We start from the raw sequence: 72,089 nt of genomic DNA, 5'->3' as shown, positions 1-72,089 counted from the left end.
AATTCATGCACCTTTTTGCTTCACTCCTGTGAAACCAGTTGGAAAACCCCAGAAGTTAAATTATAAGTACATAGGAACATTAGCTTAGGGGCCCTTTTACTAAGCCGTGTGGGTGCCTACGTGCACCCAACATGCATCAATTCAGAGTTACTGCCCAGCTGCCACGTGGCCCAGGTGGTAATTTTGTTTTTATATGCATCCGCTATTTGTGCCGGAAAATAATTTTTATTTTCTGGCACACTGCAGAAACCAGGAGGTAATCGTCATTCTATGTGCGTAAGATGATTACTGCATGGTTACCACATGAGAGCTTACCACTAAGTCAATGGGTGGCGGTAAGGTCCATTTTCAGGAAACATTTTTAAAAGGCCTTTTTTTTTTTACAGAAATGCTGATAATTGGATCTGTGTGCACCCAAAACACACACCTACACTAGTGTAGCCCATTTTTTGGCGCACCTTAGTAATAGGACCCCTTAATGCTTTCTGTTTTATCTTTGGAGGGAGATCATTTTCTCTTCTAAAATCCAAGAAGTCAGAGCTGGACCTGGATGTGTTTAGAGTCTCAAGTCACAATCAAGCACTTCAAGTATTTTGGAATAGTTACCACAGGGGGACGGTATACATGGTGAGGGTGCAGTTTGTTCCTTTGCGAGTAGTCTTACTGGGAGGCTTTGAGGTCTCATTGTTACGGTGATGTACACTGGGTTGGACTGTGGGATAGACAGCTCAGTGCCAGGCTGGGTTTGAATTATTAGTTTATATAATTTACCAGTTTGTCCCACTTTTTTTGATTTTTTGAAGTAGTATACCATGCCATACTTTGTATTATTATTTGAATATTTTTACTGCTGTAATTGCCTATTGCTCATGTTTGTTCTATGCTTACTGTACATTGCCATGAGTGAATTCCTTCAAAAAGGCAGTAACTAAATCCTGATATATAAATAAATAATGCAAAGAAAAAAAGGGCTGATAATTACCCACAGTGACCAGTGATTAAATAAAATGCTAGCCGCCACTGACCCCGTCGTGCATCCAGTTAGTGGCTAAGCAGATAGCCAATTGGATAAAGTTAAGACAGGTCTTTTTGGTTCTAAACCTATTTGTTTTGTGATCTGGTTAGCGGTCCGAATGGAGCTCTAAAATGATAACCACTAGCTCCCTCCATAGACTGCCCAACACTGTCCAGATAGTGGTGAGGTGGTCAGAAGGCATGTTCAGCAGCACTATTTGGTTAGTTCTACTGACTATCCCTTCACTAGCACTTAATTCGGTTAGCAGCTTCTGCTAACTGCATAAGTGCCTTTGAATATTGGCCCCTGTAATTTTAATGGTGTTAGTGTTAAGCATGCCTTATTCATGCAATTTGTAACAATACCAAGAATTAAAGTAGTACTGCAGCTTGATATGATCACTGAAAAATCTCAACATTGCATAGCTTTATATCATGAATTAGTATTTACAATAAGGCTGGCACCCGCAGAGAAAACTGGGGGTGTCTTAACTTGGCTGAGCCACCCTATCCTTCTCGGGAGTAAAGATGTGGGGGAGGGGAGAGAGTTGGGGGCTGTCAGTGAGGGAAGAGGGAAAGGAAGTGAAGAACAGCATTTAAATGCTAAGGGTGGGAGGTAGAGTGGCAGCCTTCGAGTTGCCTTCCCTTGCTATAAGATAACATTATGGTTTATGGGGGAATTGGAAAGTTCAAAAAGAAGTATGGGAGAGGTTATGTGAGGTTCTGCCTTGAATCTGGGAGAAAGGGTATGGTCTGATGTTGTCACAGATCATGCTTGTGAAATATATCAGTAAGGGGTCCTTTTACTGAAGTGCGCTGAAAAGTGGCCTGCGCTAGTGCAGGTGTGTGTTTTGGATGCGTGCAGATCCATTTTTCAGCGCAACTGTAAAAAAATGCCTTTGGGGGGGGGGGACCAAAAATGGATGTACAGCAAAATTAAAATTGTTGCACGTCCATTTTGGGTTGGAGACATTACCGCCACCCATTCACTTAGCGGTAAGGTTTCACGCATTAACCGGCGATAATAGTCAACATGCATTCAAATGCCGATTACCGCACATGCACCAGAAAAGAAAATTATTTTCCGGCATGTGTAGTGGACGTGCATAAAAAAATGAAATTACCGCCCGGGTCATGCAATAACCGGATGGTAATTCTAAACTGACGCGTGTTAGGCACATGTAGGCGCCTACGCGGCTTCGTATAAGGGCCCCTTAGTCTTGTGACGTTTAGGGTCAGTTTATCACCACCTGACCTTGAAAATGTACTAAGTTGTAGCTTATCTTTTATAAAGTAAAAAGGGAATAATAACAATGTTAATTCGTGTTATTGGATGTTGTGTAATGCTAATAAAGCTGCAATCGATTGTGCCACGAGCTTTTGTTGTGGGTATGTTTATTTAACATGTGTTGAGTGAGCAGAAATGGGTGTACAAATGCCAAAGTTATGGTCCTCTACAGTAAAAAAAGATGGCATGCACAAACATATATAGCTGCCACAGATCAATTCATTACAATTAAGAGCTTTTCTCTTAGTCAATGCACTCTTTTATTATTATTATTATTATTATTTTAATGATATGGATAATGCATCTGTGCTTATCTGAACTTTGGCTGAAGAAAAAATCATAGATCAAGAATCATAATATGATGAAGAGTATCTGGGCTCTCTTAATAATTTCTTTTTTAAAAAGCATAGGGGTCCTTTTACTAAGGTGCGCTGGAAAATGGCCTGCGATAGTGTAGATGCATGTTTTGGACGGGCGCAGAATTATATTTTAACGTGCCTACAAAAAATGCCTTATTTTGCCAAAAATAGACGTGTTTAAAAAGGCATATCCTACCGATCCAACTTAAATGCCTAATCTCTGCAACACAACCAAACTAAAGCACATAATGGACATAACACAACTCTTCCGTTCTCCGATTCCCTAATGTGGCTGTGCCACATGAACTTGATCTTACCACAACATCAGCCTGTATTTGTTCACACCGGAGCCTGCAAAGGCCTCTCCGGTACTATGTAAGCCACATTGAGCCTACAAATAGGTGGGAAAATGTGGGATACAAATGTAACAAATAAATAAATAAAAGGAAAGGGTAGGAGTGAAGGGGAGAGCAGAAAGTTGGCACAGTTTGTTTATTATGAGGACTTGGCATACTGCCTTCTCTGGCAGGCAGGTTAAGGTGGTTTAGAAATACAAAATTATAAGAAGAAAGCAAAGCCAATTAATTCAGGACAGGACAGAGGCAATCAACCACACAAACAGGAGAGAGACAGAGGGAGAGAGAGAGTTATTGTGCAAAGTACATAAGTATTGCCATACTGGGAAAGACCAAAGGTCCATCAAGCCCAGCATCCTGTTTCCAACAGTGGCCAATCCAGGTCACAAATACCCGGCAAGATCCCAAAAATGTACAAAACATTTTATACTGCTTATCCCAGAAATAGTGGATTTTCCCCAAGTCCAATTAATGACGGTCTATGGACTTTTCCTTTAGGAAGCAGGCCAAACCTTTTTTAAACTCCGCTAAGCTAACCGCCTTTACCACATTCTCTGACAACGAATTCCAGAGTTTAATTACACGTTGAGTAAAGAAAGATTTTCTGTGATTCGTTTTAAATTTACTACATTGTAGCTTCATCACATGCGCCCTAGTCCTAGTAGTTTTGGAAAGCGTGAACAGACGCTTCACATCCACCCGTTCAACTCCACTCATTATTTTATAGACCTCTATCATATCCCCCCCCAGCCACCTTTTCTCCAAGCTGAAGAGCCCTAGCTGCTTTAGCCTTTCCTCATAGGGAAGTCGTCCCATCCCCTTTATCATTTTCGTCGCCCTTCTCTGCACCTTTTCTAATTCCACTATATCTTTTTTGAGATGCGGCGACCAGAATCGAACAGAATATTCAAGGTGCGGTCGCACCATGGAGTGATACAAAGGCATTATAACATCCTCATTTTTGTTTTCCATTCCTTTCCTAATAATACCTAACATTCTATTTGCTATGTTAGCTGCAGCAGCACACTCAGCAGAAGGTTTTAACGTATCATCAACGACGACACCTAGATCCCTTTCTTGGTCCGTGACTCCTAACATGGAACCTTGAGATTGTTTGAGAAAGGGGGACAGTTGGGGGGGGGGGTGTTAGGTATTTATTGATGGATTAGTAAATGAGTTTGAGGAATGTGACTGTATATGGTGGTTGATTTTATTTAGTTATGATTGTACGGCTGTTTTTTTGTAAATTCAATACAAAATTAAAGTTAAAAAAATAAATTCACAGTGCTTACATGCCTTGTATTATATTACCAACACTAAAATAATAGCAATGCCTAGAAAACATGGCTTATTGAGTTGTAGACATTGTTTTTGTATATATTGTCGCCCCTACTGGTGAGTCGAGCATACAGTTCCTGCAGACTTGTTCCTGGTGGCTGAAAAGTTATGGTGAACACAAAAAAAAGAAGAAAAGAACCTTTGTACAACACAAAGATAACACAACGGCAAACGTGACAAAGAGAAGTCCCAAAAGTTGAATTCCAAATTGTTCTAATATACTTTATTGTGCTGAAAGAAAGAGTCTACACACATTTATATTTCAGGCAATCAGCCTTCATCAGGAGTCTGATCTCACAACTTGGTCTCAAGTAAAGTGATCCTAAACATGTGTATGCACCTTCATGGAGTTACAGTAAAATAAGAAGATAAAATGTAGGATAAGCATCCAAGCTTATCTCAGGAAACGTGATCCTATATTGCCGGTATCAACACGAATACTCCTCTTTGTCACCTTTGCTGTTTGTTATCTTTGAAAAGAGGTGGCTCCATTTCTTAGGAGCCATGATTATCTCTTTAACTATTCCCAGAGAGACACATATGACACAACAGTCCTTAGCACTTCAGTAGCATCTTTTAATTTTGAAAAGCAAATGAGTTCCCTTTACAAGATTTGGCAGCTTCCTTGAAAGTTCCTCTCAGGGATTCACAAGTTTATTCACTTTAGCATCTTTCTATAAAAGGATAGCATCCATGATGTACAGCAGAATTGTCCAACCTATGGTTCAGGGGCCAGCACCCGGCCCACCAAGCCCTTTTTTCTGGCCCTAGAAAGCTTGGTAATTCTTGTGCTGCTTATAGCAGGATTCCTGCTTCCCTAGCACAATTCAGCTCTCTCTGGCTCAAGCTTGCAGAGAGCCAAGTCATGGTGGAGAAGCAGGAATCCCACCATTTTCTTCTGCAGCCCAAGCCAGGTGAGGGAAAAGAAATCAGGTGAAGGCTTGGGGGGGGGGGGGGGGGCGGTACATGAGTGAGAGAAACTGGGTGAAGGCAGAACGGTTACATAAGAGTGAAAGACACTGGGTGAAGGCTGGTGTGTTTGTGTATGTGTGTGAGGGGGGTAGGTACGTTAGGAAGAGTGAGACTGGGTGAAAGCTTGAGGAGGGGGTGATGCACCATCATATTGTGCCACTATTTTGACAAAATATGCAGCAAAATACAATAGTGCGTGTTGTGGCCCTCTGAATGTTACAAATATAAAATGTGGCCCCTGATAGAAAAAAATGTAAGGCAAGCCTGTTGTACAGCCTTTCCTTTCAGTGGTCTCTCTCAGCTGTCTTTAAATACCTCCTGACTTAATCCTCATATTCTATAGCATTTCCATTTAGAAGATACTTAAAGTATGAAGTCCTGTCCCATTTTCCACTCTAGCTGAAGGCTGCAAGCTGTAGCATTAAGATGCTTTCTAAAGTCAGTCTCTGCTAGTGTTAACCCACTCTCAATGGTGCTTAAAAAAAACAAAAAAAAAACCTTGTGCTGCTGCACAGCTGCCACTTTAAGCCCACTGGTTTCCAAAACAAACTACAGCTTTCTGTCAGCTTCAATTCACAAAATGCTTTTACTCTTTCTGAAACTTGTGTCAATGAATCCAGCCACCTTAGACCTCCACAACCAGGGGTGTAGCCAGACCTCAAGGTAGGAGGGGGCCAGAGCCCAAGGTGGGTGGGCACATTTTGGTCTGCCACTGCGTCGTCCCCCCTCCGCCGCCTTGCCGCTCCCCACCCACTGCCGCCACTGTACATCTTAGCTGGCAGGGGTCCCTAACCCCCGCCAGCTGAAGCCTTCGTCCAGCGCTGGTCTCTGGCACTGCCACATTGCCTGACCTGCTGTCTACTACTACTACTACTTAACATTTCTAGAGCGCTACTAGGGTTACGCAGCGCTGTACAAATTAACAATTAAGGACGGTCCCTGCTCGGAAGAGCTTACAATCTAAAGGACGAAATGTCAAGTTGGGGTAGATAAGTTTTCTGAGAAGAGGTGTAGTGATTAGGAGCCGAAGGCGACATTGAAGAGGTGGGCTTTGAGCATTGATTTGAAGACGGGTAGGGAGGGGGCACGGCGTATGGGCTCAGGGAGTTTGTTCCAGGCATGGGGTGAGGCGAGATAGAAGGGACGGAGCCTGGAGTTGGAGGTGGTGGAGAAGGGTACTGAAAGGAGGGATTTGTCTTGAGAGCGGAGGTTACGGGTAGGGACGTAAGGGGAGATGAGGGTAGAGAGGTACGGAGGGGCCGCAGATCGAGTGCATTTGTAGGTGAGTAAGAGAAGCTTGAACTGTATGCGGTATCTGATTGGGAGCCAGTGAAGTGACTTGAGGAGAGGGGTGATATGAGTATATCGGTTAAGGCAGAAGATAAGACGTGCGGCAGAGTTCTGGATGGACTGAAGGGGGAGAAGATGGCTACGTGGGAGGCCGGTCAGGAGTAAGTTGCAGTAGTCAAGGCGAGAGGTAATGAGAGAGTGGATGATAGTTCGGGTGGTGTGCTCGGAGAGGAAGGGGCGAATTTTGCTGATGTTATAGAGGAAGAAGCGACAGGTCTTGGCTATCTGCTGGATGTGCGCAGAAAAGGAGAGGGAGGAGTCGAAGATGACACCGAGGTTGTGGGCAGATGAGACGGGGACGATGAGGGTGTTCTCAACTGAGATAGAGACTGAAGGGAGAGGGGAAGTGGGTTTGGGTGGGAAGACAATAAGTTCAGTCTTAGACATATTCAGTTTCAGGTGGCGGTTGGACATCCAGGCAGCAATGTCGGATAAGCAGGTCGAGACTTTGGCCTGGGTATCCGCAGTGATTTCTGGTGTGGAGAGATAAAGCTGGGTGTCGTCGGCATAAAGATGATAGTGGAAACCATGAGAAGAAATCAGGGAGCCTAGGGAAGAGGTGTAGATTGAAAAAAGAAGGGGCCCAAGGACAGATCCCTGAGGAACTCCAACAGAGAGCGGGATAGGGGAGGAGGACGAACCATGAGAGTGTACTCTGAAGGTACGATGGGAGAGATAAGAGGAGAACCAGGAGAGGACAGAGCCCTTCAACCCAAGGGAGGACAGTGTGTCAAGAAGTAGGTTGTGATAGACAGTGTCAAAAGCGGCGGAGAGGTCGAGGAGGATGAGGATGGAGTAGTGACCTTTGGATTTGGCGAAGAATAGGTCATTGCAGACTTTAGATAGTGCCGTTTCTGTTGAGTGTAGGGGGCGAAAGCCGGATTGGAGCGGATCGAGGATGGCATGAGAGGAGAGAAAATCAATACAGTGGCTGTGAACAGCGCGTTCAAGTGTCTTGGAGAGGAAGGGTAGGAGGGAAATGGGGCGGTAGTTGGAGGGACAGGTAGGGTCAAGTGATGGTTTTTTGAGGAGTGGAGTGACCACAGCATGCTTGAAGGTGTCCGGGACAGATGCAGTGGAGAGAGAGAGGTTAAGTATATGACAGATGGTGGGGGTGATGGTAGGAGTGATGGTGTTGAGTAGGTTAGTGGGGATGGGGTCAGAGGAACAAGTGGTGGCTTTCGAGGAGGAGAGGAGATGGGTGATTTCCTCTTCGGTGATAGCAGGAAAGGAGGAGAAGGAGGCCTGGGTAGGTTGGATGAGAGAGTGAGATATAGGCTGAAGAGGAGGAGAGGGAGTAGTGGTGAATTCGAGGTTGATCTTCTGGACCTTGTCACGGAAGTAGTGGGCCAGAGATTGAGGAGAGAGTAAAGGGGGGGTGGGAGCAGAGGGCACTTTGAGGAGGGAGTTGAGGGTGGCGAATAGACGACGAGGGTTAGAGCTAAGGGAATTGGTCAATTGGATATAATAGTCCTGCTTAGCGAGGAATAGGGAGGATTGGAAGGAGGATAGCATGAATTTGAAGTGAATAAAGTCAGTAAGGGTGCGAGATTTCCTCCAGAGGCGTTCAGCCGAACGGGCGCAGGAGCGAAGGTATCGGGTGCAAGGGGTCAGCCAGGGCTGGGGATTGGTACGTCTTGTGGGCCGGGAGGTGGACGGTGCAAGGGTGTCTAGAGCAGAGGAAAGAGTGGCATTGTAAGTGGAGACAGCTTTGTCAACGGATGTGGAGGACAAGATGGAAGGGAGGAGATCAGAGATAGTAGAGGATAAGGTGGAGGGGTCAACAGCCTGGAGATTTCTGGACGTAGTAGTTAGTGTTGGGCGAGAGTGAGGGGGAGGGTGCTGAAGTGTGAATGTGATAAGGTGGTGGTCGGAGAGAGGAAGAGGTGAAACGCAGAAAGTGGAGGGTGAGCAAGTAGAAGAGAGGACGAGATCAAGACAGTGGCCAGATTTGTGAGTAGGGGTGGTGGGGCTCAGTTGGAGGTTGAAGGAGGAAGTAAGAGTGAGGAACTGAGCAACATATGAATCGGAAGGGTTATCAGTGTGGATGTTGAAGTCACCGAGAATGAGGGATGGGGATGAGGGCTCAAGAAAGACGGAGAGCCAGGCATCGAAGTCGGTAAGGAAGGATGGGAGGGATTTATCAGGGGGGCGGTAAATGACTGCAACTTTGAGTGGCAGTGGGTGGAATAGACGGATGGAGTGAACTTCAAAGGATGAGAAGCTGTGAGACTGAGGTAGGTGGAGAGGTTGGAAGCTGCAGGCGGGCGAAAGTAGTAGTCCGACGCCGCCACCGCGGCCGACTGGGCGGGGCGAATGGGAGAAAAGATAACCTCCGTGGCATAGGGCTGCGATTGAGGCAGAGTTGTCCGGGGTGAGCCAGGTTTCAGTTAGGGCGAGCAGATGAAGGGAATGGGAGATGAAGAGATTGTGGGTGAAGGGACGTTTGTTGCAGATTGAGTGGGCGTTCCACAGGGCACACGAGAAGGGGAGGGAGGAGGGGGGGAGGAGGGGAATAGGGATGAGATTGGAGATATCGCGGGATCGTTTGCATAGATGAGATGAGGACGAGGATAGGTGTGGGGGACCTGGGTTGGAATTGATGTCTCTTCCCCTCATGCCCAGCATGCTCCTTTTAGTGAAACTGTGCATACTCAATTTCACTAAAAGGAGCATGCCGGACGTGAGGGGAAGAGAGAGCAAGGCAGGAAATGAGGCGGTGCCAGAGACTAGCATTGGATGGAGGCTTCAGCTGGCAGGGTTGGGGACCCCTGCCAGCCAAATCAGGGGCCTAGAGCAAATTGGGGGGGCCCAGGCTCCATGTAGCTACGCCACTGTCCACAACTGTTCAAAATACTGGCTGCATGTAGCACATATTGCTAGCAGTTTCCAAACACAGCATACTTTTCATTCTGTCAGTATTCCACTATGCCCCTTGTATATACCTTTATCTCTTGGAGTGGGAGCAAGTAAAAGGGGAAGGCCCTACCCACCTAACTTATTTTGGCCAAAACCTCCCCACGACAATTCCCAAACTGAATAACAACCAAACACTCAAGAGTTTTTCCTTAAATAAAAACACTATTATTATTATTACTAGTAAAAAAGGCCCGTTTCTGACACAAATGAAACGGGCGCTAGCAAGGTTTTCCTCTGAGTGTGTATGTTTGGGAGAGTGTATGTGAGAGTGAGTGTTTGAGAGTCAGAGTGAAAGTGGCCATCTGTCCCCTGCCCCCTCCATTCATCCTTTTCCAGCAATTCCCCTCTGTCCCTGAGCCCTGCCCTCCCAATCCATGCCCATCCATGCTCCTCTGTCACCTGGCCCCTCCATTTTTCCCTATCCAGCATTTACCCTCTCTGCCTGAGGCCTGCTCTGCAATCCATATCCATCCATGCCCATCTGTCCCCTCCATTCATCCCTATCCAGCAATTCCCCTCTCCCTGAGTCCTGCCCTTCCAATCCATGCCCATCCATGCTCCTCTGTCACCTGGCCCCTCCATTTTTCCCTATCCAGCATTTCCCCTCTCTGCCTGAGGCCTGCTCTGCAATGCATATCCATCCATGCCCATCTGTCCCCTCCATTCATCCCTATCCAGCAATTCCCCTCTCCCTGAGTCCTGCCCTTTCAATCCATGCCCATCCATGCTCCTCTGTCACCTGGCCCCTCCATTTTTCCCTATCCAGCATTTCCCCTCTCTGCCTGAGGCCTGCTCTGCAATCCATATCCATCCATGCCCATCTGTCCCCTCCATTCATCCCTATTCAGCAATTCCCCTCTCCCTGAGTCCTGCCCTTCCAATCCATGCCCATCCATGCTCCTCTGTCACCTGGCCCCTCCATTTTCCCTATCCAGCATTTCCCCTCTCTGCCTGAGGCCTGCTCTGCAATGCATATCCATCCATGCCCATCTGTCCCCTCCATTCATCCCTATCCAGCAATTCCCCTCTCCCTGAGTCCTGCCCTTCCAATCCATGCTCCTCTGTCACCTGGCCCCTCCATTTTTCCCTATCCAGCATTTCCCCTCTCTGCCTGAGGCCTGCTCTGCAATCCATATCCATCCATGCCCATCTGTCCCCTCCATTCATCCCTATCCAGCAATTCCCCTCTCCCTGAGTCCTGCCCTTCCAATCCATGCCCATCCATGCTCCTCTGTCACCTGGCCCCTCCATTTTTTCCCTATCCAGCATTTCCCCTCTCTGCCTGAGGCCTGCTCTGCAATCCATATCCATCCATGCCCATCTGTCCCCTCCATTCATCCCTATCCAGCAATTCCCTTCTCCCTGAGTCCTGCCCTTCCAATCCATGCCCATCCATGCTCATCTGTCACCTGGCCCCTCCATTTTTCCCTATCCAGCAATTTCCCTCTCTCCCTGAGTCCTGCCCTCCCAATCCATGCCCATCCATAGGGTTACCATTTTGTGTCCTCTGAAAAAGAGGACACATGTCACGCCCCCCTACCCCGCCCCCGCCCCGCCTCATGCCCCGCCCCTGCCACGCCCCCTTCAGGTCCGGGTTCCGCCCCTATTCCCCCCCCCGTCACATAGTCCCCTCCCCCCCATCACATACCCCCCCCTCACTTACTGTCTAGCCCTGGTGGTCTAGTAGCGTCTTCTCTTCGGGGCAGGAAAGAGCCCCCTCTTTCCTGCCCGGAGCGCTGCCTGCCCTTGCCTGCTGCATCCTCCTCGGTATGGCTGGGGATTCAAAATGGCCACCGAGAGTTGAAGCGGCCTCGCGAGAGTTCAACTCTCGGCGGCCATTTTGAATCCCCAGCCAGACCGAGAAGGATGATAGACAGGGGAGGCAGCGCTCCGGGCAGGAAAGAGGGGGCTCTTTCCTGCCCCGAAGACGTCACTAGACCACCAGGGAACATGGTAAGGAAGGGGAGGGGAGGGGACGGGAGACCACGCGCCGATCGCCCGCCCACACGCCCACCGCACGCACGCGCCTGCCCGCACCCGCGCCCACGTTTGTCCAGAAATCCGGACAAACGTGGGCGGGGGCAAAATCCGCCGGACGCCCCGGACATGCCCTCAAAAAGAGGACATGTCCGGGGAAATCCGGACGTATGGTAACCCTACCCATCCATGCTCCTCTGTCCCCTGCCCCCTCCCTTCATCCATTTCCAGTAATTCCCCTCTCTCCCTGTGCCCTGCCCTCCCAATCCATACCCATCCATGCTCCTCTGTCCCCTGCCGCCTCCATTCATCCTTTTCCAGCAAGTCCCCTCTCGCCCTTCCATGCCCCCCCCCCCCGTCGCATCCATGCTACTCTCTCTCCCATGTCCCAGCCTGGCCCGCCCTCTTCTCCCCTCCCCCCTTCGCATCCATGCATCGTTTTGTTTTTTTTTTTCTTCTTTTTCAATTTACCTCCGTGGTTCCGGCAACGAAGCGTCAGGGAAGGAGGCGGCGCTCCCGACGTCTAGCTTTCCCTTCGCTGTGTTCCGCCTTCTTTTTAAGGCGGAACACAGCGAAGGGAAGGCTAGACGTCGGGAGCGCCGCCTCCTTCCCTGACGTTTCGCTTCCGGATTTGTTTGTTTTGTCGCGAGGGCGGGGCAGAGACGGCTGGCTGGCTTGAAGGCTTCACACCACGAATCCACGAACCCTTCAGCCTCAGCCTGGGAGTGACGTCAGATGGCTTCAAGGCTTCAGGCTTCAGGGCTTCAGACTTCAAGCTTCCGGCTTCACAGAACGTTGTCTTCAGAACGTTCACGGTGCGTTTTATTATATTAGATTATTAGCATTTGTATAGCGCTACCAGACGCACGCAGCGCTGAACATCTGATACAAAGAGACAGTCCCTGCTCAAAAGAACTTACAATCTAAGTAATACAGACAAACAAGACAGTTACGGGTGAGGGAAGTAATGGGACTACCTTTCCTCAAAATGAAGGATAATCAAGATCTCGGACAGCCATTCTCAAGGCTTCAAGTTTTCTTGGGAGCTTCTTCTTTCTCCCCTGTGAATACTCTTTATGGCAGCCCTGAAACTAGCAGATTCTGAGCTCCACCTTTTTCCCTCCTCTAGGATGACATCAGAGCTATTCTCAACTTCTATTGGTTACTGGGGCAGGGGTTATATTTCTCTGCCTGTGTACATCAGTCCCACATGGTCTGTGTTTATATTTCTCATTGACTAAGCTTGTTTGCCCCCCCCCCCCCCCCCAGGACCACTGTATTCTGTTTTTCACCCTCTTCTCAGGGTCCTAATTCTGTCTTTCTCGGGTAGGTCTTTTTCTACCATTCTGTTTCATGGTATTCTCTCCCGGAGTTTGGGCTAGTATTTCCCAAATATGGAGGTTTACACCATCCTGCCTCAACTGCAGTTTCCAAAGTTTGGCAGGGTAGCACTGTTCTCTTACTCCCCCATCTAACTGGGGTTGTTTGCCTCTTGGCACTTTCTTGCAGTGGACCCTCCCCCTCATGTATTCACACAGTTCCCATCCTCTGGGTATTCCCTGGGATCTGGCTAACTCAGGTAGTTAGGATGTCCTGCATACCTGTAGGAGACTATGCTACCCATACCCTTTTAGAAGACATAGAGGGGCATAATCGAATGGCGCTGGCGAAATCAATGGCTGGCCATCTTCGGGGCCGGCGCCGTAAGCGGGCGGAGCCAAGTGTATTTTCGAAATACGCTTGGCGCCGGCCAAATCGCTCACCGATGAGATGGCTGGCTTCGTTTTCCAGCCATAATGGAAACCGGACCTGGCCATCTCAAACCCAGTGAATTGCAAGGCATTTGGCCGTGGGAGGAGCCAGCATTTGTAGTGCACTGGCCCCCCTGACATGCCAGGACACCAACCGGGCACCCTAGGGGGGCACTTAAAAAATCTCTTAAAAAAACAAAATTAGCTTCCAGGTGCATAGCACCCTTCCCTTGTGTGCTGAGCCCCCCAAATCCCCCCCAAAACCCACTGCCCACAAGTCTACACCATTACCATAGCCCTAAGGGGTGAAGGGGGCACCTACATGTGGGTACAGTGGGTTTTGGGGGGGGGGGTTGGAGGGCTCAGCATTAACCACCACAAGTGTAACAGGTAGTGCAGTGCACCCACTAAAAATTGCTCCTGGGACCTGCATACTGCTGTCAGGGAGCTGGGTATGACATTTTAGGTTGGCATACAGGCTGACAAAAATGTTTTATTTTTTTTGTGTGTGTGTGTGGGGGGGGGGGGGGTTGGTGTCTACTGGGGGAGTAAGGAGAGGTGATTCTCGCTTCCCTCCGGTGGTCATCTGGTCAGTTGGGGCTCTTTTTTGGGAGATGGTCCTAAAAACACATGGACCAAGTCCGGCCGGCGAAATGCTCATTCAAGCCGGCCTTTTTTTTTCATAATAAGGTGAAGCCGGCCATCTCGTAACCCAGCCCCGCCCTGCCCCCTTCCCACCTTCGCTACTCTACCAACACGCCCCCTTGAAGGTTGGCCGGCACTGCAACGAAAAAGCAATTGGGGCCAGCCAAAATCGGCTTTCGATAATACCGATTTGGCCGGGATTGAGAGATTGCCGGCGATCTCCCGACTTGTGTTGGAAGATCGCCGGTGATCCCTTTAGAAAATAAGCCTGCTAGGCTTCTTAATGTTGCCATAGTCACCAGTTTACAAAGAAACAACAACTATATTATGGTGTTTGCCACATACATACAAGTTTTTGTAAGAGCTTCAGAGAGCTTGACAAATTCTTCCAGTTATAATTCTTTGTTTTATGTGAAGGTATGAAAGGAAGTATCTACAGTTGTACATAGTATGCCAGTATTTTAAATGAGTTTTTAAGATTTATTGATTCACTATTGTTAATATGCCCCTATAGTTTATGGGGTTTTATTTTAACACATATTTAAGATTTTTGTAGTGAGTATGTCTCTCTCTCTATATATATATTTTTTTTCCTATTTTTTAAATATTAATTAAAAGTAGTAGTTATCTTAGAGCAGATTCTAAATGTAGGTTGCTGGTGATTAATTGTGGCATTAATGTTCAGGTACAGAGCAGTAGCTTAAGGTGGGTTGTTGGATCTTTATGGCTTCTGATTAAATATAGTTGAGATATTTCAATGGCAATTGGCAATTCTTTTGTTCCCATAGATAAAAGACTGTGGGGCTCTTTTTCAAAAGAGAAAGATGTCTAAAAGAAAATTGGCATAAAGCAGCATTTAGATGTTTTTCTCACAAAAAGTCCAAATCGGTATTTTCAAAGCCTATTTTCAGAGGTTTTTCTATGCTGTTTGTCTGTAATGCATCCAAATCTCAAAGGGGCATGTTGAGGGCGTGTTAAGGGTGGGATCTGGGCATTCTTAAGACTTGGATGTTTTTCAGCCATAATGGAATAAAACAAAACCTTTCAAGACTAAAACTAAAATGTTTTAAGCTAGACTTGTTTTTATAATGAATAAGGTACAAAAGGGTGCCCTAAATGACCAGATGAACACTGGAAGAAATCAGGGACAATGTCTCCATACTCCACCAGGGGTCACTGACACCTCCCACCACCCCCCCCCCCCCCCCCTAAAAACAGTGATTGAAAACATTATTTACCGGCCATAGATATTATACTCAGGTCCATTACAAAAGCAGTCTAACAAAGAGCAGAACACGTCTAATTTGATAAAAATACTTTATTTGTACCAGTCTATAAAATGTCCCAACATGGCTACGTTTTGCCTTACTAGAGGCTGCATCTGCGGCTAAAACAGCTGTGTGACGAAACATCAAAAACATACAATAAATCATATAACATAAAACACCAATCCAGAATGTCATAAATGTAAAACATCGTCATAAAACATGAGTTAGGAACAAACCACCGATGAATTATTAGAGGCAGGGTCAAACAGCTTAGGTTAGTTATTACATACAAACCAATAGCATACAGGTTAATTAAAAAACCCTTTAGTACAGCAATATTAGTAAAAATCATCAGGAGCAATATTAATATGTAAAACAAAATGATGTGCAAAAAAGCATAGCTAAAACTGATACAAAAATATTGCATTATACCAAACTAATACACACCAAATGTTAGAAGTGAATGAAAGAGGCAGTTGCTGTGTTTCTATCAACCCTGCGAACTGTGAGTATGAATTTTGTTCTGTTTTTAGTTGCTTTTGATTATTTATTGTGCCCTTATTTTGAATTTATCTTTCTAGGCAAGGCTGATTGTTGCTGCTTTCATTGGAATTTAGCTTTATTGCGTGTATGTGCCTTTTCGGACCACAATAGGTATGTGTCCCTTTTTTTGTTCATTCTGTTACTTTTTGTACAAATTTCTGTGAGTTGCCTCATTTAGTAATAGTACAGTCTGATTTTTTTTTAATTTGTAAAAAGTCTTTATTGAAATTTAAGGAATCCCTGTACAATGAAATCTGGCATAAAATAAACAACTTATAGTATACCACTGAAGAGATAACAAAGGCATTACTTCACAATCAGCTGGCTTATTCTTTGCAATTAAACATGAACAACAGGAATTCCAATTCTCTCAATAATATACAGTGTGACTTCCATTTTCTAAGATTTTTGTTTTTGAAGTACGTAAGACTCTACCTACCCCACCCTCCCTCCCCTACTTAACCAAGATCCCTCCCCCCCCACACCTCTCCCCCTCCCCCCCTAACATTGACAGTGATTTTTTATTGGTTCTTCTGAGTTTTATTAAACTTTGGTTTGATGGTCTGTTCACTTCTAACATTTGGGGGTATGTTTTCTAAGTGCCCGTAAATTTAAGGCACGTTAAACGCTAACGCACCTATACATTTCTATGGGTGGGTTAGTGTTTAACACGTGTAAACCATTTACGCATGTTAAAAACACTAACTCGCCCATAGCACCACTTAGTAAACATAGGCGATGGTGTGTATTACTTTGGTATAATGCAATATTTTTGTGTCAGACAATCCAGCACCTCATTGATCTTAGTTATGTGGGAATGGAAGAGAAACAAAGGATGAAAGGGAGATAACAGAATGGAAAGAATTTAGAATACAAGAGAGTGAGGAAGAAAAAGAAGAGTTGAAAAAGGTAAAAAAGGAAGACTGGGAGAATGGGATAAGTAAAATAAAAAAGGAACCTGTAGAAACAGATTGCAATGAAGCAGGGGAGAAAAAAGAAGAAAGAAAGAATGAAGTAAAAAAAATAAATTGAACAGCCAAAACAACAATGAGCTGGTAGAGCAAGAATAGTAACACCAACAAAATCTCCCAACAGAATTAGTTCATAATTATTTCTTAAACTAAGGTGTGGTATAAAGTGGTCTTAGAGCACTCTTACACAGGTTTTTTTCCTCATGCACTAAGACCAGTATTACTGCAGCAGCAAAATGGCCAATTTTCTATTTCTCCTATTAATGGTAGTGTGTTAATGTTGCTATTAGCACATGACCATTAAAAAATATTAGCATGTGAACACTTACCGACACCTATTTTGTGGGTGGTAAGGACTCACGTGATTATCCTGCGCTAATCAATTAGCATGCAGTAATGCAGCTGTTCTAACTGATTAGCTCAGAAACGCCTGCTTTCCACCCCTCTCAGACATGCCCCCTAGGCATTAAAATTAAAAATAATTTTTTTACTCCATGGTAAGCCCTTTCAAGAGAGAGAGTGACTGCCGGGGAGGGAAAGCTAATCCACACCAACCTGGGAAAGAGGGAAAAGGCTCCCTCCAGTCCATATCCCTAGCTATCTAACTCAAACTCCCTAAGCCATGCTAGCAGGTGGTGCACTAATGCTGATAAAGCCCATTCACTTTGAATGGGCTGTGTCAGCATTGCCGCATAGCTTAGTAAACAGGGGGGGAAAGTAACCAAACAATGACTATAAAGAGAAAAAAATGGACAACTGAAGGAAAATCTAAAGATTGTTTTGATATGTAATTGGTTGCTGGTTGTAGGGTTAAGTTCCCATTCCTGGTTTCTGAGGTTCTTAATAAGGTGCACCCCCCCTCCACTGGACTGGGATACCTTCCCCTCTTTAGCTGAGACAGACACGTCCCTATAAATGAATTACTTTCAGACAGGAATATATCTTCAGGCAATCTCATCCTCATTTGAACCCAAATGAGCTCAGTCCAAACCATGAAATGTGGGTTCCAATAATGCCAGTTCATTCAGCAAAAAAATTGAAGGATGTCTTCAATAATTTCAAATTCTACATCATCTCACAAAAGTCTAGACAGGCAGTAGCACAGCATTATAGCAACACATAAATCTCCTCAGTGCTTTGAATTTATCATCTGGCACATCTAGTTTTTTGCATTAAAAAAAATGCCCAGAATAATATAAATGATGAGACTTCTAACACAGACTATTTCTTTTCTGATGAGCTCCTGAAAGGAACATGGAGACATCAGAAGGAAAGGCCATAAACCTAGGGGCAAAGTATTATATGTAGTCTCTCCATGGAAAAACATCCCTCTCCTGCTTATTTACCAGTTAGCAAAAAGAAAGCCACAAAGTGGACTCAAATGACAGTAACATCAATAGATAGATAGATAGTCCCTGCTGGCATGACCATTCCTTTAAAGGCATAACTCTCATTATTTGACCTCTACAATTTACCAAACCAGACTTCATCAACCATATTTTGCAGAGGTGTGGAGGGGCATTTTAGAAAGGATGTGGACATCTCAGCCAGTATGTCACAAATGGACCTCCATCTCACATGCATTTTAGAATAGGATGCAGCCTGTTTTGAAATACATTTGAGATGGATGTCCATGTGCTGGAAGCATCCAACATTAACCTCCATTTTATAAACTGAATTGTCCAAATTTTGAATGAGGCAAAATGAGGGACATAGGCATCTATGTGGCAGCAGGAGAACATCCAAATGACCACAGAGACATCCATGTGCAGGAATAGCTTAATGGTTAAAACAGCCAGTTAAGCAACAGAAGAGAGAGAGATTCAGAGGTTTCCCATTCAAGTCCCAATCCAGCTTTTTGTAATTTTTTTTTTAATAATGAGCACTTCAGGGCTACTTTCTATAACCTGGATGTGCCAAGTACCAGGTCTAAATACAAAGGTCCCTTCCCCTTCTATGAGCGGTCTTTAGACCCCTCCTTAGTACCACTCAAAACATGTTCTATGAATGTACCGCAGTGTTAGACTTCCATATTCTAACTTTATAAAATCAATATTTGCAAATCCATGTGATATGGATGTATAAATGGCAGTTTTCAGATATCCAAAATACAAACAGAGCTTCTAAAAAAAGCTAAGTATAGGTAGTAGTTGAGGTTGTATAAACATGTACCTAACCATCACAGTTTAGAAACTAGGGTCATAAATATATGCAATATAAGTCATAAAAGAATTGTAGCTAAGAAAAGATTCAAAATTAAACATTTATAAACATTTGGGGGTAATTTTTATAACAGTGCACCTATATACAGGAAAGTAAATGGCTACTTTTCTTTATAGAATACTAGCATGCCTATAACGATTCATGCAAGCACTTGTACCAGCCATAGAGTTGGTGTAAGTGCCTGTGCCTAAATGCTGGACATACATGCTTAGGGTACAATATTCAGAGCAATTTAAGTGGGAAGGAGAGGCTTCTGCCCACTTAAATTCCCTGGGACTACTCAGGCCCCAATATTCAGTGGCAGTAAACCGGACAGTGCCACTGAATATCGCCTCTGACTGCTCAAAAAAAAAGTATGCAGTACTGGGGAGTGTATTAGGCAGAAGTCTGATGTTATATGGGTACCGGTCCCCGGATCACTAACAGGCTTATTTTCAAAAGAGATGGCTGTCCATCTTCTGACAAAAATCGGGAGATGGCCGGCCATCTCCTAAAACCAGCCAAATCAGTATAATCGAAAGCCGATTTTTGGACACACTCGCCGGCATTCCGTCGCAGAGGCGGGCAAACTTCAAGGGGGCGTGTCGGCAGGGTAGCAAAGGCGGGACGTGGGTGTGCTTATGAGATGGCTGGCTTCAGCTGATAATGGAAAAAAGAAAACCGGCGATGACGAGCATTTGGCCAGTTTTACTTGGTCTATTTATTTTCACGACCAAGTCTCAAAAAGGTGCCCAAACTGACCAGATGACCACTGGAAGGAATCAGGGATGACCTCCCCATACTCCCCCAGTGGTCACCAACCCCATCCCACCCCAAAAAAAACTTTAAAACATTTTTTTGCCAGCCTCTATGCCAGCCAGCTCCATGACAGCAGTATGCAGGTCCCTGGAGCAGATTTAAAGCCAGGTGCACTAAACTGCACAGAAGAGTCCTTCCCTTACTGATCCCTTAGCGAATCGGTAAGGGAAGGGCATGCATGAAGGAAATCGCATGCAAATGAGCTGCTCATTTGCACGCGAATTTCCTTCCCTAAGAGGGGAAGCCAGTCGGCCAGCTCGTAAAAAAAAAAAAAGGATCTTGCTGATCAGTTATGTTATGACTTACTTGTTCTGGTGCGTTGTATTTTGTGATACTGTTTTGAGAAATGTTCAATAAAGACTTGATACAAATTTAAAAAATCCCTGATGTGCACTTTCCCTTAATGGCCATCTTTTTGCTCACAGCTTTTTTAGTAGTAACAGTGGGATTTGAACCGGCCATCTCTGCATTACAAGACAGGTGCTGTTACTACTTGGCCACAGCTCCACTTAGTTAGATGGCCCTCCCTTTTGATTATACCCCTTCAGGTCTCTCTCAGCCAATCACAGCGTATTTAGGCCATTAAGGGAAAGTGCACGTCAGGGACTTTTTAAAATTTGTATTAAGTCTTTATTGAACATTTCTCAAAACAGTATCACAAAATACAGCCCTCCAGAACAAGTAAGTCATAGGCTAACTGCTCAGCAAGATCTAAACATCCAGAAGTACCAGTGTACTATGAATTCTGGCCCCTCCCATGGCCAAATTCCTTGGATTTGACCGGGTTTGAGATGGCCGGTTCCAGTTTCCATTATCGCTGAAAAACGAAGTCGGCCATCTCAAACCCAGTGATCTATGGCATTTGGCCGGCCCCAACCGTATTATCGAAACAAAAGATGGCCGGCCATCTTTTTTGATAATACGGTTCCGGACAGTACTTTGCGGCACTGCAAAAATAGATGGTCGGCCATCTATTTGGCCGGCGCCGTTCGATTATGCCCCTCTAAGTGGTCTAATTTAAGACATCTCAAAAGCTACCCTAAATTAGGCTGTTTAGTGTTGCAGGTGCCGGCACATGCATTACTTAAAAAAATCTCCTAAAGTGCCGTGATACCCTTCCAGGCCCAACTCCACCCCCCCCCCCCCCACCCAGGCCTTCCTTCTACTCCCTGGTGGTCTAGAGGCTCATTGGGGGCAGGAACACAGCCTCCTAACTCCTGCACCTAGCGCCAAGCCTCACAAAATGTCTGCTGTGACCTCTGGTGGTAGCTTGCAGTATGCTAGGGACATGAGCATGGGATCTGTGCTCCTGCCCTCAACAACCCTCTGGACCACCAGGGAGTAGAAGGTAGGCCTGGGGGATGGGTTGGAGTTCTACCTAGAGTGCTTGGGCTGGGTTTGGGGTTGGAGAGGCGATGTTGGGGGGGGGGGGTAAATTTGGTGTGGGCTGTGGAGGGTGGGAAGGAGGGGTATTGTGGCAGTTTAGGAGATTTTAAAGCTATGCAGATCTCGGCTGATAGTCAGATGGGACCTGCATAACTGTCTTATACATGCCCCAGCTGAACATTGGCCTATCTGCATAAGCTCTGGCGATCTGTCTGATCATATTTAGCCCCCAGTATTCAATGCCAGTGCCCAGACATGCCCTGGAACTGAATATTGGGAGCTAATTTAGCTGGTGATGACCAGGCGTTTTAAAAATGCTGACCGCCACCAGCTAAAATGGGGGGGGGGGGGGGTCAATTTATAGTATTCTATAAGTTACACATATGTGGGTACTCCCCTTGCTCTGTCCAGACCCCATCTATATATATATGCCCATCTGTGAAACACACACTATGAGGGGCATTTCTGATTAAATATCTCTAAATCTGATTTTGGACATTTTGCTAGAAACATCCAAAAATTGAGTGGTGAACATAGCCATTTTAGAATTTGAAAAACATCCGTAATTTGGTTCAAAAATCATTTTTTCCTAGATGTTTTGTGCTTAGTACTTTTCTTTTTTAAATGTTGTTACCATTTTGGAAAATAAGACATCCAATGGAAAAACACCCCAAAATCAGCCATTGGGATGTCTGGGGGGGGGGGGGGCATCATTCTCAGTAGACTGGCCACACAGACATTCCAGAAGAGCTGTGGGGCACCCTAGTGGACACCGCAATGGACTTCAAATAAAATGTCCAAGGTACAGACCTCATCATAACCCCTTATATTATATGTTGAGTCCTCCTGGACCAGAAAAATACCTACTATATCTCACTGTATACCACTACAAAAGCTCTCAAGCTTGCAGGTGTCAACTATATGTAGGTAGAATAGATATTCAGTGATTTTGGGGGGAGTCAAATGCTCCACCACAAATGTATCCATTAGAGTGGGATATGGGCCTGGGTCTCCTTCTCTACAGTCCACTGTACACACCACTAGGCTACTCCAGGGACCTGCTTGCTGCTCTAATAGGAATGACCATCATATGTGAAGCTGTCATAGAGCCTGGTATGTACTGTCACTGTCACATCTTAGGGGGCTTGGAGGAGGTCAGTGACCACTGGAGAAATAAGGGGGTGTTATGTCTTAATCCCTCCATTGGTCATTTAGGGCACCTTTTGGTCAATTAGTCATGATTGAAACAGGTCTAGCCAAAAAAGTCTTAATTTTGGCCCTAGACATTTTCATTTTATTCTATTTTTGCAGAAAAATGTCTATCTTTTGCTGCTCCCAATGTTCCACCTAAAACACGCCCCCTTCAAATTTGGATGAACTGTGGAGCAAGATGTCTAAAATTGGGGTGTCGAAAATCAAAACTTGGACATTTTTGAGAGAAAAACATTCTTCTGCCACCTTATGATGTTTTGGGGCCTTTTTTTGTTTTAAATATGAGCCCCTATGTGAGATATGCATATGTTTACAGGATAGCACTTAGGCAGAATTTGGGTATTTATATTCATGTGTATATACACACACACAAAAAGTCTATTATTCTAAACATTTCTCTACTATAATAAAAGGCACCTTCAACGTTCTGAAGCTGACTTCGTGGCTTCAAGTGAAGGGTTCGTTAGGATCGTTAGGTTCGTCGCTCTGTCACCATCTCTCTTGGCCCCACTTTCGCGCCTCTGATAGGTCCGCCGCCCTCGACGTCATCACGTTTTGACGTCGAGGGTGGCGGACCTATCAGAGGCACGAGGGCGGGGCTGACAGAGATGGTTACAGAGCGACGAACATGAAGAAAAAAAACCCCTTCACTTCAGCCATGGAGTCAGCTTCACCACGTTGCACGTGGGTGGCTGGAGGGGAGGGAAAGAGAGGGGGCAACTACCCTGGAACAGGGAGGGAGGGAGGGAGAGATGGGAGGCAATGATACTGGAACTAACTTGGAGGGGGGCCAGACGGACACAGAAACTGGGATGGAGGAAGGGAGGGGGGACCCAGAAACTGGGAGGGGGGGAATGACCCTGGAACAGGGTGGGTGGGTGGGAGGGAGGGACGGCGGACACTGGAACTTGGAGGGGGGCGGACCCTGGAACTTAGAGGGGGGCCAGGCGGACCCAGAAACTGGGATGGAGGGAGGGAGGGAGGACCCTGAAACTGGGGGAGGGGGGAAACGACCCTGGAACTGGGTGGGTGGGAGGGAGGGAGAGCGGACACTGGACCTTGCAGGAGGGGGGGCGGACCCTGAAACTGGGAGGGAGGGGGCCCCTGGCACACACTCTCATTCTCACACACACACACACACACACACAGTCTCACTCTCTCTGTCACACACACTCACACATTCACTCTCGCTCTGTCACACACACTCACACATTCACTCTTTCTATATCACACACTCACTCTCACTCACACTCTGTAAAACACACACACTCCGAGGAAAACCTTGCTAGCGCCCATTTCATTTCTGTCAGAAACGGGCTTTTTTTTCCTAGTATGTATATAATTAGTGCATAAATGTTAGTGCTCACTTTATAAAATATCCCCCTTTTTGTGCATTAAACAATGTAATCATTTGTGAATATATGAATTGCCATAGAATTTCCAAAAATTACTGCAGAACTTTCTAACCCTTGTAACAAAATGTATCTGCAAGCTGCCACAAAAAAATCTTGAGGCCATGACTGTCTATTTCATCTTTCTCCAAATATTATTTTCTTTTTGCTAGTACTTTTTTCAAACTCTTTTGTATTTCCTTTTTTTATGCTGCTCTGACTTTTTTGGAGGAAATGTTTTTCTCGTGAAAGATGAAAATTGTTCAGTACAAATATTTCCACCTTAGTGATGAAATATCAGATCTCTGGGGTACTCAGAAGTAACACAGATATGTTTACATTTTCCAAAGGTGAGACTTACATAATAAGCGTTTAATATCTCATATCGCGTTTGGTCCTTCTGAGATACATACTTTCCAAAAGGGGAACTTGATCAATGAAACCTGTCTCTGTGACTAAGAAGAGGGCAAGGTCAATGAAAATATTAGGTTAGTCACTAGAAGAAGGAATGAATTACTCTGGATCGGTATCAAGACTTAATAGACTTGGGAAGGAGAAAGAATGGGCCTAAGAGCTTGCTGTCAGATGGATGTGTCAGAGACTTAGTCTCTGAAGAATAAACAAGCAAACAAAAAAATACAATCCTGTAAATGACATAAGTAAAATGCTATCCTGGCCAGCTATTTTGGTGTCTGTCAAATAGAAAGTTTTATTAGTGTTGTGCAGAGTCAAAAGTCTAAACAGATCCTTCCATCACAATAGTAAATAACTTCTGACAAGGAAACTGAAAGTTGCCTTACTATAGTAATAGAGGCACTGCAGTTCCTAAAGTGACTAATGTAACTATAGACGTTAAAACAGAAGTGGATTCCCTTAATGTACAATTTTTCTTTATTTGAAAGAAAAGTGGATGAATTGGAGGAAAGGAGGAGCTGGAAGGCTCCATTACTCTTGTCTAGGACAAAGTCAAAATTCATTGTTGAACTGTAAATAGACTATGAAGATCCAAATGATTGGAATAACAAAAATAGAATTGTTTGGAATCCAGAAGAAATGGAAGGTCGTCATACAATTAAATTTATGACATATTGCATGAAGGGTTTTGAGACTGAAAGGAGTCATAGCATAACACCAGCAACAACACCGACAAAATACCAAAACTGATTATAACAAACCCTCAATTAGTGGAATTTCTGATTAAAAGATCAAGGGGGTAGCTGTACTTTAGAAAGAAGACAAATGCCTGTTTATTCACTGTAAACTTTGAATATTACTGTCTAAAAGTGTATACACCAAGAAACTTAAAATCAAGTAAGAACCCAAATAACTGATTAGAGGAATCAAGAGATAACTTGAAAGACCATCCATGACTATGGACATCAAGAAAGTATGAAAGAGATGAACTCAATTTATTGTCAGAAGCTGTCTCTACTGTGTTTAAAGAAAGAAAGAAAAATGGGGAAGGAAAGTTTTAAAGCAAATTATGCATGGAAAAAGTGTCTTAAAGGAGTTTGCAAGCAAAAAAAAAATTCCCTGATTTTGTTTTTATTTGCGTTGTTTTGTTATGTTGTATCATTTGATGGTGTTGTGCATGCTACTTAGGAAAAGCACACATTATTTAGTGCGTACTAAATAAAATATAGTGTGTGCTATTATGAAACAAAAACAGCGCAAAATTGCACTACCTCATACTAATTTGACTGTAAATTGCTCTCCCTCAGTATGGTCAAAAGGCTCTATGTTGTTCTCTGATGTTTATGCATTTAGTCGTACTGAGATGAAGCATTTTCAGGAGCACAGTTGGGTTTGGCAAGAAAAATAATAAATGTAGATTGAATTTTCAATTCTGTTTGCTTTACACGACAAAAAATATTCCCAAAAGAAAAAACTTTCAAACTTGTCACCATTTGTACCGGTGACAAGTTTGATCGCTGCATTTATTTATTTATTTTACACTTGGTATACCGCCTTATCTGACGGACAGGGCAAAGCAGTTAATAAACCAATAAAATGACAAAAAAAAGTAAAAGAAAGGAACTACAATAGATCATAGGAAAGAAACCAGGCACATAAAACAGATGCAACCAGAGATAGAGACTCACAGTCAGGTATTAGCACCCCATTATGCTGGATGGCAAACAAATTCGTAACGTGGATGTTGATGTCCAAGACATTTTACTTCATGATAAATGAATCTTCCTTATAAGGAGTCTACAATATAATATATAATAACAAGGAGCACGCACACACACACACACACACACACACACACACACACACACACACACACAAAATGTGATAATCTAATATATGCATTATATGGGGTCCACCTTTTCCTCTAAGTTGAACAGGAGTCCTCTAACTATATTACGGCCAGTGGGTGGTGGTACTTCAATATTGTGTTATCAATCACTAGGGACAGACATGTTTCCTGGAGTCCTACAGAGCTTGCCTGTCCCTCAATGTTGAAAATATGATAGTGAAACAGCACCTCCCACTGTAGGTGGAGGACTCTCGCTCAGCTTAGAGGGAACATTGATGGGGTCTAAAGTGTATTTGGTTTTGAAAACTGGTAAAAGTTCAGGGTTAAAATATAAGCGATCTACTCATCCCCCCAAACCCCCCTAAACCTTGGTAGCAAAATAATAATAAAACTACTAGCAGTAATAATGCCAAAAGATCATCCCGCACATTCCTTAATCTTCATTTCCCCAGTTGTAAAGGTCTAAAATACAAGACAATGCATGCAGCAAACTTTTCCTACCTGAGTGCCCAGCTATGAAACGCATTGCCGCGCAACTTAAAAACGCTATACGAACTAACTAACTTTCGTAAATTTCTGAAGACCCATCTCTTTAACAAGGCATACCACAAAGATCAACAAATGTAATTGTACACATCTCCTCCTACTCATACTAAGAATTGTTTTCATAATATCTGCTTCTTTTAAACTTCTACTATGATACTCAAGGTCTTTATTTAACACTAAATGTCTATTTTCTAATCTATATACCACCAAGAATGATACATTGTAAGCTTGTTTTAAACTTCTGCTATGATACTCAAGGTCTCTATGTAACACCAAGTGTCTATTTTCTAATCTATATACCACCAAGAACGATACATTGTAAGCCACATTGAGCCTGCAAAAAGGTGGGAAAATGTGGGATACAAATGCAATAAATAAATAATAACAAAACCAATAACAGTGGGGTCTTTTTACTAAGGTGTGCTAACAGATAAGACACCCGTTATATTCCTGTCGGCGTTTTATCATTTACCGCACACTAATCATTAGCATGCGATAAATCTGTTATTTGCTTAGAGGTAAACCCTGAAAAGCAAAATCATTACTTTTCAAAAGAAAAGTTACCAGGAGCTTGATTTATGAAGAACTTTTTTTCAATTTGTACATATGCAAGAAATGTTTTATATAATCAGAATAAATGTATTGTGTACCTTTTGTTCCATCTGCATAGTCTAAATACTGTTTTTGGTACATTGTATGAGGGTAGGCAGCAGTTCATTGCCAGTCTCCACTGATATCCTTTGAAATAACAGCATTGCAGTTCTTGTTAGAACTTTTAACCTGCCTGTCTCATGGTAACATGCAGAGCTCTTCACACCCAAGGCTAAATAGTTGAAAATAGGGGTTTTTTGTTTGTTTTTTAGAAGCTATATATGTAAGATTCCAAACACTCTTCAAAATCTAATTTCAATACCTCCTCTCCAGTGATTGTTAATTGGTAAAACTCTAGTGTATGTCAGAAACTGTACTTATCAGTTTTTTTGTCAGTTTCTTCCAGGGATATGTCAATCTAGTCTCTGCTTCAGACTCTGTAATAAGACAATCTGCTGCCATTGAGGCATCTGTCCTGCCATAGGACACTGATGATTCATATAGTTCAGAATATAGAGCCATGGTCCTCAATCTTTTCCTCTAGGGACCTCTAACCAAGTGTGATTATCAGGATATCCACATGAATATGCATGGGATATATTTACTCGGAGTGCCTCTGTTCTAGTCCAGTATGCCTTGTGCATATTTATTGTGTATATTCTGACAACTAGACCGAGTCAAGGATCTCCAAGGACTGAGTTGAAGATCTGTGATATAAAGAAAAGACCTGGTTAAATACATGTGTGAATTTTCAGTCCTCCAAGGCTTGAGTCAGACTGGACTCAGTAGAGTAAATATTCTTTGGCAAGTGATGAGGGGTGATTTAGATTTAGAAATAATTTTACATTGGCATTATATCCCTCACAATGCTGTACCACCATTATCTGAATTGGTTGGCTTTATCTGTTCACTTAATGTTCTGTTATTATCTTTTTTTATGGAATCTTTTTGACCTATTCCAATACTATGGACTTTCCATCATAACCAACATACTCTTTCTCAGTGAACACATGAGGTTAGTAATCTTGTTTTGCATACTGAGGCCTCCCCTCATCATTCCTTTCCTAGTCTTTCTGAGACCAGCCTTTTTGCTGCTCTTCTTAACTGGCACTCTATCAAGCACAAAATCTTCTTGATTCATGATCTTTTAATTACCAATAAACTAGATGTATTCTGTCTTACAGAAACCTGACTCCTTCAAGGTGAAGAGTCTTATCTCTTTCAAAGCTGTCCTGCAGGTTATACAGCTGCCTAGTCCTCTCAGCAATCATGATTTTCCATACTCAGAAATGTTCTGCTTGAAATGTCTTCTTTCTTCTCTACTACTGCACATTGCGTTATTCTACTCCCCCCCCCCCCCCCCAATACCTGAGAAATGGGACTTTAGGGGCTCATTTTTGAAACAGAAAAATGTCCAAAAAGCGACACAAAGCAGCAGATGGAGATATATATATATATATATATATATATATATATATATATATATATATATATATATATATATATTTTTTTTTTTTTTTTTTTTTTTTTTTTTTTTCAAAACATCCAAATTGTTATTTTTGAAATTCAGTCTGGCATTTTTTATGCAGTTCATTTGTAGTGCATCCAAATCACAAAGGGGCATGTCAGGGGCTTGTTGGGGCAGGATTTGGGCATTCCTAGAACTTGGCCATTTTTCTACTGTAACGGAATAAAGCCAAAGTATCCAGGGCTACAAGTTAGAAGTTTTAGACATTTTTATCTAGACCTATTTCAATCATAAGTAAGTCACAAAAAGGTGTCCTAAATGACCAAATGACTACTGGAGGTATTATGGCATGATCTCCCGTACTTCCCCAGTGGTCATTGACCCCCTCCCATGCCCAAAGGTATGAAAGAAACAATACATACCAGGTTGTGTGACAATTTCAGATGTTATGGCCAGTCCTATTAGAGCACCAAGTAGGTCTCTGGAGTATCCTAGTGGTTGGTGCAGTGCACTGTAGAGAAAGAGATCCAGGCCCATATCTCACTCTATTACACATGTGGTGGAAAGTGCGAGCCCTCCAAAACTCACCAAAAACCTACTTTACCCATAAATAGGTGACACCTGCAGCCACAAGTATGAAAGCAGAGCAGGACTTGGGGATGATTATGTCTGATGATCTTAAGGTGGCCAAACAGGTAGAAAAGGCAACAGTCAACGCCAGAAGGATGCTCAGGTGCTTAAGGAGAGGGATGACCACCAGGAAAAAAAATGGTGGTAGTGCCCTTGTGTAAATCTCCGGTGAGGCCCCATTTAGAGTACTATTATTCTGCATATTTTCAAAGCACTTAGCCTTCCAAAGTTCCATAGAAACCTATGGAACTTTGGAAGGCTAAGTGCTCTGAAAATATGTAATTTTGGAGACTACATCTACAGAAAGATATAAACAAGATGGAGTTGGTCCAGAGGGCAGCTACAACAATTGTAAGTGGTCTCTGTCATAAAACATATAAGGACAGGCTTATGAACCTCAACATGTATACACTAGAAGAAAGGCAGGAGAGGAGGGGATATGATGGAGACGTTTAAATACCTCAATGGCATTAATGTACAGCAGGTGATCCTTTTTCAAATGAAGGAAAACTATGGAATGCGAGGGCATAGGATGAAGTTAAGAGGAAATAGGCTTAGGAGGAATCTAAGAAAATACTCTTTCATGGAAAAAGTGGTGGATGCGTGGAATGGCCTCCTGGTAGACATCGTGGAGACAAGGATTATGTCAGAATTTAAGAACGTGTGGAACAGGCATGTGGGATCTCTCAGGAAAAAGGAGGAATTAGTAGTTATTGAGGAAGGGCAGACTGGATGGACCATTTGGCCCTTATCTGCCCTCATGTTTCTATGTTTCTATAAGGGCTATTGTAGTGGTGTACAGTTGGGTATAGTAGGGTTTGGGTTGGTTTTAGAAGGCTCACTATACAATATAAGGGGACATCAGTGAGATATGTACCTGTGATGTTTATGTGAAGTCCACTGCAGCTTCCCATAAGGTGCCCCACTGCCCTGCTGGAATGTCTGTGTGATCAGTCTTCTAAGACTGCTGGTCCCCCATTTGTCCCAATGTCTCGTTTTTGTATGTTTTCCCCTTGGACTTTTTTTTAATGATCACAAATGAAAAATGCACTGAGCACAAAACATCTGCAAAACATCTAGGAAATGGCCATTTTTGAAATAAAAAATTAAGGCATTTTTCTGGTTTGAAAATGGCCATGTTCACCATTTTTCCATATATACTGTTGCAGATATCTCTATGAAATTTCCCAGTCCTATTATTTTAGGTGACTTTACCCATTCTGCAGAATATATGCTGGACCTTGTCATTACACATATAGCAATATAGCATCACCCCCCCCCCCCCCCCCAGTTTCAAATTGTCACTTTATCCCTTTATCATGGGCAGACCAATTTTTGTCTTCTATTTACTGTCTGTTTTCCATTTAATTATTTTTTTCTTCCTTGACAAGGCACTTACACTTCATTGAGACATTTCTTCAGTTTTCTTATATGTTTCCTACTTCTTTTCCTATTCATGTCCCTGAACAATAAGTTCTTTGCTGGGACATGACCTTACGTCAGGCCTTGGATTCAATTGCATCGTGCCAGATTTTTTTTTAGCTCATATCATGTACATCAGTCTTTGCATCATCCTGGCTTGAAACAGATTCAATGCCAGACCCGCTGTATGGAACATCTTTGGCGCAAACATGGAACTCTCAGGCACTGCTCTTAGGCACTGTCAGATGTCCCGTTGATTCTATTCTGCTCAAATATGTGAAAAGACTATACTTCTCAAAACTTATATGCTCAGCTTCTAGCTCTAATAAACAACTATTTACCATTTTAATATGATGACAAAACAGTCTACAGCTACTAATGACAGCGATGTACCCTCTTTTGAAACTTTAGCTCAGTATTTTCTCTCTATCATGGTTGAGTAAATGTGACGAATGTTAAAGCATTAAACAAACTTCACAGGGAGGTAAATGCTGAGGTATGTAATTTGTGGATTTGCTGGGTGGGCTGGTATTGACTCATGAGTTTTTAACTATTAATTGTGCAGGCTTGTTTCATTCTGATGGGGTTTGTCAGATGTTGGCATAGATATATTTTTTGTGTTCTATCCAAGAGTTGCTGTAGGTATGTGTACAAAGCAACTGGTCTGTAGCTGGTGGGTAGGGGAACAATCACAAGCTGGAGGATGTCACCATATGTAGTGGTCAATGGGGGAGGGGGCAACCATCTCACAAATTGCTTCCTACTTTAAGAAAATGTGACAGAAGTAGCTAAGGTTGAGTTGCTCAAAGCCATGAGTATCACCACCATATGAGATAGTATGGGCTTGGTGTGTGTATGGGGGGGATAGAGTGGGAGAGAAAGGTGAAGGGTAGGCATAGTCTAGTGGTACTACAGGCTGTGTTCCCTTTGGAAGCCCATCCACAGGATGCAATTGGGTACCTCATCATGGCTGTATCACAAGTGACTATTTGGGTGGCCAAGAGAAGTTGTGGAGGCAGAAAATGAGATATGAAAATGGTGCTTCATATCAAGTTATTTATTAAAGGATGCTTTTTTAAAATTATTATTGTTGAGAAAGGTCAGTTGGTAGATAGAGACATTCTTGTTACTGGATGTTAGCTTGGGTATTCTAGTATGTTCAATACATCTGTGTCCTGGTTTTATTGTCACCTCTGGATTTAGATGTGGTTCTTTTCTTTGGGGGAGTCCATGAAAGGATGCAAATGCCTATTTTAACAATTGTAGTGACGATGTCTCTGAATTGAAGTGCATATGTCATTTAACAGAAATGTATTAAGCCAAAACAGCTGCTGTTATTAAGAAGAGCAAACAAATATTTGGCAAAGTTATCACAATAATCATTGAAGGAAAAAGACCTCAGAAATCCATTTAAAAGGTTGTATTAAGGATTCTTAAGGTTTCGTAATGGATGAGGAGCATTAGTACACTCCTGTTATGTTGAATGTTTTTCCTGCGAGATGCTGTGATATGTGTTGGCACAAGTTTCAGGTTGTAATGTTTCAGGGATTTATGCCATTCCACCCAACATTTAAACATTTAACTGGCCAGGATCTTCTCCTGATCAGTTAAATGACACTTAACTGACTATCTGGTTATATTCAATAGGAGATTACTATCTCCCATTGAATATTGTCATTTAGCACTTAGCGGATAACCAGTTATATTGCACGATATAACCGGCTATCCACTAATATTCAGTGCCGGCTAAGTTTGGTGGCCAAAATTAGGCTGCCAAATTAGCAGGTATATCTTTGGTTGGTTTAATCTTAATTGGCCAGCACTGTGTATCGACTTGGTAGGTTATGTTTAAATCAGCCAAAAATAGACTGGATATTCAACGTCACTGGAAACAGCCCAACATTGAATATCCAGGCTGTCTGAATATCGGGCCCTTTGTCTTCTTTTTGAATGTCTGTTGAGATCTTGCATTTCAATAATCTTTGCTTCAGATTAGGTGATTGTCAAAAGGCCAGCACTGTCAGAGTAGGGAATAGCCCTTTTCGTCATGGTAAGCATTTGCAAGAACATTATATTTCATGTAGTTGGGTATTTATCATTTTACATAAGATATGGTAAGGACTGAACATTTCCTTTGGCTGATTTAGCCCAAATGGCTCAAATTCAACTTTCAGTTTACTGGTACTGATTTTATCAAAAGCTTTGTGGGCACAACTCCCCAACACATCATGCTTAATAATTTTGGGAAACCACAGTACAAAGAGGGAAATAAATTACTATCCTGCAGTTTATATAAAATTAAAACATTCTGCCTGAGGCAGAAAACCATTACTCATCCTGAGAAAGGAGGACTAGATCAATCTGCAAGGGGAGATAATGGTGAAAGGGACGGTGAGGTTTTCCCACTCACTGCATCTTTTTAGTTAAATAATTTCAAACCTTCCTGCATCCACCCCCCACACATGTAATACTAAATTTGCTTTATAAACAGAATCCAAGAGTTTACTAACAGCAATTTTAACAGCTGATGTGTAGGTAGAATGTTTTAACCTCTTCTATGTTCCATCAAACAAGGGGGCTGTGCTAGGATTATTGTACTGTCAAACTCGGATGTAACATATGGATTTTGTATGCTAAAATTACCTCTGATGTAATAAGGATTTTAGTGAAGAAAATGTGTGCTAAATAAGAAACAACAGTGAAATAATTTTATCATACTTTGAACAGTATATAGAAGAACTTCAAATGACACAAGTTGTTATGGAAAATAGCATACTTTTTAAGTTCCTTTTTAGCACAGATAGGGGCCCTTTTACTAAGCCACGTGATAGGTGCCTATGCACGTCAAATTGGAGTTACTGCCCAGTTACCATGTGGCCTTTGTGGTAATTTCAATTTTGGCGCGGGTCCACTATGCGCAGCGCACGTAACGGACGTGCACCAAGTGACATTTGATGCACGTAGGTTATTATCACCCAGATTCTTTACCACTAGGTCAATGGCTGGCGGTAAGGTCTAAGAACCAAAAAGAACGCACGGCAATTTTGATTTTGCCGCACGTCCATTTTCAGCAAAAAAAGAGAGGCCTTTTTTTACAGGCACACTAAAAAATGGATCAGCGCGCACCCAAAACCTGTGCCTACACTACTGCAAGCCATTTTTCAGCTCGCCTTTGTAAAAAGACCCCATATTTTACTGCACCTATTAAAATGAAGTTTTAATTTACTTCAATGGGAAATACATGGAAGTTTTAAATATCTATCACCCACAGACCTGGGTTTAGTTTAGATTAGTTCAATTTCTTCACCATTGCTTCACTAATAAACCACTTAAAGTAGGAACCCTGGAAGCTCAGAAAGTCTGAATCTGTTACCCTGCAGCCTTAGGAAGGCTGGATCTGGAGCTTCAGTGCCTAGAGATGCATGGGTCTGGGACCTGAGTGCCCCAGAAATATATAGTACCCATATACACTTACCCACTCTTTCTATGGGTTGTTCACCAACACACTCAATAAAGCATTTCCTACCCTAGCTTTCACCCACCATTATACTGCCCCTCCCCCTTCATACATATGCACTCTGTAACCTCAACTGCTTACCAACTAATGAATTTCTTATCTAGCACTCCAGCAACTATCTCTCATTCCTCCACTATGGCACCCACTCCCAAGGCCCACTAAATTTCCATGCCCCACTATGATCCCCCACTCCCAAAGCAAACCCACCCTCTATCCTACATTATCTCACCCTTTCAGTAACATACACTACTGAACAGCCTATCCACTAACACACCTCTAAACTCTCTCCTACTGACCAATCACTCCCTAATATCTTCAAGGACACTAACACACTCTCTAATTTCAGACAAATGATCAATTTATTCCCTAACTCCCCCATCCCACTTATACCCCCAGCTTTATAGAAGATCCTTACCTACTAAGACTCCTAAAGCCCTGAGTTACCATTGTACTACAGGCACTTAAAAAAAATCATTCATCAGTAAATGTTTAGTCTAGCTAAAGGTTAAGGTAAAGAGAGTGGATGCTGAGAAAATTATTTGTTTCTAGTTAGTCCAGACTGATAATTAAACATAACTGCTGCTGAGATAATTGCTTATAGCAGTATACCAAACTTCTATCCACTGCCCGCTGTTTGTACCTATTTTTCTCTTTCATCTATTTGCTTTCTGATTCTGTGTCTTGTAAATACTCATCTTGATTATTGTAATTCCCTTTATGCTGGCCTACCTTTGTATTCATTAAAGCATCTCCAAATTGTTCAATCCACCGCCGCTCGTCTCTTGTATCATGCCAAACCTTTTGACCATGTCACCCCACTGCTTCATCAAGAACATTGTATACCCTTCTCTTCACGCATTCAGTTCTAACTTCTGATCTTGGTTTTCAAATCGTTACTTCCTTTAGCCCTAGACCTCCTTCCTGCCTCCTCAATCACTATACCCCATCTTGCTCACTTCGTTCCTCCACCGCTGGTCACCTTTGACCCCCCCCTTCCATAATGAGATTTGACTCTATTCCGCAAATTGCTGAAGACCCATCTCTTTAACAAGGCATACCACAAAGATCAACCGGTGTGAACATACTCAACTTCTCCACATACTGTATATTCAGAACTGTCTTAGAATTCCTGCTTGTTATACTACTATCATGTTCTATCATTACCATGTTACCCAAGATCCTTCTGTAACACTAATTGTCTATTTTCTAATATATTTCCACTATCCATGATGTATTGTAAGCCACATTGAGCCTGCAAAGAGGTGGGAAAATGTGGGATACAAATGCAATAAATAAATAAATGTGTGCCTCTGCTATTAGTTATGCTGGTCCTAAACTCTGGAATTCAATCCTTCCTCACCTCCACTCTAAACCTTCCTACCGTAATTTCAAATCAGCTCTGAAAACCCACTTTTTTAGCCTTGCCTATTCTGCTACTCTCTGACATCTCCTCTTTCTTCTCTTTCTAGCAGCTTCTTTTTTTGTCTGATAAACCACTTTGAAGCCATGTTTTGGCTTATGTGGTATATCAAATAAATAAATAAAACAAGACTGGTTGGTATTATCTAGAAGTTATATTCATTCATAGAAACTATTAATAGAGTATTTAAACAATTGAGATAATAATCTTTAATGCATAGTCATCCAAAAACAAAAAAGAACTTCTTATATATGTCAATAGAGCATCAGATACCAATTTAGACAGCCCATGTACTAATCTTCACACAGTACTGCCAGCTATGTAGGCAAGCCTCTTGTCTTCCCCGTGGGCAATATCAATTACCTCCCCAATTATCTTCCCATTGTACCCCAAGTCTCACACATATTCATCTTTATAACTCAAAAACTATGGAAGAAGTTGCAAAACATACTCTTAAAGGCTATCAGCATATTAAATAGATGTATATGTCCCCACAGAGATAAGGGTAAAGTCTTCCATATCCTCAGGCGACAGGAAGTATCCTCCAAAAGCTATGGTATATTACATTGATATAAGGCACTCAAGTCCATTGACAAGAGAATCCCCAAATATTTCAGTTTGGCTTCTGCCCAGGTTAATGGGAATTCCCCTATCCAATTGGCCTTTACCTCGGGTAACACTGGGAGGGCTCGAGATTTGGTAAGATTTAAGGTAAACCCCCAAATCCCCCCCAAATCGACAATAGGGACAACAGCTGGGGCAAAGCCTTCTGTGGATCTGTCAACAAAACAAAGAGGTCATCTGCAAACACTAGTGCCTTAAGCTCATGGGTGGATATTAGGATTCCCGGTATTGCAGGGTCATTATTAATCATGCATAACAAGGGCTCCAAGCAAGGTACAAATAACAGCAGTGATAAGGGGCATCCCTGCCGTGTGTCCCTCTCTACTCTAAAAGCAGCAGTTCTTAGGCCATTAACAAAAATTTGAGCCTAGGGTTTAGTGTATAAAGTGGATACTGCATCTAAAAATCAGTCACAAATGCCCACATAGGACAGAACAGCAAACAAATGGTTCCAAAAAGGCTGACCGCCAATGCTGGGATCTGAAAGGCCTGATCACAGGACATAGCAAGACATATTTTTATAACATTATGAGCAGATTGCCTACCCCTAACAAATCTTGTTTGGGCTGAGCTAATTATAGTGGGGAGGTGTATCACCAGTCTATTTGCTAAAATTTCAGAAAACAATTTGGTGACCACGTTAATTAATGAGATGGGGCGATAAGAGTTTCCTACCTCTCTTGGTTTGTCTCTTTTAGGAATTAGAGTGATAAGTGCAGTATTTACATTTGGAAGAAAAACCCCATCTTCCACCACTGAATGGTAATAAGTATGTACCCTAGTTCACAAAATCATCCATGGCGATGCCTCAGCCTACATGTCAGACCTAATAGACCTACCACCCAGGAATGCAAAAAAAATCTTCTCGCACATTCCTTAATCTTCATTTTCCCAATTGTAAAGGTCTAAAATACAAATTAATGCACACATCTACCTTTTCCTACATGAGCACGCAACTCTGGAACGTGTTGCCACACAACCTAAAAGCGATCTATGAACTGACCAACTTCCGCAAATTACTGAAGACCCATCTCTTTGGCAAGATATACCTCAAAGATCAATACATGTGAAGTTCTCCACATATATCCAGAAATGTCTTATAATGTCTTCTGCTATACCACTATCATGTATTCCATTACCATGCAACCCAAAATCCTTCTGTAACACCAAATGTATATTCTCTTCTTATTTCCACTATCCATGATGTATTGTAAGCCAAATTGAGCCTGCAAAGAGGTGGGAAAATGTGGGATACAAATGCAATAAATAAATAAATAAAATAACAGAAGCACCAAAGGCTATACTTGCAGAATCTTATAGAAGGACCTTGTGTACCCATCTATCCCCAGAGCTGAGTGCATCCACAATGAGTTGATGCCCTCTTGCACTTCTTTAGCTTGCAAAGGCAAATTAAGGACCTCTATTGCCTCTGTTGAGAGATTAGGCAACCCTGCATTTTGGAGAAAATTTTGTACTGCTTCCAAATGGGAAGAACCTCCACTAGAATATAATTGTTGAAAATGTTGGAAGAAAATCCCAGCAATGCGATCAGTTCAAATTATGCAAAGTTCATGAGCTGTCTCTCAATGCTGGCACCGCTCTGGACCCTCCCCAAGATTTAACCACTCTAGCTAAATGCTTGTCCACTTTATTACCATATTTGAAAAATAAATATTTGTAGTACAATAATCCTCACAATGTTTTCTCATGAATTAATGTATTCAAGGCAGTTTGTGTGGCTACTAAGGTGTCCTTAGCCCCTTGTGTCAAAGTTGTCATTTTTTTATCTTCTTGACTTGTCTTAGCTGATACACAAGCTGGATTATGCTAGCCGCCAAGATCTTTTTCCTTTTACTAGTATAGGCTATGATGTCACCTCGAATCACCACCTCCGCTGTGTCCCAAAACAGTTGTGGCTGATCTGTATGTTGAGCATTATGAGTGAGGTAATTCTCCCATCACTCAAGTAAATATTTAATAAAGTCTTTATCATAAGCCAAATGTGTAGGGAATCTGGGGCTCTACTATAACTAGGTGCTTCAAGATCAATCCAAACCATTCAATGGCCAGAAATCACTTCTGGACCTATAGTTGCTGCTTGGACTCCCTCAAACAAGGAGCGACTGACTAAGATGTAATTCAATCTGGAGAAAGCATCATGTGCCTGGGAGCAATGAGTATAGAACTGTACCCCAGGGTGGAGCAGTTGCCAGGCATCAAGTACTTCCAATGCTTCTCCAAATAATTCCAGAGAACTTTTTCCTCCACGACCACGTAAAGATATCCGCTTCCCAGAAAAACAATCCTCCATTGGATACATAAGCAAATTCATGTCCCTAGCAATCACCAGTTGTTTATTCATGTCAGGGTGCAGGTGTTTCAGTAAGGAAGGATAAAAAGAGGAATCATGTGGTCTTGGGCCATAAATAACCAATAATGTATCTCACTACTCTGCAACCAAGCCTTTAAAAATAGATAGCCGCCACTAGGATCTGAGAAATGTGTTTGAGATTTATAGGTCAGGGTCTTTCTAAAAATGACAGCTACCCCCCCCCCCCTTCCAAGCCCCAGATGATGTAGAAAACACCTCCTCCACCCAACATTTAGCTAACTTCTGATGTTCTACTACTGTGAGTCTAGTCTCCTGTAAACAAGCAATGTCAGCTCTGGTCCTGTTTAATGCACTTAATAGTTTTGCTCTTTGTAGATGCAATTATCCCTCCCACATTCCAGGTGATAATTTTACATGCCTGCCAATCAATAGGAGTTTTACTCCAAGATACAAAAAAATAATCCCATGAGGCATGCTTAGCCTTCACCCCCACAGCTGATCAACATATGCAGAAGAAAGCAAGCACAAGGAAACATTTGCTTGTAATGTGACAATTAAATGCCATACCCAGAAAATCTTCCCTGAATAGAGATTAAACAGCTTAAGCTCCCAACCCTTTTCAAGATCCAGACAAAAACAAGTATTCCTTTAACCACAAACATTGAGCAGACAGGGTGAATCTTCTTCCTCTGATCCTGGAGTCCTGGAGAATAATCTTGAAAGAATATAATCTGTGCTCCATCATAGTTAAAAGTGTCTCTTTTCAAGCAATATGCCTGCAATATTTCCACTTTATGACAGTAATTTAGAACCTTGACTACCACAACCCGCAGACAGTGGGCGCGCTTCAGTATCAGAGGGCCCGTGCTGTCCAAAAGGGAACACTCCTTGCACAACCAAGTTTCCAAAAAGCACAGGTAAAGTTCACTCTGGAAGGTTTTCCAGGAGGCCTATGATTCTTAAATTGTTGCGCCTGTAGCGGTTTTCAAGTTCTTCCATCTTGGCTGCCTGGTCTTGTAATTCCTGCTCAATGCGCATCAACCAAGGGCCCACCTTGTGGTTGGTATCTTCCAGCATGGAGACTCTATTTTCCAGTCCCTCTGTGTGAGATGTGATAGTGACCAAATGAGCCTTAAAAAACTCAAATTGTTAGGAAAGATTTCCTAAGCAAGTTTCCAGAGCTTTATTGACAACCGCAGTCAGCTGTGCTGCCTGTCTTTAAATGTTACCACGGAGGTGATCACCACTTCTACCATTTTACCATCACTGCTCCAAATTCTCCTTCTCTTTTTTTGCAGGTTTTCCAGACTTCTCTAAATATTTGTCCATAAAGTTCAAACCACCGTAGGATCCATTTAGAATGAAATTAATGTTGTCATTCCCTAAAAAGTCAAAAATTAAGAGTGAGGCTTCCTGAGCCCGAGTCATATCAAGCCATTGTGCTCAATGTATCACATGATCTCCTTGTCCTCAAACTGACTTGTATTGAATGATTTAAATCTTCACTTGGAAGACGTGGAGGGGCATAATCGAACGCGAACGCACATCTCCATGGGCGTCTATATCCGAGAACGGGTACGTGAAGGGGTGGGACAGACCATATTTTAAAAAAAAAAATGGGTGTCCATCTTCTGCTTTGAAAATATATATTTTTTTATTTTTTTGTTACATTTGTACCCCGCGCTTTCCCACTCATGGCAGGCTTGTACGGACCAAAATGCCATGGATTTAGTCGTTTCTGAGCTGGGCATTTGTTTTTTTTAGCGATAATGGAAACTAAAAATGCCCAGCACAAAAACGTCCCAATCCAAGCCATTTGGTCATGGGAGGGGCCAGGATTCGTAGTACACTCGTCCCCCTGACATGCCAGGACACCAACTTGACACCCTACAGGTCAGTGTGGTGGATTTCAGACAACGTTCCCACATGCATAGGTCCCTTACCACGGGTGCTGAGCCCCCAACCCCCCTCCCCCAAAACCCACTACCAACAAATGTACAGCACTACCATAGCTCTTAGGGTTGAAGGGAGCACCTACATGTGGGTACAGTGGGTTTTGGAGGCCTCCCATTTACCAGCACAAGTGTTACAGGTAGAGGGGATGGGCCTGGGTCCGCCTGCCTGAAGTGCACTGCGGTACCCACTAAAAGTGCTCCAGGGACCTGCATACACACAGGCCTCTAGGACTTGTTGCTGCTGTATAATCTTGGCACACCAGTTGACACCTGAAGACTAATGTCTCCGAAAATGTCCTTTATTGGAATATGCACTTTTACTCATAGTTAACTACAGATCAGAGGTTGTGCCCCACTGGCAAAGAGTCTCCCTGGTACTGAGATGAGCAGTAGGTCAGAGCTGGCAGAATGGTGTACAATGCCCTCTTTCAGCAACATTCAAGGTAAGAACTAAGTTCTGTAACGTGACTAACACATGAAAGGGATCTAAAACTGTCTTACAAACATGGCCACTACCTCATGGACTACCGGAAACAAAACAGGGCACACTCTGACCCAGTAAACAGAGGGAAAAGCACCATGGGAGTAGAGCCTACCAACTACCAACATCTTGAGCATGTAACACAAGCTAGTGGAATCACGGAGCCCAATACCCTACACCCACCACAATGCATTGCTGATGTGACTCTGCAGTGCCCTTAACAGAAAAGGTGTCACACCCACCTGAGACCCACATCAGAACCAGGGAAAGGCTGTCAGAGGATAGAACACATTCTGCTGTCTTGGAGGTGGGTACGGCATTTGAGGTTGGCATACAGGCTGGGAAAAAAGTTTGTAAGGTGTTTTTTTTTTTGGTGGGAGGGGGTTAGTGACGACTGGGGGAGTCAGCGGAGGTGATCCCCGATTCCCTCCGGTGGTCATCTGGTCAGTTGGGGCACTTTTTTGGGACTTGGACCTGAAAAAAAAGGGTCCAAATAAAGCGGACAAAATTCTCGTATAAAACGCCCTTCTTGTTTCGATTATCAGCTAAAGACGCCCATCTCTCTTCAGCCGATAACCACGCCCCAGTCCCACCTTTGCCATGCCTCCAACATGCCTCCATCAACTTTGTTCGTTCCTGCGACGGAGTGCAGTTGAAGACGACCAAAATCGGCTTTCGATTATACCGATTTGTTCGCCCACGGGAGAAAGACGCCCATCTCCCGATTTAGGTCGAAATATGGGCGTCTTTCTCTTTTGAAAATAAGTTGGATAGTGGTTCCTCTGGTGTCTGATTTTATGGCATTTGTGTCAGACAAAGATTTGGCCATTCATACGTCTGCCCTCACCCATCTTGCAGGTCATGCGTTAGACACTGAACTTTCTAATCAGAATGAAGATCTTGTTCTTTCAGTGCCCAAATGTGTCCTAGTGCCTTATTCTGATCATGCAGTAGTGAGGTTTTAGTTTTATGGGCTCAAAGGCTCTGAATAAAGATCTAGTGAAATCTAGGTCAAGTTGAAATCTAGCAGCTGTTTCTACTGAAGCAGTCAGAAGGCCTGGTCTGCAGACTTAGGTATATTCGTTGCCCTGAACTTGGAGGACCAAGTGAGGAATTGGAACAGGTCTCTATCACCCCTTTTAGAGACTGTGGCCCCATTGTTGATTGTTCATACTGACCAAGGGGGTTTTCATAGGAAGGAACTGTGGTTCAAAGGCTATCCCAGGCTGCAACAAAAATAGCTTTCAAATTGTGGGAAAGAGAAAGGGGGTGAGACTTAATATAGTGCTTTTCTGTGGTTGTAATCAGAGTGGTTTACATTGAACCCAGTTTACCAGGATTGAGGCCTGCTGTGGGAATTGAACCCAGTTCACCAAGACCAAAGCCTGCTGCACTAACCACTAAGCTACTCCTCCACCGCTTGTGAGTGTCTATGGAGGAAACATAGGTCTGAAGATCTTAGATTAAGATTTACACTTTCAGAATGGCTATCTAAGCAACAAATTAGTGCTATTTCTCAGAACAGATTAGCTGAGCACCAACCTCTAAAAGATTATATTCAATTTTTAGTGAGCTTCCATTCCCTCTCAAGGTACTAGTTTGCCCTCTACTCATACTGCTGATGTTTTGTCTATCCATTTCCATTACTTTGTGGCAGTCTAAGCTGCAGAATTATTGCCTCAAGAGGCTTTGCAGCCTTCTGTTTTGGATCCTTCTGCAGTTGTGCCTCTTTCAGGGTTGAGTTCAGATGAACTACAAATATCAGATTCTTTTTTGTTAGACCCCTGTGTTAGTCAGGACATTACGACCATCTCAGCGGTGGATCATGCAATGCAAGCAGTTAGAACTACCGTGGCATCTTTAGACCCTCTGCCGATTTCTATAGTGAAATGGTTCACCTCTACATTTCTTCCTTTTATAGCTTGTATGGTGCAAAATAGTATTGCACAGAGCATGGTATGACAGCCTGGAAGGACGCAACAATATGGCCTATAAGGAAAGATATTCGCCAACCTGAGGACTCAGTATCTAATTTCAGGCCAATAGCTCAGTTGCCTTATTTCTCAAAAGTTGCTGAACAGGTTTGGGCAGATTGCTTAGTAGCACATCATAATTCCCATATGATTTTACATCCCAATCAAACAGATTTTTGTTCACATTACAGCACAGAAATGGTGATGCTGGGTCTATTTCACAGTATTCAGTCAGAACTAGTCTATAGTGGACAGTTCTTTTGTTATCTCTGGATTTGACAACAGTTTTTGACATGGTGGATCATGAGCTGCTCTTATCCTGTTTAGCAGATACTGGATTGCAGACAGCCTTGATCCGATGGTTTTGTTCCTACCTTTCTGGTATGACATATCAAGTCACTTGGCAAAACAAGGTTTCAGCTCCTTTTGAACTCCCATGTGGGGTTCCATAGAGGTCCTTCTTGGCTCCTATGTTATTCAACATCTATCTCTCCCGCTTAGCAACTTATGCAGATGATGTTTGATGTTCAAATTCTGGCACCATTAGAAACTCTAGATTCCTTTTCTTTAGCTGCACTCTCAGACAAACTGTTGAGTATGGAAGCTTGGTTCAAAGCATATAAACAATTATTCAATGTGGGAAGTACACATTTGCTGGTATTTTCAGGTGTAAATTACGCCCTCCCACATTGGCGCCTAACCTTGGAGGAACTACTTTTCAAGTAAGTGATACTGCTAAGGTGTTGGGAGTAGTCATGAACTCCAACCTTTCCTTTTATATTTATGTGTCCTCTGTAGTGCGATCTTCAGTTGAGAAGAATTAGATCTATTCGACACGTCTTCACTTTAACAGCTATGCTTGTTCTTGTACATGCAATCATAATTACTTGGTTGGACTATTGCAATACTCTTTTGTTAGGCATTCGTCAGAGGGAAATCAAACGATTACAGATTATTCAAAAGGTTTCTTTTAAATGCTTTTAATGCAAATAAGTTTGATTATGTAACACCATTATTGAAAGTTGAACGTTGACTTCCAGTTAAGCAATGGATGGACCGTACAGGTCTTTATCTGCCATCATTTACTATGTTACTCACATATAAGATCCTGTTGCTGATCTTTAAAATTTTGCATTCAGGGTTTCCTACACTTTTGTTTGTCCATTTTTGGCCCTATGTCCCATCTAGAACATTGCATTCAAGCTAACAACACTTTTTGTCTATTCCCTAGGTCAGAGATGTTCCTTTAACATCTTTTTTGGAAATCGATGTTTAGCAATGTTTAGTGTAGCAGATCCCACATTGTGGAACGTCCTTCCTTTGACAATTAATTCAGAGGTTTCTCTCTCTGTGTTTAAAACTTTATTGAAGACATATATGTTCTGTGTAGCTTTTGATCAGTATGAAGTGGTGAGACATTCTGTCTCTGGTGTTCTACGGGAGTTCAGCAAACTTGCTAAATTTGGTAAATAAATCTGTTAAATATATGTTATTTGTATTTGCTATGTATATGTATTAGTTTACTTGTTTTTTACCTATATTTTTATTAGTAATTTATATTTGTTTTATTTGTAAATTGTTTTGATGGTATGTCCTTAGGCAGTTAATCAAATAAATGCCACTTTGAACCTTGAACCTGTACGTTACACACATTTGGGGTAATTCTATATATGGTCCTGAACAGTAGGTACTACTTCTGATCCAAATGTTCAGCATGGAAAAGCATTCTAACAGATGCAAGGTGCCAAAACGGGGCAGAAATGGCAGGCAAGGAGAACAATTGTAGCCATTTTCAGTAACTTGTAAGGTCCCACAAGGAGCCATTTTAACTCCTATGCTGTTTAATATATTTTGTCCCCTCTGCTAGCTGTAATGCAATTCCTTGGTCTTAGAACCTTTTGCATAAGCAGATGATATACAAACCATCTTATGCTTAGATATTTCTAATCCTCAGGTCGTTCAACTCTTCACCCAGAAACTTCAAACAATCATTGACTGGTTGACTATCAATAAGTAAAAACTGAACCCTGATAAAATCACTGCACTTTTCTCATAGGCAAGGACATTTGGGTGATTCTCTTCCACTCAGCATAGCAGGAACTCCACTCCCACTAGTTCACATGGTTAAGATTTTAGGAGTAACTTGGACTCAGGTCTTTCTGTACACACTTTTCCAATGTAGTCCAAGGTGGTTTTTTTTTTCAAATTACATGTAATTAATTCAATTTGACAGCAACTTAATCAAGCTACTCTTGAAACTTTGAGACAATCCTTAATAATTAGCTCATTGGATTACTGTAACATTTTACTGAATGGCCAGCGAGCAAAGGACATCAGGCAGTTACAAGTGGTTACAGGCATATACTTTCCTTTACAGAATAGGCTCCAAATGGGTGCCATCCAGCTGCCTAAATATAGATGTCCCTTTATAGACTGGCCCTCTTACAGTATTCTGTAAATTACACATGTAAATGTAGTATCCACCCATGCGCCTTCCCCTGTGCACACCACCTTGCATTTATGCACTAAGGAGCCCTTTTACAAAACTGTGGCCAAAAATGGCCTTAGTGCACCCTTCCATGGGTTTTTCCCATACACCTAAGCCACTTTTTGCTGCAACTAGAAAATGGCTGATTTTCCATTTTCTGAATGAATGGCCATGTGCTAATGTTGCTATTAGCATGAGACAAACAACACACAGTGAAGTGAGCAATGGGTAGCAGAAGATCTTTAATATATTCACAGTAGAAAAGGACCCCGACACAGACCGTGTTTCAGCTCATGGGCCTGCACCAAGGGGTCAAAGTAACGCCTGATATACAATCATGTAATATAAGGTGTATATTACATCAAATACAACAGTGTATTCCAATCTTTAAAAAGACATATGCATATACAAATTGCTGTTAAAATACTGTCTGTAACCGGAGCGGCAGCAGTAAGTCACCTCTCCCTCCAAACACTGCTGTGTGTTGTTTGTGATCCTGCAATTTGTGGAGGTTTTTTTTCGTTTTTCTTAGTTGCCATTAGCGTATGAACATTAATAAAAAGTAGTGCGTGAGCCCTTACTGTCCTAGGATTAGTGTGTGAGCCCTTGTATATGGTAAGGGCTCACACACTAATCCTGCATTAATCAGTTAGGACACTGCAAGGTGGTTGTGCTGACTGATTAGTGCAGACATGCCCTCTCTCCACCCCCCAGACACACCTCCTCAGCCAAAAAATCACATTTATTTTTTAGTGCTTGGTAGCAGCGTGGATTGCCTGGGTGCCTGATGGTACACCATTTAAAGCTGTGGTAAGCACATGTTAGTGCTTACCACAGCTTGGTAAAAGGACTCCTACATGAGTTACATGCTAAAGTTATAGAATACTGCTTAGAACCTAACTAGCACATAACAGTCTCGTATAAGCATGCTAGTATTCTATAACTTTAATGTACCAATTGTGCTTACATTTAGGTATTAAGATTATAGAATGACTACCTAATATTCAGATCCTGGGCACTTAAATAGCCTTAAGCTGGTTAAGCGCTAATATTCATCGTGAGATAGCCAGCTGAATATTAGTGCTTAGCGGCAGCCAAGTTTCCAAGTTTATTCAGAATTTCCTACCCCGCCCTCCAGGAACCTTCAGGATGGCTTACAGTCTAAAATACATACATAAGGAATGGAAAAATACTAGAGGAAAAATGGAAAAGACTAACATAAATAGCAGGTCTATCTTTGGTCACTATAATAGCCCAGTGGTTCCCAAACCTAGTCCTGGAGGCACCCCAGCCAGTCAGGTTTTCAGGATATCCAATGTGAATACTCATGAGAGAGATTTGCATGCAGTGTAGGCAGTGTATTCAAATCTCTTTCATGAATATTCATTGTGGATATCCTGAAAACCTGACTGGCTGGGATGTCTAAAGGACCAGGTTTGGGAACCGCTGACTTAGCCGGTTAGCCAATGAATGGCAGCTTAACTGGCTATGTTCATAGTGGCCAACCCCCCCCCCCCCCCCCAAAAAAAAAAAAACAGAAATTCAATGCTAGTTGCTGGATATGGCTCAGCATTGAATTTCCGGGGTTGCCGCTGACAGCAAGAGTTAGCAGGATTGCATCCTGTGGTCTAAATATCGGCCCCTGAGAGTGTATGTGTTGCACAATAAGACATGGGTATAAAATCACTGCTATTTGGGTGCTTGTTCAGTCATTTTCAGCTATTTTTATTCTCAAAATACATTCCTTTTTCAGCAGTGAGTGATCTTCATGGTGTAAGAGCAGAACAAAACTTTTCAAGTGGAAACATTTCTTTTACTTACTGAACCATCATATGTAGTACTGGTGAATTGCTGAGACATAAAGTAGATATCTGAACCTAGGATTTCTAGAAAATTAACATTCTACATCAGTGATTCCCAATCCTAGTACTGGATGCACCCCAGCCAGTCAGGTTTTCAGGTTATCCACAATGAACATTCATGAGAGTGATTTGCATGCACTACCTCACCTGCATGCAAATTTCTCTCATGAATATTCATTGTGGATATCCTGAAAACCTGACTGGGGTGTCTCCGAGACCAGTTTGGGAACCACTACTCTACATTATTACAGAAGGATATTTATTTTTTTATTTATTTGTTACATTTGTATCCCACATTTCCCCCACCTATTTGCAGGCTCAATGTGGCTTACATTGTACCATGAAGGCGTTCGCCAACTCCGATAGCAAAACAAATACAAAGTGATGTTGTAGGCTAATAAGGTTTATAGTTACAGAGACATAGGAATAGAAGAGAAGAAGAAATATAAAGTGTTCATTACGAGCTTAGGTTACGTTATGTTGCAGGGATTCAGGTACTTAAGTTGGGTCGGTAGGGTATGCCTTTTCGAACATTCTGTATAGATCGGAATAAATGCACATGTGTACACACACACATACACACAGTCAGAGATATGAAACCATAATTTCAGGGGATATTTTGAACTATTTTTATTCTGTTAAGTTAGGCAGACAGAATTATACCACTGCATTAGTATTAGTAATATTATTAATGGCACTGACTGTGCTGTTCAAACAAATTGTCTAATGGGTTGATTGGAAATTAACTTGACTCACATCTGAAAGTTGCCAGTGATTAGTTGATTATAGCGTGAATTTAGCATCTATCATTTCAAAAGCAACACTAAAATAAATTCAATCTAATGAGTCTTCAGTTTGCTGCCAGCTCTCTCATTAAGAATAAAAAGTTCTATCAGCATGGCTGTGATTCATCATCTGCTGGTAAACTTTCAGCTTAGCTGATCAAGTTTAAGTGATTACAACATCCTCCAAAGTATGATTCAAGATATACAGTAGCACTGCAAGGACATTTTTAATTAACTCTCCATTTTCCCCTAAATGTAGTATTATCCAATACAAGGATGAAAAAATAAAGTGGTTTTACTTTGTGTTACTAGTTTGAAGAAAGACAGAAAACTTAATAAAGAGACAGAAGGAAAGTGGAGATGCAAATACAAGAAAAAAGTATTTGCATTAAATATTGTGAAGACTTCTGCATGCCTACATCAGTCCAGGTGGTGGCATAGCTAGCATGGACAAAAGCACACTTTAACTCTTCTGTTCTGATTCATGTTCTATGAATCCCGCTCTTTTGAAAATGTGGTTCTGTTTTAATTAATATTTGGTCCAATTTCAGGATGGAACGATAGCAAACACATTTTGCGTACAACGTTTGCAGCCAATGTATCAGGAAAAATGGGCCAGACTTTCCAAAGGACTTTATATTTACTGGGGCCTGCTGATATTTTTACAGCACTATACAGATAGTGCTGACATCTGTATAGTTCTGGAGCAGAGTTAGGATAGACTGTGGGTGATGAAGGCCACCTATATATACAACAGCAATGATCAGCTGAGCTAGATGCATAATGGCTAAATATGGCCACTATAAAGGCACTTCTATAATTAGGTACCTATCAATAGGATGCCAAAGGACACCTTGTTGGATCTAAAATACTAGCATAACAGGTAATATATGTGCATACCATTTAGGCACAACCATATACACTAGCTATAGATCTGATGTAACTGCTGGGGATCCAAATACATCTACTTTATTGTATTCTGTACTTTATAATATTCTATAAGGTATAAGCATAAGTGTGAGTCCCACCCATACTCTGCCAGGCTCCGTCCATGTGTGTACCCACCTGAAAAGTATTGCACATGCTATGCAAGATATATGCGTTCTTACAGAATAGGTCTTAGGTGGGAATAGTGAAGCGCTGCATACGACTGGTAGCGCTATAGAAATGATTTATAGTAGTAGTAGTAATAAGGCATGTATACACATGTGTATACATAAGGACATAGGAGTAGCATAATGGTTAATGCAGTGGTCTGAGAGCCATGGGAACCAGGCTCCTTATGACTCTGGGCAAGTCACTTAACCTTCTATTGCCCCAGGTATAAAATAAGTAGCTATATATAACATATAAACCACTTTGATTGAAGCTACAGCAAGGCGGTATGTCATATCCCATCCCCTCTTTCCCTATATGCACATGCATGCTAGTATTTTAAACATTTAAGTGTGTAATGTACTTGTAACCTACCAAAAGGTCTTCAGTTTCTGCTGAAACTGAATCGGCAATCAAAATTGGCCGCTTGGTTTAGATAGAAACTGAAACCAAAACTGCCCCCCCACACTCCCAACCAAAAAAGCCCCCTCCTGTGCCTATCACCATGGCAGCAGCCTCCCTCACCCTCTTCCCAACCCTCCCCCTCCATGATTTCTCTCTGCCTCCATTCTCCCCAACCACCAGTAGATCTTCGCTGGGCTTATGTTAGGAAGCGCTGGTGGTCTAGTTGTCTCTTTGGGGGCAGGAACGAAAACCACTCATTTGTGTCCTGTGTCGCTGCTTAGTAGGAATGGCTAATGAGACTTCTAGAAGCAGTCTCACAACACTGCTATAGGAGGCCCCAGCAGCATGCTGGTTCAATCACAAAATGTCTTCCTGGTCCTCGCACAGCATTCTTGCACCACTGTTATTACATGGCCCCAGCACCATTACTTCCTGCACCAGAAATGAAATCACCATTCAAAACCTTCCATTGAACATCTCCTGATTAAAAACATTTTCTCTAATTTTTGACTTATACAAGTGCTATTTATACATTTTGATTTTGTGTAAAACTTCTAAAATGACTTTCATATCAGTCTGCATATTAATATGTCAAACATATGCTAGCATGTTCATTTGCTTCCATTAAATATGAAAATTAACAGGCATAATTTTACATTTTGCATGTGGACACTGTACTTTTTGTGGTTTAATGCATAAGAGCTGTGTTTAAAAATCTTGCCGATGGCAAGATTTACAAATTATTTCATTCTACCACTTGTCTATCCAGTATTGTCATTTGCATCATTTATTGCCTTTGTGAGAAGCTATATATTTGCAAGACTAAGTGCCCATTAAAGACCCATTTGACTTAACAGAAATCATGTCTTAATTGTAAGAGAATGACCATCCCGGTGGTACCACATTGTGTGGAGAGTTGTCATCAGTTTTGTGATTGCTTAGTCTTAGAAATGTCCCTGACAGTGGCAGGAGCAAGAATCATGATAAGATTCTTTTACAAAAAGTCCAGTGATGAGCTCTTAAATTTAATTCAACAGTACCATCTGGATTTAGTCTAATATCAATTCTTTCTGTTTTCAGTTTTGGGTTTTTCTTGTTCTTGTTGTCTTGTTGTTTTATGTTTTTTTAGGTTCCATTACTAATGGCTCTTTAAAATTATAAACAGGCAACCACAGAGAAGGTGACACTAAGGATGATGTAGAAAAAACGTCCGACGGACTCAGAGAGTTCAAATCAGAAATTTTATTTAACCATATAAGCAATGGACTTGACAAGAATCGTGTTTCGGCCGTGAGGGCCTGCCTCAGGAGTCCCTGTATAGTATACAAGGCAAACTTATCTGTGTTCTATGGCATCTAAAGAGTGACCTAATAACTGGTATGTCGTTCATCAGACCATACGCTTCTAGTTAAGAGCAAAATATAGCAGACACTGTGGTGTGCACTACTATCTTGTATTAGCCAGGAACAGAGCATGTTTGAAGCAGAGGAACACCAACCCATTTGAAATGCTATTAGTAATAATGAAGCTTTCCAAATTTATGCAGTTTTGATGTTCCAGACTGTATTCTCCCTGACACAGAATTGGTGAAATGAGTCCCTCATTGGAGATCAACTGAAGTTTAAGGCTACTTTTACAAAGCTGCACTAGCGATTCCTGTGCAGCAAATGAGAGGAAGCCTATAGGAATTGAATGGGCTTCCTCTTACTTGCCACACTGGAATCACTAGTGTGGCTTTGTAAAAGAAGCCCTAAGTTAAGTAATATCGCAATTTCTTATGCTTATAGCGCAAGAAGGGTTGGGTTTTTTGGTCTGTTATTGAACAGACATGGGGCCCTATTTACTAGAAATTAGCACGTAGTAATGCTAAAGACACCCATAGGAATATATGGGTGTTTCTAGCAGTGGCGTTCCTAGGGGCGCTGACACATGGGGCAGATCGCCGATGCATCCCGCCCCCCAGGGTGCAGCGCCCCCCCCCCCCCGTGCAGTGCGACCCCCATGCAGGGCGACCCCCCCCGGCAAAAGGACACCCCCCACCCCGGTGAAAGAACCCCCTCACCCCCAGGTGCACGCCGCTGGGGGAGGGGGTGCCACGCGCCGGTCAGCGTCGTTCGTTTCCATGCTCCCTCTGCCCCAGAACAGGTTACTTCCTGTTCTGGGGCAGAGGGAGCATGGAAACGAATGACGCTGACTGGCGCGTGGTACCCCCCCAGCGGCGTGCACCCGGGGCGGACCGCCCCCACCGCCCCCCCTTGGTACGCCACTGGTTTTTAGCATTAGCCTGTGCTAATTTTTAGCACATGCTAAAAATGCTAGCACACCTTAGTAAACAGAGTGCTTGGTTAAAAAGTATTCTGTTACTGTGTAAAGAGTTCTGAGATCTTTCTGCTCCTTGCTATGTTTTGTTCCAGCTTTTGTTTGCCTATATCATTTTGGGGTAGTTCATTTGCTAACATGAACATACAAACTAAAATGTGCATTTTCGTTTAATTGAGTTCTTTTTTTGTTTTGAAGCATGCTGGTTCATATGCAGGGTTGCTGAGAGGGGGGACGGCAAAATTCCCTGGGCCCGGCCTCCTTCTCCCGGGTTTGTTCTCCCCTGCTCCTGTGTGCTGCCCAGTACCTGGATGATTGTCTTAGTGCAATATCGCGTTAATGCAATCATCTGGGTCCTGACTCCCAGCACGGACAGGAGCAGGAGAGGACAGAACGTGGGAGCAGGCCCGCAGGAAGCGGCTTGCCGGTGCCGGGGCCCCCCTTGAAGGCAAAGACAGAAAGTGGGCGGGAGCGGTGGTGCAAATGGAGGGGGCGATGATGTGAGTGTGGTGGCAGCTTGCAGCAGTCCAGTTGTGCCCCGGGCCCAGCTATGTCTCTCGGCAGCCCTGTTCATATGGAGTAATTTTATAGCAGGGTGTCTATGTTGAACTTCTAAAAAAATACTTATTTTATTAAGGCCACCAAACAAGACTGAATATCTTCTTCCTTCTGTAATGTCTGAAGCTTCAAATATTACCTTAAATTTCAAATGCAATTCTAGTATTAGTGGATTAATAGAAGGAGGACTCCAAATTCTCTTTTCCAATAATCACCTCCATAGTGATGTAATCATCAGTCGTTTTTGCAAGAATATTTCAGTCTTTTTAGTTATATATGCATTTTTCTTCAGATATATTACAATACATTCTTTATACCATCCTTCATATATATTCTAATTTTACGAACTACTAAGCTTTTTTAGCTTATACGATCCATCAGGCATGGTATCATGATTCAAATCAGTTCTTTCTCGGGGATGAACAGTCCACTTTAAACCTCATTTGCATTATCAAACATCAACATTCTATGGAGAAAATGGAGGGTTACAGGAAAGGGAGGACTGATCCTATGCCTGATGATGTAATATCAATTTTTCCCAATCCCCTCCCCTTTTATTTAATATTATCTATTACAAAACAGTGCAGGGCTTCAAAATTATATTGGAATTTCAAACTATAGGATACCATCCTGCTTATAATCGAACGAGACAAACGCCCAAGTTCCGACCTAAATCGGGAGATGGACGTTAATCTCACAAAAACGAGTAAATCCATACAATCGAAAGCAATGTTTCAGTGCGTCCGTGTCGCTCGTACGTGGACGTAAAAACGTCCAAATAAGAGGCATGTCGGGGGCGTGTTAGAGGCGGTGATACGACGTGGACGGGTACAACGTATAACGAATAGCGAAATGGTTCTGGTTGAGCGGGAAGATGGGCGTAATATGATGGACCCGAAATAAAAGCGACCAGAGCAAGGGGGAAAGCGTCTTTAGACCCATTAGCGATTGTGTGTAGTTGGAGAGTGGCGATATAGTTGGTGGAAGAGCTGAAGTGGTGGTTGCAGAGAGAAAGCCGAGCGTGTTGAGTACCTGTGACGGTCGTCTGTGTGCCCTGCCTCTTTTTGTGTCATACCCTTTCACCGTTCCTTACTCCTACTCCTTTGCTCCATCGCCCCCTTCCCCTACCCCTATCCCTCCCCATTCACTCTTCCCACGTGTATACTCTATTCCCTGACCTCCGTTTGTCTCTGTGTGCCTGTACTGTTTGGCGAGTGAGTGGCCAGAGGGCGTGGTGGCTGGAAGTGACAGATCTGTGTGTGTTGCTGTTTGACTACTAGTCCTAATACTTGCACTGGTGGTGGGGATATGGATGCACTTAATGCACTTGTGGCATGCATGCTACACGAAGAGGCCACCCACCGCAGGAGGTATTCACGGCCCCGAGTGTTTAGGCCCCGCACCACCTTCCTACAACTCACTGACCAGCAGTGTCTAACAAGGTTCAGGTTTGATAGGGCCACCATTCGTCAGCTGTGTGAGCAGCTGAAACCCCTCCTTCAGCCCCAGACACGTAGGAATAACCCCATCCCTGCCCACCTCAAAATCACTTCCGCTCTCTCTGTCCTGGCCACTGGCAGTTTTCAATCCGTATTAGCTGCTAACACAGGCCTCACCCAGGCTTCTATTTCACACTGTCTCACCCAGTTCCTGGATGCCTTTATCACTCACACCTCACAATACATCACTTTCCCCACCACCCCCCAGGCCCTGCACAACAACATGGCCGCCTTCTATGCTGTTGCTAGATTCCCCTCGGTCATCGGTGTGATAGACTGCACACACGTAGCCCTCAGACCCCCCCGGGCACACGAAGCCATCTACAGAAATAGGAAAGCATTTCATTCTATGAACATGCAAGTTGTATGTGATGCCCAGGGGGAGATATTAGACGTGTGTGCCAGGTACCCCGGCTCCAGGCATGATGCCTACATCCTACAGCACTCGGGCATCTTCCGCAGGTTCGAGCGAGGGGAGTTCATTGGTGGATGGCTACTAGGTAAGTGCAACATGCATGTACCACCCATACTAGACCTCCTCCACTGGGCAACCCTCCGCCCTGGTTTCCTCCACCACAACCCACTATCCAAATCCCCCCGCCCCCCCTGTACCTGCTCCAAGCGATACACACTCATCTATCTCATTCTGCTTTTCTGCAAAGGTGACCGAGGCTACCCGCAGAGGACATGGCTCATGACCCCCCTGATCCACCCACAACCAGGGCCAGAAGAAACCTACAACAGGAGACATCGCAGCACCCGGGGGATCATTGAGCGCACCTTTGGTTTATTGAAAAACCGCTTCCGCTGTCTGGACCGGTCTGGAGGAGAGCTGCTCTACAGTCCAGAAAAGGTGGCCAAGATCTTTGTGGCGTGCTGCATGTTACACAATTTGGCCCAGCGCAGAGGACAGCCTCTCCCAGAGGAGCCACAGCCACCACCAGAAGAGGCCCCAGATGAGCTGGAAGAGGAGCCCCCTCCACCCCCAGCCCACAGAGCAGAGCTCAATGCCTACCAGCTTGGCGTAAGAGCAAGACAAAGACTCATTGAAACAAGTTTTAGGTGAAAGTACGTGAACATTTATTTTTTACATTCAGTGCATGTGTGTGTTCAACCCCACCACCACCACCACCACCACCCCCCTCCCACACCCACCCCCCTCCCACCAACCCTCACCCTACAGCATGTCCCATCATTTTCCCTTCCCTTCCCCCGTCCCCTCCTACCCCTCCCACGCCCTTCCTTTGCAGCTGGTGCTGCACGGGAAGTCTCTTCACCCTCTTCTGAGCTGCTGCTCCCAGTGTCCTCCTCCCTATCCCCACGGCAGCCTGCGGCTTCGGCTGCACCATGGAAATTGGGCCACCTTCTTGGTTCTAGTGGTCTGGCCACAGGACCCAGAATGGGAGCAGATTTGGTGGGTGCTGCAGGAGTGGGTGCGGAGGCTGAGGATCGCAATGCCCACCTCTTAGCTGGTGGTTGGTGGTGGTCAGTGGAGGAGGATGTTGATGGCAGGGGCTGCTCCAGCAGCACGGGGGCTGGAGTAGGCGCGGTGCCCTGAGGGCGCAGGTGTTGGATGCTCTGCTCCAGCCGTCTCAGTTGCTGGAGCACCTCCTGGTGGCCTTCACGTTGCGCCTGGAGGAGTTCCTGGTGTGCTCGCTGCTGTGCCTCCAGTGCTTGGCGCTGCAGCTCCAGTTTCTGCTGCCGGTACTCCTCCAAGCGCACGTTGTGGCGGAGTAGTTCCGTGGCCAGCCGCAGGAGTTGCCTCCTTTGGCCGGATGGCCTCTGGCGGGGAGCTGGGCCCTCCTCCTCCTCACCAAAGTCCTCCGGTGCTGGAGGTGCGGTCTCTGCTGGTGCAGGTGGTGGTGGTGGTGGTGGTGGCAGAGGCTGAACAGCTGGTGCAGGTGGTGGTGGTGGTGGTGGCAGAGGCTGGACAGCTGGTGGTGGTGGTGGTGGTGGTGGCAGAGGCTGGACAGCTGGTGCAGGTGGTGGTGGACGCAGAGGATGCACAGCTGGTGCAGGTGGTGGAGGCTGGACTGCGGGTGCTGCAGGCTGTGGAGGTTGAGGCTGGACTGCTGGTGTAGGGCGTTGGCCTTGCAGGCCACTAGGGCCAGCCTCCTCTGAGTCATCACCTGTATAGCACAAGAGTGAGGAATAGTGTTGGTGCAAATAACCCACTTTTGTCTTTCAGCAGTCATATACATTGGCATGTCCCCCAACCTGATGACCCAGCAAAGAGATGGTGAGGAGGAATGGAATTGACACGGGTACGAAAGAGAGAGCCCCGCAGGCAGCTGGGTAGAGGTGGTGGATGAGCAGCCAAGAGAAGGACACCACTCACAACGTTGTGCTCAAGCTGTTAGTTGTATAATTGTTACATTGAACAACATTGCAGCATGTGTTGTGTTACTACTGACTTGCTAAACTGCATAGAACTGCTTTATGACCCCCATTACAGGCTCCTTCAGTTGAATGCATGTGGCCCACACTCAGTAGAGCACAGAGGTCACAGGAGGAACTAGGCACAGTTTGGTAATGGGAAAATAGGAGGGAGTAGTAGGGAAGGACGGCCCCCAAAGTTCTGCCACAGTAGTAACCTACACACACACCCATAGGAGCCAACTGGAAAGTAGTATTGGGGGTGCTAAGCCCAGTGACCAACACTCCTCCCTGCACAGCTACATGATCTTTCCTCAATATTGGGGGTGCTCACACACACACACAGCACCCACCCTGTCTGCTTGCTCCTATAACACACATGACCACTACCACTACTCAAATAGAGCTTACAATTAATTCAATAAATATGGGCACACAGGACAAGTAAGAGGAAACCCAATGACAACGGTAGGGATAGGGAGTAAGGGTAGAGAGCTAGTGAGTAGGGGTTACCAGGTCACAACAGCATCATAAAGGTGGCCTGTTAATATACATAAAGACAGCCAGAGATACTCCCCCCCCCCCACCTCCCTCCTCCTGCCCCCCACTCCTCACCTCCCTCCCCCTGACCCCAACTTCTATAACACAAGTGTACTGCAGCACAACAGATACCCCAACTGCATAATGAAACACCTACCTGAGTCCTCAGCCTGGCCCGAGGTGTCCAGGGAGCCAATCCCGTGGATGCCCTCCTGGGGTAGGAGGGAGTGCACCATCAGCTCCATGGGCGTAAGGTTGGCAGTGTCATTGCCTGGGGGATTGGCCCCCGCCTTCCTCCGAACATCCCTCCTCAGCTTCCGCCACTTCCTCTTGCAATCCTCCACGTCTCTCCCAGCATGGAAGATAGCATTCAGGCTGTCCCGTACTGCCTCCCATTCGCGCTGCTTTATTGTTGCAGCCAGCCTCTGCCCTGTGGGAGCAAACAGACTCTGGTGCCGCTGTACTATTTCTTGGACCAGGAGCTCCACCTCTGCTTCAACAAAATTACCCTTCCGGGTCGGCGGCATGCGTGGTGGCATTGTACCAATGGGGTTTTCGAAAATACGGAGTGGGCGTTTATATAGGCGCCAAGAACGCCCATTGAGACGGGGAATAGGCGTTTCTGATATGGGCGTTTGTTGTTCCATTTTACACACAATTCCTAAGCGTGCCCAGCTCAGATAGCGATTAGGAACACATGGTTTCGATTATGAGTAGATAAGTATGGGCGTCTCCACCTGCCTTCCCTTTCTTCATTGCCATTTTACCTGCCATTTCCTGCACTGAGACCTTGCCGGTTGTTCGTAATAATCATTTACAGGGTTTTACCCTCACTTATATGAAGGTATGTGTTTAGCAATGTATGCTTGGGTACACCTGTGTATTTAGGGGGGGGGGGAATTATTGTTGGCCCTCAGCCACCATGCCTTCCGTTCCCTCTCTTCCACATCGCCTGATGCTCCCTTCCTTTCTCCCATTCTCTCTGCCTGGTTGTAGCAGGCAGTGTGTGGGGGCCAAGAATTTAGTACAGTCGGCCCAAATCAAGCACCCCTCGGTAAGGGTCATTTCAATCAGGGAGATGTGCAGCTAATGTTCCAGAAGATAAAAGGCGCACTACACAGTCTTGAAACAGACGTTCATGGTAAGCTCTCATTTGTCTGCCACCTCTTCTCTTTGTGCTCATAGTCAAGGAGTGTGCATTCACTGTATGTATGTAGTCTGGAGTCAGATGTTAGGTAGCTCTCTTTTCACCAGGTTCCTGTGCACTGTACTGTGGGGTTGGCAGGTCCTCAGTGGTGTGGGCCAGCTGTTGGAGGTGCTGTATTGGTTCCCGGTAGGTTCCATCTTCCTTGTTTATGTGGTGTACCCCAGTCCCCATTTATGAAGTGGCCACCCATTCTCAAGGTCCATAGGCGGGGAGGGGAGAATGATTAATGCAATGGATGTGTATAGCACATTATGGAACACCTTCCTAAATTGCTCCATAGGTAGTAGGGAACATGCACATTACATTGTTTTTAATCAGTAGCCTGGACAAAATGATCGAGGTGGCTACAGGTAGTGCCACTGAGGCCTATGACGTGGTGGTGAGGGAGAGGGGTGTGTGTACAGGTACCAACCCAAAGTAACTGGTGGTGGCTAAAGCCTGGTGGCTGCTGTGGCCTAGTGGTTAGAGCACCAGCCTTATAATCATAAGGTTGCTGGTTCAAATCCCACCTAAGGCAAGTCACTTCAGGGACAAAGTTTGACACAAACCCAGAATACTTGAATGTAACACACCTTGATCAACTACTGGAGAAAGTGTGATCACAGCTGCAAATAATGAGCACCATTTTTATTTGTGCCCTTCTCTAACACAAGTATTACATTGCAACTGTGATGAAGTAACCATCCATCTATTGGGTTTCCCATTGTTTCCCTTTTGCTCCTCAGCATTATATACCATAGCTGATGTATTCAATGTGAAAATATGAGCCAGCTGTTTGTAGGTCCTTCTTGGGCCCCCCCCCCCACAGAACCCCCAACATTTCCCTCCCCCCACACACACAACCCCAACAATTCCCTCCCCCACCCCCCACAGAACCCCCAACATTTCCCTCCCCCCACACACACAACCCCAACAATTCCCTCCCCCACCCCCACAGAACCCCCAACATTTCCCTACCCCCACACACACAACCCCAACAATTCCCTCCCCCACCCACTCCCCACACCCCCAACAGGCCACCCCTATTTAAATTAAGGGCGGCCACGCCCTCTGAGCAAGGCCCTCTGTAGCAGGGCAATGAGCAGCCCCAGCAGTACCCTTAGTGGGCCCTGGAGCTGCTCATTGCCCTGCCGTAGGGCTCTCACCTCCTGCAGCAGCTGGTGCTGGCCAACTAGAAGCTGCTGCTGGCCATCTACCAGCTGCTGCAGGAGCCACACCACAGTAGCAGGGCCAAAGGCTGGAGGTGGGCCAGGGGACACTGAAGATGGCCCAGGGGATGGAGGTGGGCCAGGGGACACTGAAGATGGCCCAGGGGATAGAGGTGGGCCAGGCGATGGCGCTGGCTGAGGGGAGGGAGAGGCCTCATACGGAGCTGCAGGTGGGGAGGGGTCCTCATGAATGTCCTCATCCTCATCTATGATGAGGACTCCCTCCTCCTCCTCCTCCTCCTCCTCCTCCTCCTGGTGGCCCGCCTCCTGGCCTGGCTGCTCCTCCTCCTCCTCCTCCTCCTCATCCAGGTGCCCCTCCTCTTGCTGTTCCTCCTCCTGCTCCTCCTGCTCCTCCTCCTCCTCCTGCTCCTCCTCCTCCTCCTGGAGGTGGTGGCCCTCCTCATCCTCCCGCTCAGCTTCCTGCTGGTGGAGCCCTGTGTATGTAAAAGGAGTGTGATTGAGATCAGTGCATACACCATGGCTTGCATAGTGCAGTAGCTGGGTGGCGTGAGGCAGGGGATGGGGCAGGGTGTGGTAAGGCGTAGCCTATGCCCATGGGGAATGATCTGCATCAGATGACATGAAACAGAACCCTGGACCCTCCTCTGACACACACCACGCAGGACATGTTGCCATACCAAATTCATTGCTGACCAGCATGTTTGCATTGTGAGATGCAACGAGGGGTTGATGGGCAGTTGTTGTAGGAGTTATTGGGGGGGGGGGGCAGTGGGAAGGGTGTTGAGCACAATTCTTTTATGTGATTTAGGCCATAACATGCAGTAAAAGTAGGGCCTCAGGCAGCTGTACCAGGACACAGTAATCAGCCACCACAGTAAGGGGAATAGTAAAGTGTGGCATATCATCTCATTCATCTCGGGGGGATGGTCGGACGTTGCAGGCACGCTCATGGGAGAACCCCTGCAACCTGCATCCTTGATCTGGGACAGATTGGTATTACTAGGTGGCTATTAGGCACATGGGAATTGATATTGTACAACACATTTGCTTTATTCATGAAATGTACGTAGTAATCTGTACAGGTGTCCTGTTTTTGAATACTTACGGCGAGCCCTGAGGTGCCTTCGCACCGCCCGGATGAGGTCGGGCCTCTCCCGCCTCACCCGGCGGAACCGCCTCCTCAGGGACTCCAGGTCCCGGTGGACTCCAAAGCGTCTGTAAGATATAAGTTTGTAGAGCAGGGGTCAGGGGTGTTGGTCCTTTTTCTCCTCTGCACACATTCATTTGCTATTCACATACCAGAGAGAGAGGGTCTACAGTGTTGGGGGGGGGGGGCACCTCCATTGGTAGTGAATCATAGGAGCCACCTTTTTACCATTTTGGGGGGTGGAACCCCCAGTGGAGATGACCCCTCCCTCCATACATATTTGATATTGGGGGTGGGGTGGTCAAGCACCCACAGCAGCCACCGAGTTGGTTCCTATGCAGATGATGCCAGAGAGGTGGGCATGAGGCCAGACAGTACCGTTTGTATACATTATAATGTATGCTTGTTAAACTACTTTATATGTGTTATCATGACCATGTTATAAAGTATGGTATAGGTTTCATTGGTCTCATGCTTCCACTATTCGGAGGCGTTGTAACCCACTGGCTGCAAAGAGGGGTTGGAAAATGTGGCCTTCACATAACTAACGAAATTGTCACATAACACTAATAGCATAGTCACATACCTAACCTAACGAAATACATTCTTGTAGGGATGTGGGAATGGTGGTCGTTTCAATAACATACAAATTATTAGTGATTGTGCATGTTCCTATATTACTCATGATCCTTGCATGGACACTCCAGTTACTGCTGGTAACATTGATGACGGAGCTGTTATATGTGTTGGTACAGGAGGGGAGGGGGGTTGGGCCATAACCTTACCTTTCTAGCCTTTCCCGGATGCGGGACCAGGCTCGCATGGCCTGCAGCCTGGGGGGCAGGTGGTGGTGCTGGATAAATAGGCGATGCCGGTGCCTTAGGCACAGCCAGACGAGCAGCAAGCTCTCCTCCTCGCCAAAATTGGGCTCTTGCCGGTGTGCCATTTTTCCACGTGTTGGAAAAGAAGTGCCTTATATAGACGACCTTGCGTGAGGGACGTCGTTTCATGCACAGCTCCATATATGGATGACCATTCCATATATGGCCCCTATCAGCACGTGGACGCCCTCGTAAGCATAGACGTCTTTGACGTGCACATGCCTGCATGAGTGTGAAACGTGCCTTATATAGATGAGTATGACGCACCCCACCCGACCCTTTTCACATATACACAATATGCATATAGCTGCATGTTCAGTAGGTGTACAGTGCATGCAGATCCGGACATTCAGATGGGCACATATGATGAAAGTATGGGTGGAGCAGCATGATATGTCTGTAGTTGACACATATACGCGTTCCTCATATTTTTCCGTACCTGGATGGCCTGAACAACATGTACTGTACTTGCGATACACCTATGTACATTATTTTACACACCACGTGATTTGGTCGTTTGCACCTGCAATAATCGACCATCTTAGGGCGCCCAATTTAGTCACGCTTATGCGCTCATCATTTGATTGTTTTCTTACAGGGATAATCGATTATCGAAAAACGCCCACACTATTTTTCCATTATACATGTCTATTTTGGACGTTTTCGTAAGAACGTCCTAATTCGTACTTGGACGATCTTTCCATTATGCCCCTCCATAGGTGCTTCAGACATGAGAATGCATAGTGGTCTTCTGGGTTTCCTTACATTAAAAAAAACCCCAAAATAAAACAAGGGTATTCAACCATGTAAAAGTACAAAAAAAGGAATAGCAAGTAGTAAATTCTCTTAGACTGTGTTATTTACCACTGCAATAAATAGAAACAAAAGAAAATAAGTTGATAATTTATTTATTGGACTAACTTAACATCTTTTGGTGTTCCTTTTGCCAAAGCACATAGACTTACAAAGTTATGATGTAGCCGATGTAACTTTGTAAGTCTATGTGCTTTGAAATTGAGCCTCAACATGACTAGCTTTTGAAGGACAGAACCTTCTTCTTCAGATCAGGAGTAAGGAAAATACAATATCAGAATCTAGAAGTGAAACATTCCAATGACAGTCTCAACAGGAAAAGTGTGTGCGTCAGGGGTGTATCTGCTTGGGGCCACAGGGGCCTGGGCCCTCGCAGATTTCACCCTGGACACCCCTACCGCCGTTAGCCCTCCCCTGCCTACCGCCGTCAACCCTTTCCCCGCCTACCGCCATCACCTACCCACGAGGTCCGCTTCCTCCTGCCGGTTTTAAAAATATTACTTCAGTTGGAGGGGGACCCCAACCCCTGCCAGCCCAGCCGAGGTCTTGTTTAAGTTCTTCATCCTTGTGCTGTGAAAGCTGCATCCTTCCAGTAGGATGAAGAACTTAAACAAGACCTCGGCTGGGCTGGCAGGGGTTGGGGTCCCCCGCCAGCTGAAGTAATATTTTTAAAACCGGCAGGAGGAAGCAAACCTCGGGGGTAGGCGACGGCAGTAGGCGGGGAAAGGGTTGACGGCGGTAGGCGGGGGAGGGTTAACGGCGATAGGGGGGGGAGGGTTGACGGTGGTAGGGGGGGCGGCGGCCGGGGGGGCTATAATGTGCCCCCTCACTCTAGCCCCTGCCCCCCCTACCGCCGAACCTCAGATACGCCCCTGGTGTGCGTGTGTGGTGTGGAGGGTAAGAAACACAGACAGATAGATGACCAGCCAGACAACAACAACAACATAGTACAGGTTTATTTATGATTTTTGAAAGCATGTCTCCTTTAGCTCCTGATGTAGAAGAGACTACCTAGAAAAAATGAACCTAAAGAGAGTTTAAACAAGGCACATAAGTAGAGGCAGGCAGGCAGCCATTTATTATTTCTACTACTACTACTACTACTACTACTACTACCACTACTACTGTTACTACTATCCAGTCCTACCCTAGCTAAGATAATATTCAAGCAACTTTCTTTAAACTAGTCCCTTATTTTCTTTCTCCTGTTATTCTATCTTAGCTATCTATATGTTCCATCTTTGCTTATACCCTATGCTATATATTAAAATGTTTTATTGTGTATTGTGTTGGCATTATAATGTAGCATACTATGCCACACTTTGTATTGTTGTTTGAGTATTTTTACTGCATTTGACTTATTTTTGTTGTACGCCGCCTTGAGTGAATTCCTTCAAAAAGGCGGTAAATAAATACTAATAAATAAATAAATAGTACTATTAATCATTTCCAAAGAGCTACCAAGCATATGTAGTGTTGTATGGACACTCATAAGAAAGAGACAGTCATTGCTCTATAAAAATATAATTATGATCAAATCATAATACGAGGGAGGGGTAGGCATGAAAATGCTGGAAGAAACTTGGAGGAAAGTCATAAGTACATAATGCCACACTGGGAAAAGACCAAGGATCCATCGAGCCCAGCATCCTGTCCATGACAGCGGCCAATCCATGCCAAGGGCACCTGGCAAGCTTCCCAAATGTACAAACATTCTATACATGTTATTCCTGGAATTGTGGATTTTTCTCAAGTCCATTTAGTAGTGGTTTATGGACTTGTCCTTTAGGAAACCGTCTAACCCCTTTTTAAACTCTGCCAATCTAACCGCCTTCACTACGTTCTCCGGCAACAAATTACAGAGTTTAATTATGCGTTGGATGAAGAAACATTTTCTCCGATTTGTTTTAAATTTACTATACTGTAGTTTCATCGCATGCCCCCTAGTCCTAGTTTTTTTGGAAAGCGTGAACAGACGCTTCACATCCACCTGTTCCACTCCACTCATTATTTTATATACCTCTATCATGTCTCCCCTCAGCTGTCTCTTCTCCAAGCTGAAAAGCCCTAGCCTCCTTAGTCTTTCTTCATAGGGAAGTCGTCCCATCCCCACTATCATTTTAGTCTGTCTGTCTATCTATCTATCTATCTATCTATCTATCTATTAGTGTGTTAAATTTTCCATGCTACTGTTTGTTATTGTCTATTCCGCTTGTAGAGTATCATTTTTTTATTAAATTGCTCGAGTGTATGAGCATGTTTAAAGAAGGACCCAATAAGATGTATCCTAGTATTTTATGGATATAAAGCCTCCCATCCTCCAGTTCCTTTTTCCAGATTCACTGAATCCAAAAACTCTCCTCACAACACCTTTCCACTCTGGAGTCTCCTATAAGTGCTATCCAGTTCATGGCTCCTTCTCTCTGACATTCACAAGGTTTTCTCTTCACAGACACTGTAGCTGTGTTCACCCAATACAGCTCATATTGTTTCTGGGAAGGAATGTCAATTTTTTACTACTCTCCTCTTCCAGAACTGAATCTCCTTTTCTTTTGCCTCAGGCCAGGGTGGTACTCAGTCTATGCCTTATAAGTCTAAACTGCTTGCTGCTGTCTGGCAGAAATGTAATTTCCTTCCAAAACTAGGGCCTTAAATACAAAGAGGAAACCCTCCTAATTCCTCTCTGATCAAATCTCACATACATACCCAGATTAGGAAAAAAAAAACTATAGGGCATTGTCTCTGTATATTACTTCTAGTGCATTTCTACCCCTAAAAGCCTTAAAAAGAACCTATATTCATTAACTACAGGGCTTCTAGCATAACATAACGTAACATAAGAACATAACATAAGAGTAGCCATACTGGGTCAGACCAATGGTCCATCTAGCCCAGTATCCTGTTTTCCAAACAGTGGCCAAGCCAAGTGACAAGTCCCTGGCAGAAACCCAATTAGCATTCTATGCTACCAATCCCAGGGCAAGCAGTTGCTTTCCCATGTCTGTCTCAATAGCAGACTATTGACTTTTCCTCCAGAAATTTTCCAAACCTTTTTTAAACCCAGATACACTAACCACTGTTACCACATCCTCTGGCAAAGAGCTCCAGAGCTTAACGATTCATTGAGTGAAAAACCTATTTTCTCCTATTTGTTTTAAAAGTTATTTCCATGTAACTTCCTTGAGTGTCCTCTAGTTTTTGTACTTTTAGAATGAGTAAAAAATCTATTTACTTCTACTTATTCTACACCACTCAGGATTTTGTAAACCTCAATCATATCTCCCCTCATCTGTCTCTTTTCCAAGCTGAAGAGCCTTAACCTCTTTAGCATTTCCTCATACGAGAGGAGTTCCATCCCCTTTATCATTTTGATCATTCTTCTTTGAACCTTTTCTAATTCCGCTATATCTTTTTTGAGATACAGTGACCAGAACTGAAAGCAATACTCAAGGTGCAGTCGCACCATGGAGCGATACAAAGGCATTTTAGTATTCTTGGTCTTATTCACCATCCTTTTCCTAATAATTCCTGTTTGCTTGTTTTGGCCACTGCCACATACTGAGCAGAAGATTTCAGCGTATTATCTACAAGAACACCTAGATCTTTTTCTTGAGTGCTGACCCCCAAGATGGACCCTAGCATCAGGTAACTATGATTCCGATTATTCTTTCCAATGTGCATCACCTTGCATTTGTCCACATAAAAAATTTCATCTGCCATTTGGATGCTCAGTCTTCCAATTTCCTAAGTTCTTCCTGCAAAAACAACATGCAGAGTGTTAATCAATTCATATTATATCAATTCTCTTCTTGTACTAGACTCACAATATCCTGATTCTCCATAATATGATAATATCAAAATGATGGCCATGCATTTAAACATATAAAGGTTAGGTGAAGGAGGTCACATGATTGCGCCTAACTTATATATGTTTGGACGTGAGGCTGCCATTTTGATTTGGCCATGTATGGAGAAGCAGGATATTTTGAGTCCAGTGCAAGAAGAAAATTGATGGGTATAATATGAATTGTTTAACATTCTGTATTCTGTTTTTGATATCTGATTAAAGGCTCTGCCCTGAAGCAGAGCATGAAACATAGCTATGTTGGCAATTGGCACTTCAGAGCATTCCAGATAAGTTTGAAGTTATCTATAAAGCATTTTCTAAATAATTAAGCACAATATTTAAGTAAAACTCAAAACCAATAACAAAACAAAGCGAACTCTAGTCCCAAATTGAGTAGTCCCAGATGATGTTGTATTTCAGCCACTTCTGATGGTATGAGAAGAACAAATTATAATTATTGAATTATAGTGTAGCTAAAGCAGCAGAGTGATTATTTAAGTTGTATAAATCAATATATTATGTGGGGCTACTTCTGGTTTTCTTTCCTGCAGCAGTCAGAAGATCATTTTTTTTCCTTTATTGAAGTGTGATTGGAGATCTTTCTTACTTTTTTGGCAGAATAATTTTTCATGAATAGATTGGAGTTGATTAGTATTACATATTGTTTCTTCTAATCAGTGCATTTTTTCTAGCAAAAGTACTGGTACTCAAATGCTAAGCCACCCTTCAGGGGTGGGGTGATCACTGAGGGACCCACCCCACAATAGCCAGGCCCCCTTCAACCAGTCACAGAATCTATGGCAAGGCAGAACTGGTATGTAAAGCGTGAGCTCTTTCATTAAAACTTGGGGTCCATGGGTCTATTTTAGCAAACAATGGAAAAGGTGCCGATACTCAGTACCCCCAAGTACCCCCTCAAAAAAAGCCCTGCTTCTATTTGAAAATCTGCTTAGGAAAAGGATTCTCATGCAGCAACGACTTTCCAATCACCTTTTGTCAGTATAAAAATTCAGCATGGACTTGTTTTTGTTGTTTGCTCTTGGGTATAAAAATTAAACACTCTTACCGCAATGGTCCATGAACATTAATCTCAATGTCCTGTTGTCAATGAACTTGCACTGAGATTTTTCTGTGGAGATGATAATGGTAGGATTTTTCATGACAGTTTTTCATCAATCTGTACTATTAGTTTTTGAATTTTTTTTTAAACTCCGATCATATTTCTTTCTTCCATCAACTTACTTCTCCCAGCAGTCCTTCTATTAAAGTAGTCCCTCCTGGATGGATCACAGCAGCAAATATTTCTTCTGTACACTGAAGAATAAAAAAAAGAATGCAAACATCTTTTTTTTAACAGCTTCTAAGCAATTTTTTGGCATTGACTTTTCTCATAATCCACCGACTGTTTTACTCATATTTGAATATTTTCTTTGGCATAGTATATGACACTTTATGTCATATTTGCCGCTACTGATGCATGTTTGCATTTGTTGATATTTTTAAAGTATATAAACATTTGATTTCTTTCACTAAGGCTATTTGTTTTAGATGCTCATTCTCTTCAGCTGGCACCATTTGTCATGCCTTCTGCTGCATACTGTGCTTATTGATGGATGATCTATTGCCAATTCCATGATATTTCATGACAAGATATCTTGATAATGAGTCATTTTCAAAACAATTCATATGAATAAATGGTGATGTTTTTGGACAAACTGAATTTCTCCTCAATCTGCCCAACATTACTCAATGTATTACACACCATGAGGGTAATTTTCTAGGCAATTTGAGCATTGATAACAGAATTTTGCACAATCAAGGAGGCTTATATAAAACTGCCAGGGAGGTATACAGGTTTAAAAGAAAGAACTAAAAAAAGCTTAATGCTAGAGTTAGTGATTTTAGATTTTAAATGATAAGAGCTATTAAACTGATAAGAGATATTAAGAGCTATTAAAACACCCAAATGCACAAAGAAAACCCCTCAATAAAAAGCAAAAATAAAACAAAAAACATACAACAAAAACAAAAAATTTAAACAGGTGTGTTTTGGATATACATCAGAAAAACACCATTAGTTCTAGGACCTTCATTCTATCTCTGGCTTGTCTTGTATCCTCCACTTAGGTTTTGTGCTTTTCTGACAGCTCCTAAGTGACACAAATGTATGTTTTTTATTCCATTATAAAAGTACCAATCAATAGTATCTGTAGCATGGAAACACCAACAAAAATTGATTTTTTTTTGTATCCTCAAAGAACCCTAATTATCTGGAAGAGGCCCTTTTACTAAACCATATTAAAATCTGTGGTTCTCACGGCATAATACAGAAATATACCAGGTGGTGTCTCTAAATTTTATATGATCTCCAATGGGAGTGGAACCAACATTTTCTAATGCTGGTTCCATGATAAAGTGACAATTAACATTTGGTACCTATACACTGTTAATGCTGAAGAATTTACATTCAAGTTCAATTTATTAATGCTGAAGAATTTAAGTTCAAATTCATAAGTACATAAGTATTACCATACTGGGAGAGACCAAAGATCCATCAAGCCCAGCATCCTGTTTCCAACAGTGGGCAATCCAGGTCACAAATACCTGGCAAGATCCCAAAAAAGTACATAACATTTTATGCTGCTTATCCCAGAAATAAGCAGTGGATTTTTCCCCAAGTCCTTTTTAATAATGGTCTATGGACTTCTCCTTTAGGAAGCCATCCAAACCTTTTTTAAACCCCACTATGCTAATCGCCTTTACCACATTCTCTGGCAACGAATTCCAGAGTTTAATTACACATTGAGTGAGAAATATTTTCTCCGATTCGTTTTAAATTTACTACTTTGTAGCTTCATTGAATGCCCCCTAGTCCTAGTATTTTTGGAAAGAGTAAACAGATGCTTCACATCTACCCTTTCTACTTCACTCATTATTTTATAGACTTCTACCATTTATATGATATACCACAAAAGTTTCACAAGGAAATCTAGGAGGGACTTTTACTAAGGCGTGCTCACGTTTTTGGTGTGCGCTAAAATTGTAGGCGTGCTAAATGTTAGAGATGCCAATGCATTCCCATGTCCACCTCACCTCTCATATCATATGTGCCTATATATAATGTGGCCCCCCTCAGTACTATCTGTCTCTCCTAATGTGAGGGCAATTGTACAAATTGGAATAGTGCCTACTGGAAAGACACATGAGGTGCAAAACAGGAGCATAACCACAAGATGTGGACACCCGTGAATCTGGTGAAAATAGAAATCAGATCTGAATCCTGAGAAAAGGCACAGAATGGTTAGCCCTTAACCCTGAGAGAAGAGGGTGCCCACATCCATTCTCAGGGCTTCTCTCCACTCCCCCCTCCCAAAGGCAACCACAACTTAGTGTGTCCAATTGAGAACAAGATATCTGCACATAGGGTAGAAACAATTGTTATCACTATCATATTCCACTGTAACAGAGTCCACTGCTGTCCTTTGCATTCCTGCTGACTAGCTGCAGTGCTCAATTCTGTCCTGCAATAAGCAAGTGTTTGGTTAGCACCTATATAGGGCAGAACACATCTCAGGTCAACTGCCTAGCAGAAGGGGAAAGGGTTGCTGAGAGGTTTGTGCTTACCTGAAAACAATGGGAAAGAAGCAGAGGCCATCTGGCTGAAGGCTTCCTAGGTGCAGCTGGCTGATCCTGGAGGGAAGAGAATGGAGAGTCAGCTATGTGACGGTCTGAGAAGAGAAGAAAGCTCCACCCCATCTTTTGAAATGTCATAGGAATATACAGAGACCATCCCAAATGCTTTTCAACTTCAAGCATGCTATGTCCCATACTCGTCTTCACATGGAGCCCATAATCTAATTAGATCATCTAAATTGGTAGCTATTTCTGCAGACATTTTCAGGTTTCCTAAATGACTATTTCACTCTATTGGAAATGTCTCCAGCTGTCACCTATTATCAAACAAAGGACATCCATCTCTTTGAATGTCCCATAAACAGGATATAAACATCCACATCTGGATTTTCGAACCATACTGAAAAGAATGACACAAAAGGAAGCTGCTTCAAGCCACAGAAGCAATTTCATGGATGCAGAGGTTGAGCTTTTGATGAATGAAATCACCAACAGACATGCCAACCTGTTTGCCTCCAGGAGCCAGAGGCTCCGTGTCTCAGCCAATGGAAGGGAGTGGGAGGCAATCAGTTCCCGCATCAATGAAAAACACCACAGCAACAGGGAGGTTGAGGACTGTAAATGGAAGTGGCACCACCTAAAGCGGGAAATATGTTGCAAGGCTGGTGTCAATCCTTCTGATGACACCAAAAGTCTCAGCCCCCTGGAAAAAATGGTCCATACCCTCCTTCTCCATGAGAGCATTCATGGCATTGGAAGCCAGGACACCTCAGCCCAGCCTGAGGGCTCAGGTAGGTTTGGCACATTATAGAAGTCCTGTCTCTCTCTCTCTCTCTCTCTCTGGTCACCAGAAGCAGTTGTTTCGTGAGAGTATCTCTCAGTTTGACATTGTACGAAGGGATAACACGTGGAGCAGCATATTGCTTCTAGCCCACAGCCGTACGTTTTCTGCTACACTTCGTAACCCCTGACGCAGGCGCTGTGCGCCGAAACATGGACTGTGTCGGGTCCATTCTAGGATTGTTTCATCTATACAGTCAATTAAAATTCTTATCCCCTTTTTTGAAGGCTCCTGGTACTTTTTGCTGTTCAGACTTTTTGTTTGTACTTTGCTCCCTCTCTTTGCTATACCGCTAATTTATAAAGGTAACATAGTGTAGATGGTGAATATTTTAGAAGCTCTATTCTTGTTTTGAACATCTGAAAACAGGCACTTAGACAATTGCATAGATGTCCATATCTCAGTTTTATAAAGCCAAGATAAAATGGAATTATGTCCATAAGACAAGGGGGCATGATCTGGGTGTGGTTGGGGCAGGGCGAAGGAGGAGCCAAAATATGGATATCCAGCACCAGTTTCAGAAGGGGAAGGGATGTCCATATCCAAAAAGATAAATGGCTTTATTTAGATGAGGTATTTAGCATGTCCAGGTTACAGAAAGGTGGCCTGATTGAGCAGTTCTCTACTGGAAAGAATAAGGGAAGTTACTATTTTCTGTGTCTTTCGTCAAGGAAATTACAAAGGCTGCAGGGGGATTTGGACCAGCATTCTCTGGCTGTTTGCTCTGGTTCTCATCTGGCTGCTCTACTACTCTGCATGAATGTTTTTGTGACCATTTTATAATATGAACATTCCTATGCTGCAACGTTCATGTCCCTTGTTTTGCCCCATTCATAGTTTGGATGTTTCAGTTTGTAAAATGGATGTTCATGTTAGATGTAGCCAGCACTTGGTCATCCATTTATCATGTATGTTAGGAACAGGCTGTATGTAGCAGATCCTGTTCTAAAATACATGAGAACTGAATGTCCACATGTAATGTACAGACTTGGATGCCCTTATTCTGAGTTGAACATCCTTTCTAAAATCTTCCTCTATGTGTCTGTATAGAATAGGTACCCAGGACCAGACAAAACAGCATGCAAATCCACATGTATAAATTGAAGTCTGTTGATGTAAATGGTGTAAATCAGTGCATGCATTCTATACATGTATCCATGTCTTTTATACAATATGCAAGTACATTGTAACTGCCTTCTGTCAGCCCAGACTACACCTCCTGGAAGGCTTGCAAGTATCCTACGTAAAAGTACACATTACCTTTTAGAGTATGTACTTTTTATGCTTGTGTACAGTTGTGGAGCTTTATAAGAGTATTTTCTGCTGAAATGGCATATTGCATGTGGAAAGATCATTACACAATTACCACATAAAATAGTTTTAATGTGCAAGTACTGACACATAGTACTGCTTTACTCTTGTTAATTTTCTTTTCTGCATGTAGTCTGCATGCATAAAATATTTCATATACTATTTTTTGGCATATTAATGACAGTCGGAGTGGTTAGAACAATATTCACTTGTAATATTCCTATCCCACTACCCTCACCCATCTTAGGAGCCCTATGATAAAACTTGCAACTTAATGTGGAATTTTACTATGTGGTAGCTGCAAATTTTATGTGGCAACTTTTGGGGGGC

The sequence above is a fragment of the Microcaecilia unicolor genome, chromosome 5 (genome assembly GCF_901765095.1).
Source record: "Microcaecilia unicolor chromosome 5, aMicUni1.1, whole genome shotgun sequence".
In the NCBI taxonomy this organism is placed as follows: domain Eukaryota; kingdom Metazoa; phylum Chordata; class Amphibia; order Gymnophiona; family Siphonopidae; genus Microcaecilia; species Microcaecilia unicolor.
Note: the sequence above shows the minus strand (reverse complement) of the source record.